Source organism: Mustela lutreola, chromosome 1 (assembly GCF_030435805.1).
Source record: "Mustela lutreola isolate mMusLut2 chromosome 1, mMusLut2.pri, whole genome shotgun sequence".
In the NCBI taxonomy this organism is placed as follows: Eukaryota; Metazoa; Chordata; class Mammalia; order Carnivora; family Mustelidae; genus Mustela; species Mustela lutreola.
Genome location: NC_081290.1, coordinates 234,552,748 through 234,624,836, shown reverse-complemented (window position 1 = coordinate 234,624,836; position 72,089 = coordinate 234,552,748). Strand labels below are relative to the sequence as shown.

The window sequence follows — 72,089 nt, the reverse complement described above, 5'->3', positions numbered from 1 at the left end:
TACTTATGAATATTGAAAAACTGATTTTACAGTTTATATAATGAGGGAAAGGATGCCCAGAATAGCCAATGCAATATTGAAGGAAAAGAACAAAGTTAGAGAAGATATACGACTTGACCTCAAGATTTAATATAAATATACAGTAATTATGACAGTGTGGTATTGACACAAGAATAAACAAATAGATCGATGAGACAAAATAGAGAGCCCAGAAATAGTTCCCCAAAAATATACTCAATAAGTATTATAGTCAGTTTTTTAAGATTTTTGGATATCATAATAATGTGTTGTATGTCACTGAGATTTTAATTACATTTCCTAATTATTAATGGCACAGAAAATGTTTTTCAATCTGTATATACCTTTTGGTGAAAAGTTCATTTTAATATTTTGTCCACATCTATTGAATGGCTAGTTTGCTCTTTATCTACATTTAAAACTGCCTTATGTATACTAAATTCAAATCCACATATTTAATTTGCTAGATTTTCTTGAAGTCTGCAACTTATGTTTTATTCTGTTAATTGTACTTTGGAAGAGCATAGTTTCTTAAATTTTATGAAATTCAGTTCAATAATTTGAAAATATATGTGATTATTGATTTTCAATGTAATGTTTCCCTAGAGTTTTTTTTATTTTTAATTTTAGGTTTTACATTTACATTTATGATCCACTTTTACTTTATTTTTATAAAGGATGTATAGATTGAGGTGCATATTTTTGCATATAACTAACCAGTTGTTCCACATCTTTCCATTCTATGTTGAATTACCTTGACATTTTGTTGAAAATCAATTAAGATTATATGTATGGGTCTATATTTGGGCTCTCTAGACTAGTTTTTTGATTATCTTATATATCTTTATGTCACTACTTTATGCATACTGTCTTACTAATTAAGTACCCCAACTTTGTTAACATATTTTTTCAAAGTTGTTTGGTTATTTTAGTTACTTTCCATTTCCAAAGAGATTTTAGAATATGCTTTTCAATTTCTACAAGAAAAAAACCTGTTGAAAATTAGATTGGAACATGAGTAAATCTATATATCAACGTGGAGAGAATAGAAATATTCATGATATTGAGACTTGGATACATGACAATCGTCTATCTCTCCTTTTATATATGTTCTCAGCAATGATTTTTAGTTTTTCTCTCTACAAGTCTTACTTTTTTTTTAATCAAATGTGTCCCTAAATATTCTATTTTTAGGCTTTTGCAAATGATATTTTTACCTAATTTTCTAACAGAATCCTATTAGACTAAGAAATTTAAGTGTTTGTGTAGTAACCATGCATCTTCTAAACTTGCTAAACTCACATATTAGTTCTAGTAGCTTTTAGTAGGTTATGTAAGATTTTTCTACATAGAAAAACCATATAAAAAGTAAATTTCTTTTTAATATCAGTGATTTTTATTTCCTCTTACTTACCTTAATGCATTGGCTACAAGCCCCAGTACAAAAGCAAGCAGACACTGTAAGAATAATTTTACTTTTTTTTTTTTTTTTTGGATGATAGAGAAGAAATAGTCTTTCTTCATTGTGATGTAACCTACCACTTTTCATAGGTTTTCTTTACCCTACTGGTGAGTTCCCTTCTTTTCCTAGTTTTCTGAAATTTTTATCAGAAATTCATGATGGATTTTATCAAATGTTTTTTCTGCATCTATTAACATTATATGCAATTATTTTTGTTTGAAAATATGGTGAAAAACAGTAATAGATATTTTTAAATGAAAGTTTCCCCCACATTTGTAAGGTAAGTGCTACTTGATTGTGATACAGTATCATGTCATATATTATTAAACTCGATTTTGCATAATTCTTGTTAATACTTTTGTAACTGAGTTTATGAAGGAATTTGATAACAAATTTTATTTCATGAATGCTTTCCTCTGGTTTTAGTATCATTGTAGGACTGGCAACAGAGAATGAGTTTGACTCTTTCAGAGACTGAACTGAGTGATAAATAGCATGCAGATTGCAGTAACTCTCTGAGTGAAATTAAGAAATATCACCTAGATGAAAGTAATATTGGCAGACAAATAGGTAGTTGAAGAACACATTCCAAAATATTAATCCATGAATATTTCCAAACCCTGAAGAATTTTATGCCACTGGAATTTTTTTTAATCAAATCTGTACATAAATTTTACTGCTGTACATACTCAAGAATTTCATTATGTCTTTGACTAGGTCCCACAATCTTCTCTCACCTTCAATGAGAAAAAGCAATATATGATCTATTGAAAAAGTGGAGATTACATAAAGGCATGATGGAGCGTGAGTTTAGGAGATTCTAAAAGAGGCTGAAGTAATACCTACCTGGCTTTTACTAATCTCAGTTTGGGCCACACTGAGAGATGTACAGGTTGAAGGTTAGCCTAAAAGAATTTATTAATTTTTAAATACATTTAGGTTACTCTTTCTTTACAAATATTTTCACAACTCGATCCCGAATTTGCTTTGTCCTAACCCCATAAATAACTGGATTTAAACAAGGAGGAACAACCACATACAGATTGGCCAGGAGGATGTGAATGTAGCGAGGAATATTTCTACCAAATCGGTGAGTCATAAAAGAGAAAAATGCTGGTGTGTAAAAGGCTAAGATGACACAGACATGTGAACCACATGTGCTAAGTGCTTTGAGTCTGGCATCTCTTGATGGAAGGCGGAAAACAGCTCGTAGGATCTGAACATAGGAGAGGGCAATAAGAATCAAGTCAAAAATCAGAGCAGCAATGGTAAATAAGCCATAGATGATATTGACCCTTATGTTAGCACAGGCAAGACGGGCAATTCCCATGTGTTCACAGTAGGTGTGAGGAATAATGTAGTTTCCACAAAAGGGCAATCGTTTGAGAAGTGGGCAGAAGGGGATGACAAGGAGAACTGGCCTCCCCACTACAATGGACGCCATGATGGCTACCACTCTATTGGTGAGAATAGTGGTATATCTCAGTGGATAACAGATGGCGACAAAGCGGTCAATTGCCATGGCCAGCAGTACAACAGATTCCATGCCAGTGTAGGTGTGGATAAAGAACATTTGGATGAGACAGCCTTCAAATCTTATCTCCCTAGAGTTGAACCAGAAGATAGCTAGCATCTTGGGAATGGTAGAAGTGGAAAGGCCTAGATCAATAAAGGACAGGAGAGCCAGAAAATAGAACATGGGTTGATGAAGACTCTGCTCAGTCTTGATCACAAACAGGATTGTGACATTCCCCAAGAGTGCTATCAGATAAACAACAAAGAAAGGGAAAGCAATCCAGATATGGAAAGCTTCTAAACCAGGGATACCCAACAGAAGGAAGGCAGAGGGATAAGAGTCACTGTCATTGACAGAAGACATCCTGAAGAGAACTCTTGGAAAATACTCTATGATCTTCTTCAGTATTTCTGGGGAGACATAAAGTGATATATGGTGGTTGGGTGTGTATAATAGCATACCAACTAGACACTTAAGAACATAATAGGAATTTGAGGACAACTGACTATTAAATTCAAATTATTGACTATTCCATTTAATATTCCAAGGAGATTGCAGAAGTTAGAAATAGTCTTTTCTGCTGTGGTAGTGATCCATGATCATTTTTAGCTCATTCTTTGGTGAAATTCTCATCCATATTTACTAGTATCAACTGAAAACCCTTCCAGTAACCAAAATTTGTATTATATCTTTAAATTACATTAGTTACTTAGTTGAGTGGATATGTAAGAGAAAACTTTATCAAAATGTAAAAAAAAAAAAAGAATGTAGAATTGGAATGGTGAGAAACTTTGGATATGGTGATCAAGAAGATATCTACTTATAAGGCTTATTTGACTGTCATAGTCCCCTCTTTGTTAATTATTATTTTTCCCCTTACTTGCTTTAATAAGACTGTGTTTATAGCTATTTTTTAATAAAATGTGCTTTTATCACTGTGATTGATAAATTTATTATTAGTATTTTTCTACTTTATTGTCAAAAAATTCACCACATAAATAATGCAAAAAATAGTTTTAATACAGGTTTAAAAAGTTATTAAGTTCAGCATCCATATGTGTTATTAAAGAAACTTTTAGCAAACTAGGCAAAACATAAAACTTGTTCAATTTAATGAAAGGAATCTATGGAAAAATGCACAGCTAATATACTGAATGGTAAAACACAGAATGGTTTGTTTCTAGGGTTGGGAATAAGGCAAGCATAGCAACCAGTATCAATTACATTTAATATTTTACTAGAGGTCCAAAAAATGTCAATGTATCAAAAATAAATAAAAATATATGTTTATAAAAAATAAAAAATTAAAAATAAATAAATAAATAAATAAATAAGAAGACATTAAGATTGGAATGAAAGAAATAAACTTTCCTATTCATAAGTGACAAGACAACTTACATAAAACTTAAAGAATATAAAACAAATTCTTTAGCTTATCAATTAATCAGGTAAAAGAATCAATACTTCTCCATATACTGTTAACAACAATTAGAAACTAAAATTTTCAGTTAAAATTTTGTGAAAATTCCCACTACCACTTAAAATGACATCAACAGTATGGTGTACTTAGCAATAAGCACTTAAAATTGTAAAACATGACAGAAATTAAAAGGACATAAAAAAGTTTTAAAGTATAACATGTTCATGGTTTGGAAGACTGAAATATGTTATGATGTCAGTTCTTCCTAAAAAGATCAATAGCTTTAAAACGGTTTCAATCAATACCAAGAAATTAAAATAATTATAGGAATACCCTAAATTGTTTGGAAGAAGAGTAACAAAACAGAGGAACTTATAATAAAGGACTTAAGACTTTAAAATGTATAGTAATCAAGGCCATGTGATAGATGAAAAATGATGGACAAATAGATAAGCAGAGAAAGAACAGAATAGACTTATTTTATGTCCTCAGTTAAATTTTATAAAGTGACAAATAAAGTAATTCAGTGAAGATAGGAGAGTTGTTTCTACCAATGATACTGGTGCAACTAAATATACATATATTTTTAAAAAAGAACCTTGCTTCGAACTTCACAACAAAATCAAATATTAATTACATTTCTAAAATATACCTAGATATTTTTTAAAAAGCAACTCAATTTCTAACATGTATGAAGTCAAAGAAAGGAAAGTATCTTTGCAACCCAGTGGAAAGTAATGGTTTTTTAGAACACAAAAAGCAATAACAATTAAAAAAATAGCCTCTTACGTGCTATTAAATTTTATAATTTATTCTTAAGAACGTGAATTTAGAGGGCAAAGACTGAGAGAAAATATTCACAATCCCTTACAATTTCTTTTACAATTTCTGTTAAAGAATTTGTGTTTAAAGCATATGACAGTGCTTAAAATAGCAAATAAGAAAACAAGCAATGGAAAAAGAAAAAAAGAAGAGCCTACACTGTTGCTTAGCAGAACAAAATATACGAATGACATTAAACTTCTCAAAATCTTTTAAAAAAAATCTTTAGACATCAGGAAATGTACATTAAAATTAAAAATGACATATTATTAAACATCTATTAGAATGGCCAAAAAAAAAAAACAAAAAAGGCATGATGATACCAAATTTCAACAAGGATGTGGAACAAATTCTCCTAATTACCTCCAACAACTGAATTACTAGCAGTTTACTCAAAACAAGTGAAAGTATATCTGTTCACCCAAAGACTGGTACAAGAATGTTAGTAGCAGCTTTATTCACAACTGCTCCAAATGGAAACAACATAAATACTGTGATCAAGAGTAAACAGACAAATCCCTTTCGAAATATTTACCCAGCGAAATTCTACTCAGCAATAAAAATGGATTGACTACTTCTATGTGTGACAACGTAGATGAATCTATGTCATTATCCTGAACTGTCAACTGCCACTAGTTACTGGAGAGTACTAAGTATATGATTTCACTTATATGAAGATAGAGAAAATGGTTACCAGGGACACCTGGCTGGCTCAGTCAGCAGAGCACGTGACTCCGGATCTCAGAGTGGTGAGAGATTACTTAATATTAAAAGCTTTAATAGCAACAAAAAAATGGGTACTGAAGATATCTATTCAGTGGTTGCCCAGGAATTGAAAGGGGTCACGGACAGACTGGGAAGGGACACAAAAGAATTTTTTGAGGTCACAGAAAAATTTTATATTTGTATTGGGGCATAGGATATCTATTTTTTATAGGGGTGTAGGAAAAGTATATACATTTTCCAAGACTGTACAGGTAAGATTTTACATTTAAACAGAATTCAAATTTTACTTAAAAAAATCAAATCCAGGTCTGGAGAGAACAGAATATTTACAGTTGTTGACATTGGATCCTGAGAGCATTATACATCTCTGCTTAGTTTGTAGATGTTTGAAATGCTCCATAATGAATTGGTGTAATATATAAATCTAGTCAAAATAAGTGTCATCTTTAATATTTTTTATAAAATACAGTATCACTTTAATAAGTATAAAATACAGTATCACTTTGGGAGCTTATTTTAAACACAAGATTATTTATCTCAATCAATATAGAGATAAAAATCCTAAAATCTAAAATGTTTTACAATCCTACTCAAGAAGCATAAAATAAAATTAAGAACCTATGTTAAGTTTTAGTATTCTCTAATAATTTTTGTTACGAATAGCACCTAGCTTTTATTCCTGATATTTTCCTTTTTATTCACACTCATCAGCTTTTAAGTCAAATGCTCACCATGGTATATTCTTTATGATTATTTGCAACAAGCTCACTGATGATCATCGTCCCCAAGGCTTTACAGCTACCAAAATAGAGCAACCATTTCAAAGAGGTCACTCTACTGACACCACTTTGATTTCCGTAGTTCTGGATTCTGGTCACTCACTCAAGCTAACATCTGCTATGAAAGCATACCTTACTCTGCCTGGGTGCTCCTTCTCTGAGGGGTAGCTGAGAAAAAGGGCACTTACATCCTTGATATTTCTTTAAGTGTATTACCTGATGTAATTTTCCAAAATGCTCTTCAGTGTCCACTATGCTGAGCTGCCCTGCCTGTCTCAGCCTTTTCACGGAAGACCTCCCACCATATAAAAATGCAGCCTGGACTACCTTCCCAAGGCAATGTTCTGCTTCCTCCTGCAATGTCAGGCTGGCCTTTCTGCCCAGGATCCCTCAAAAGGATGAATTTATGCAGAGGATGTAGCTCCCCTGAGAAGGCCATCCTTGGTCAGTCCCTGCAGGGACCAGATGTCTGGGAGATTGAGCCAAGTTTTATGAAGCATCTTGGTTCAAACCTGCTTCCAGGGAACTGGGATTTTATTTCATATTTGTCTCTTGGGCGTGCTAATTTTTTTTAATGTAGCTTATTTCCCCTTCCATCTTTTCTATCTATTAATTTTCTCTAATACTTTAATCATAGTCTCTTCATATTTGAAGCATATATATACATATTATAAGATATATATATATATATATACTATCATCTTTTATCCACATTTCTGAATTAATAGTAATGCTCAAAGCATTATATAATTCCATTTTAAGCTGTAATATAACATGTTGCCACCTAAAAATCATTTGTTTTCTTAAACTTTGATTACCTGTTTCACAGTCTGTTTCTACATTAAATTATGCCAGAGAGGTTAAGGAAACTTCCCTGGAACTAAACTCATTTAAAATCCTGTTTCATAATAGTTACATGACTATGTGTAAATTACCTAACTTCTGAATCTCCACCTACTCATTATAAAATGTGGATTATCTAAAGAGCCAAATGTAGTTTCTAGAACATTATAAGGGGTCAAGAAATATTAGATGTCACCATTGGTAGCCATAATGCCTCTTGTTTCATAGCATTTATACGATTCTTACATCACAGGAAATTGTGGAGTGCCTCTTCCCATCAGTGTCCTATATAAGGAGTCAGTTTTCCTACTAATAGTACCTTGTACCCATTTACATGTAAAATTTATGTACTTTTGTTCATAGTTTTTCTTTAATATACTCACGTTGTGTGTTTAGGTTACTCATCTGAGAAATGAGAGTGTTTCTGTTCAACTTTGAAAATGCTACTTTCTCTAATATAATGTTAATGTTAATATGCAATATTATTATTGCTTCAGTTCCCTCAGCTTTAGAAAGGGAAAAAACTAGAAACTACTTATTGTAGTTGTAAGAATTTAAAGAATAATACATACTTGTATTGTATAAAGTATTATATAAAGAATAATACTTACTTGTATTGTCATGAAATTACATACTTGTCATGAAAACAGTGCCTAGCTCATAATATATGTCTAATTTTTGGTATTATTATTATTATTATGCTAATCAATTTTTGTCAACTTCATGGAATTTTTTCATGTAAATGCTATTTTATTTATCACATAGTTGCTGTCATTTGTCATATGTGGTTGGGACTATGCTTATATTAAATATTTATTATTGTTACTTTTGGCTGACATTTTCTAAGATGAATGAAAAACTTCATAAATCTGCACATAGGATACCACCTAGACATTGTAATGTGACAATTTTTAGAGTAGAGAATAAGCTTCATTTTCTCATACTCAAACTTTCTTAATATCTGAAGACCAAATTTCATAATTTATACCTGAAAGTTCTAGTTACCCTTTCTTTTATCTGCTTAGTTCTGACCCCATAAATTACAGGGTTGAGAGAAAGTGGGATGACAACATAAAAGTTGGCAAGAAGAATGTGGATGTATTGAAGAACATTTTGGCCAAACCAGTGGGTCATGAAGGAAAAAAATGCTGGAATGTAAAAGGCCAACATTACACACACATGGGAGCCACAAGTGCTGAGTGCCTTCATTCGGGCATCCCTGGAAGGGAGGCAGAAGACAGCATGGAGGATATAGACATAGGAGATGATAATGGCTATGATGTCATACACCAAAATAGAGATGGCACATAAGCCATATATGATGTTCACCTTTATGCTGGTGCAAGACAGGTGGGCAATGCCCATGTGCTCACAGTATGTATGGGAGATGATTTGATGCCCACAGAAAAGTAACCTTAAGATGAACAGAATGAAGGGGATTGCAATGGCTAAGGGTCTCAGGAGGATGATCAATGCTATAACAGATACCACTTTGTTTGTCAGCATCAGTGTGTACCGAAGAGGGATACAGATGGCTACATAGCGATCATAGGCCATGGCCACAAGCGCAGCTGACTCCATGTCAGTACATAAGTGGATGAAGAACATCCAAATGAGACAGCCCTCAAAAGTGATTTCTCTCAGGTTGAACCAGAATATTACAAGCATCTTGGGGATGGTGGATGTGGACCAGGACCATGTCAATAGATGACAGAATGGCCAGGAAGTAGAACATAGGATGATGGAGACTACGATCAGTCTGAATCACAGAAAGAATTGTAATGTTTCCCAATAATGCTGTCAAATACACAACACAAAATGGAAAAGCAATCCACATATGCATTTCTTCTAGCCCTGAAATTCCCAGCAGGAGAAATAATTTGGGATGGAATTATGTGTCATTAGATGGGACCATGTTTCCGTTGCACTTGTACTGCTGCATGTAACATAGACCAGATGTCTCATTCACTGAGAGATGCCATCTCTTCTTGTCCAATGTTACTGATTTCCTACAGAATGATACAAAAATATGTTTGAACTTTTCTAAACACCCCACCCATCATTACATAACTGTGGATATTTTTTTTTTTGAAAACTGAAGTACATATTGTTGTTTGATTTCAACTGATCTGATTCATTACATTTGTTTCCATCCATTTTAATAACATAATTAAACTTTCATCAAGGACCAATAGAATATCATACAAATGGCTAGGTGTTTGGTGTTCAGATTGTACATAGTTAACCATCTTCAAGGATGTTCTAGCTTAGGAATTAAAATAATAATACAATGTATGGTTTCTCTGGGATTATGACAAGTATGTTTTTCTTTCTATCTCATAGTCAATTGCTATAGCCTCTGGAGGTAAAATTTGCACGAAACCCTTTTAAATGTATGAAACCTAATGGAAAAAACCAGTAGGTGAACTCCCGGACCTCAATCAGAAACATCATTGCAGTTAGGGAAGACTGTATGAAATGCAGGAAATCAAGACTCATGGTGGTTATAATTGATGCGGTTGAGATGGCTTCACCATTAGATTTTACAGTTGATTGTTTAAAACAGCAGAAGAGATAAGAATGACACTGCAAGAGCAATTTCGTTCAAAGCAGCACTAGTAATCAAAGGTTGACTTGAGTTATATGTAAAGAACTTAAATTTGAATATTTTATGTAATGTGAACTTTTCCTTATAAAGCTATGGTGGGAGATATTTTTAATACTTGTGTAGAAAGATCCAAAACAGTAGTAACAAAATAGTGCCAGGTTGCATTAAAATAAAGCAAATCTAATATCTATGAATCATTAGCATTGCTTCTATTTCACATCATATGATAAAAAGGTCTGACTTTGAATTTTTGGTTGACCTAAGTGGCTGTTCATGGCCACTCATCTTCTGCTATTTTCCCCACAGTTATATCCTCAATCTGTTTGCATATATAAATGCCCTACCTTTCAGTTATTGAACTCCAAGTCACAGTTTGACCACACCTCACATTTTTCCTACCCTCTTAAGGATTTTTCTTGTCACCTCTGTTCCAATGTCACATCAAGTTCTGTAGCCCCTAGTTCAGTCTTTTTCTTCACAGTTATTTATTTCCTGACAGCTTCACTTCTTCAACTCTCCAAACCAGATCCTTCCCATCTCTCTGCATGTTTCTTTCCTTGACTCTGCTATCTCTTCATTCAGCTGTCAATCCATCTTCCCCAGATTCAGCCCTGACCTCTGCAACCACTTCCCATCCAAGAGCTCTGGTTGCTGAGAGTTAATGGAGAAAAGCTACAGAATTATGCCAGTTTCAGTATCTGCAGACAGGCCATCCAGGACATGAAAATTTTTCCTGTGTCCTTTAGATGGTTCCTTTTTTAGTTGCCTCAGAGAATATACCATACATGCACTATTCTCACACCGCTAGGTACTGATACATTTATTCTTTAACTTGCAGCACTTTCTCTTGTCTCTCTAGAAAATTAAGATGACCATGCAAGTGATATTTGCATCCCCTTACTCTTCCCTTCCCCAGTTGTACAAGTGTTTTACTCCAGCCTGCTGCTAATAGAAACACCTCTGCTTTGACCTCATCTTTCAAGTCTGCATATACCACTCTTAACCCTCTTTGTTTTTTCCCATCTCTATCTCTCTTGTGTTTGCACATTCTCCACCTGTTCAGTGTCCCCCCCCCCAATTTTTGACCCATGTTTAATCTAATTTTAAAAAAATAGCAAGAATTTTGAAATAGTATATGTTATTTCTATTTACTCCTATTTCATTCACTTCTCAATGGGCTATAAAGAATGTAAACTGACTTCTACTTATAAATGGAGTTTCTTTCATAAATAGTACCAAATTGTGTCCCTATTTCCAAAAATTCTTGAATAATTTGAACTTGTGCTATTTATATCCTACAGGAAATACACTATTATTGGTCATTTTTCTTCCCAATATCCCACCAGTCTTAGTGATTTAACAGACTTGTATCATTCCAACAATTTTGAGTGTATCAAATTACTTTTTTAATAAACATCAAATCAATCTCCGTTTTTTGTTTACTTTCCTAACATTTATTTGGATCACCATTCTTTCTTTCTGGTTTACATTTTCAGGTATTGCTGTTGCTATCACCTCTCTTTGCTCTATGTTAAAGGAGCCCTAAAGAATGTTGCAAAATAAATCCCATAGAACACCATGTATTTATGTGAAGTCAATGTGTCTCATGTTCCTGCTTTGCTACAAAATATTTTTTCTAATAGCCACATCAAATTGGAAATTTCTGTAGGTTTTTATTTTTCCTCTTAGGTATTTATAATGTACATCAGAACTATGAGATTCTCTCCTAAAGCAACTTTATTTAACTGGTGATTTCACAAATGTGTTTGACCAGCAAAATCTCTAAATAGAATACCTATAAAACCAATGAATGATAATATTTCAGGCTCTTAAGTTACAGAAGTGAACCTATGGTATGTCAAATTTTAAAAAATTTTCTGTGCTGTCTTGAACTGAGTATCAATTGTTTTGCCTCTGTTCTAGATGAATATATATCAAATAGATAATTTTCTAGAAAAGAGAAGGAGAAAAAGGACACTCTAGACCTTGTTTTCAACACAGTATCTAATGAATTTTTATAATATATTCATTTTCTAGATCTTCACCAGCATGTATTTAAACACAGCTATGTGCCAGTTTGTATCCATTATTTAAGAATCCAGAAAGATTGGGACACCTGGGTGGCTCAGTGGATTAAAGCCTCTGCCTTCAGCTCAGGTCATGATCCCAGGGTCCAGGGATTAAGTTCCACATCAGGCTCTCTGCTCAGCAGGGATCCTGCTTCCTTTCCTCTCTCTCTGCCTGCCTCTCTGCCTACTTGTGATCTCTGTCAAATAAATAAATAAAATCATTAAAAACAAACAAACAAAAAAATCCAGAAAGATTGTAATTACTGACAGAGTTAAAATGAAGAGAGAAAGGCTCAGATGAATCACTTACCCCCTTAGTAACCCACCAAAAACATATTAGAATGATACGTCATGCTGCTTCCTAAGTATTCACAAATTTAGTCAAAGAGATATTTAAAAAATAATAATGAGGGGCGCCTGGGTGGCTCAGTGGGTTAAGCCGCTGCCTTCGGCTCAGGTCATGATCTCAGGGTCCTGGGATCGAGTCCCACGTCAGGCTCTCTGCTTAGCAGGGAGCCTGCTTCCTCCTCTCTCTCTCTCTCTCTCTCTCTCTCTCTGCCTGCCTCTCTGCCTACTTGTGATCTCTGTCAAATAAATAAAATCTTTAAAAAAATAATAATAATGAAAATGCCATCAGAATAATGTATATAAATTTAAGTTGAAGAGAGTCAGTCTGATAGAATTTTTCACACAGGAGAGGGAAGGTCTAGATATTAAAAGCCTATGGCTGAGATGGGCACAGTAACTGGATTTTCTGGACCATGTGACAATATGGTGACGCATTCACTATTTTTTTTCATCCTTGTTTCTTCCTTTTTTATGCTCACACTCTACCTCCTTTCTCTGTGTACAGTCTAACCACCTTTCAAAAATATCTGTTACATTCCATTAATATATAACATTATCATTTTTCTCATATTTTCTAGTGAGTATTTACTTTTCAGTGTCCTGAGAATTTGAAAGACGTGACTTCCCGGATTAAAGAACACTTTATATTTGGCTTCATCTTGCCAGGCAGCTTTTTTTAGACAATTGACCTGCTCTCCAAAGCTATCACAAGTTACTGCAGGCAAGAAGTAACCAAAACTCTCCATGGGTTCCATCAAATACACACTGAAAGAGGGTTTACACAGCAGTGATTTCTAATCCTGGCTTTTCATAATAGACTGTGGAGTACTGGATACAAATACAAATTCTAAGTTCTGATCCTGAAAATTCTGAATCATTAGGTATGGATGGGATAGCTCTTTATGGCTTTGATAAAGCTCCTCAAGTTAATCTAATTTAATTTATTTGATTTTTGGGAACTGCTGAAAAATAAGTAAGATAGATAATCAATTATAATATGAATTAGAATGTGTTTATATATAATGTTGGGGGCATCTGTGTGGCTCTATTAGTTAAGCTTCTGCCATTGGCTCAGTCATGATCCTGGGGTCCTGGGATCCAGTCCCCTCTGGGGCTCCATGCTCAGCAGGGAGTCTTCTTGTTCTCCCTCTCCCCTTCCCTCTGCTTCTGTTTTCCCTCTTGTTTATTATCTTTCTAATAAGTATTTTTTAAAAAAAATACATAACAGTGAATTTTTAAAACAGTGTATAACTTAATATCTGATAACCTTGACTTTGTATAGACTTTTCTTTAAATCCTCAAAACCAAACATAGGCACTGATTCCATTCTGTACTACGATACTCTCAGGTTTTGTAGTGCTCTGTCCCTTCCTTGACTGGAGATACTTGTGAGAGAACTTCTGCTTTACTGAGGTGGTAATTTCCAAGCACTTTTTTTAAAAGCACATATTAGGAGCTCCCAAAGAAATATACCTAGGTAGAATGACTAGTTGTGGCAATAATAATAATAACTATTATTATTATTATTATTAATTATTATTATAGTAATAATAGTCAGCTAGCAAAGCTTTCCTCAGGACTTTCCTGTGTTAATGTTCCCCTATTAGAGGGGAAAGGAGAGGAAAAACGTAAATAGAATTGACATGGACAGGACATTTTCTGTCTTTTTGAGGCTCTGAAAATTCACAATTTCTTAGAATCCTACCTATTCATCAACTCTTATTCAAAAGACTTCCATGAATTTCACAATTATTGTGCAAAACTACCAGCTGCAATAGAAAAGAATATTTTATTTTGCTGACCCTATTTATAGGAAGAATAGTAAGTTACGTGGTCAGATATTTTTCAGTTGGCTAGATTATGACTGTCTTGGTGACAAGGAGAAAATATAACAAATTTGTATAGAAGAGAGAGTGATTGGTAGTGGGGTTACATACTCAGGATGATAATTGGAGGCAGAAATACAGAGAGAGCTGTATGTAACTGCAAATGGGCCCAAATAGGCAAAACTGACTCCATGATATGTGATAATGGAAAGAGTTCAGGATTTGAAGATAAAAAAATTTTGTTTAGATACTAGTTCTTTCTTTCAAGCTGCTTAGCAATATTCCATAAACTTATTTCTTTATAAAACATATTCACATAATAATGAAATCATACATATCTTGCAAGCTTAATTCATGAATTATAAATAAATATGATAACATATTAGGATGCCAGCATAAATTAAGAAATTTTAATCATATAATTGCAAAATTATTTGAGTTTTTGTTCTTGGCATCTATTGTCATATTTCTGTTACCTTTCAATTAGGGAAACATTTAAAGCCATTTATAGAAATGAAATTTAGACAGACTATATTGCTTAATCATCCTCATATGGATCTAGAAATGTTTGGAAAACTTTGGAATTTGCTTTGTAAATGATGAGTCAATGCTAAAAAAAAAACCCACTATTTTGGTAATAGCTTTGGAAATATAAGGATTCTTGATCTGGTATTTTTTTTTTTTTTTTTTTTTTTGCAAGATGAAAGATGCCAGCAGTTTATTTTTTTTTGTTTGTTTGTTTGGTTTTTTTGTTTTGTTTTTTTTTGTTTTGTTTTGTTTTGTTTTGTTTTTATTTTTTATAAACATATATTTTTATCCCCAGGGGTACAGGTCTGTGAATCACCAGGTTTACACACTTCACAGCACTCACCAAAGCACATACCCTCCCCAATGTCCATAATCCCACCCCCTTCTCCCTAACCCCCTCCCCCCAGCAACCCTCAGTTTGTTTTGTGAGATTAAGAGTCACTTATGGTTTGTCTCCCTCCCTATCCCATCTTGTTTCATTTATTCTTCTCCTACCCACTTAAGCCCCCATGTTGCATCACCACTTCCTCATATCAGGGAGATCATATGATAGTTGTCTTTCTCTGCTTGACTTATTTCGCTAAGCATGATACGCTCTAGTTCCATCCATGTTGTCGCAAATGGCAAGATTTCATTTCTTTTGATGGCTGCATAGTATTCCATTGTGTATATATACCACATCTTCTTGATCCATTCATCTGTTGATGGACATCTAGGTTCTTTCCATAGTTTGGCTATTGTAGACATTGCTGCTATAAACATTCGGGTGCATGTGCCCCTTTGGATCACTACATTTGTATCTTTAGGGTAAATACCCAATAGTGCAATTGCTGGGTCATAGGGCAGTTCTATTTTCAACATTTTGAGGAACCTCCATGCTGTTTTCCAGAGAGGTTGCACCAGCTTGCATTCCCACCAACAGTGTAGGAGGGTTCCCCTTTCTCCGCATCCTCGCCAGCATCTGTCATTTCCTGACTTGTTGATTTTAGCCATTCTGACTGGTGTGAGGTGATATCTCATTGTGGTTTTGATTTGTATTTCCCTGATGCTGAGTGATATGGAGCACTTTTTCATGTGTCTGTTGGCCATCTGGATGTCTTCTTTGCAGAAAGGTCTGTTCATGTCCTCTGCCCATTTCTTGATTGGATTATTTGTTCTTTGGGTGTTGAGTTTGCTAAGTTCTTTATAGATTCTGGACACTAGTCCTTTATCTGATATGTCGTTTGCAAATATCTTCTCCCATTCTGTCAGTTGTCTTTTGATTTTGTGAACTGTTTCCTTTGCTGTGCAAAAGCTATTGATCTTGATGAAATCCCAATAGTTCATTTTTTCCTTTGCTTCCCTTGCCTTTTGCGTCGTTCCTAGGAAGATGTTGCTGCGGCAGAGGTCGAAGAGGTTGCTGCCCGTGTTCTCCTCAAGGATTTTGATGGATTCCTTTCGCACATTAGGTCCTTCATCCATTTTGAGTCTATTTTTGTGTGTGGTGTAAGGAAATGGTCCAATTTCATTTTTCTGCATGTGGCTGTCCAATTTTCCCAGCACCATTTATTGAATAAATGGTGTTGATCTGGTATTTTTATCTGTCAGTTATATGAAGGCATGAATTGTGAAATATTTCTCTTGAGAGCTGAATGGAGGACAGATGAGTACACAAAGTTAGTTAAAGTTCTGCATAATCGATATAGAATGGTGACTGCTATGAGAGGGAAAGACAGACAAGACTGAAGGTTAAGGTACAATCACAGGAAGCAAAGAAAAAAGTGAGTTGAATGACAAAGACTTCAAGAAAGACACAGAGCGCAAGTTAAAAAGGTGTTTGCATAAGCACACACACACATGCACACTCCACTTATCCAGATAAGAATAAGATTAAGAATGAGATTTATAAACCCTTTGTCATAGTATACACCTGAGTCTGTGTAAATTATCTTGTTACACTCTGGGCTCCTTCCATATTCAATCAGCCTTCCTTTTTTCTCCATTCCTCTTGTCTATTTTATCTCTTCAACCTACATCTCAGTGAAATGACCACAATGAAATGGTTTCTGTCTCTTTGTTTCTTAGTTTGAAAATAAAAAAGAGTTACTGTCTTAGTGGATCCTTCTTGAACCCAAGGCCAGATTTACCAGCATAGCTTCTGGCTTTCTTGATAAGCTAGTTCACCCACCTGCCCCAGAATGTTTTCATTTTCATCTGCTCTGACTGAAATGGAAGACTTACACTGTAACCACTGACCTTAAAATGGAGTGTCTCCAAACACTGGTGCTCTCTGGAGAAAACAGAGGCACTGAGCTACATGCTCCATAAATATGAAGCATAACATCATTGGTGATAAAAAAAATAAAATAAAAAAAGGAGAATTAGAAAAAGAAGAAGGAGGAGGAGGGGGGGGGGGAGAGGGAGAGGAAGAGGGAGAAGGAGAAGAAGAAGAAAAAGAAGAAGAAAGAAGAAAAGAAAAAGTCCAGATTCTGAATGCGGTTTCCCAAGTTTAAAATGACTTGTGATAAACTGACTTATCTCTAGGCAGGAACAGCTATGAGGAGGGCTTACCACCCATTCTTTCTCTTCAAGATCCCTCTAGTTCTACATTCCCTCTCATGAGTCCCACATAAAAGGCCAGGTCACAGAAAATCTGGGGTGATTTTATGTAAGGGTTTGGCAAGTCATTCTGTTTTTTTGTTTGTTTGTTTGTTTTCCATTACCATTTTATTTATCTTGCTAGGTATCTGGTCAATTTCTCCAAAATTTACCTACCTCTCCCTCCCATCCCCATGATAAACACAATTCAATTTTCAGTACTATCAGGAAAAAAATTGAAGCCCACCTAGTATCTATCATTTCATAGAGTATTCATTAGAACTAGGATGTGAAAGATATTGGGTCCACAGCTCCAGGAATGCAGGAGGAACAATAAAAATGGCCAACGGACCGTTAACTCCCAGGCCACCCTCTTCCTTTACCCATGACTCTCCCGCCGGGAGGACATGTCACCATAAGTAACCCTATACCTACGCAGGAAACAGGAACATCAGGACACCCCCTACCCTCCAGTCACCAAATACTTTATCTTATATGGCTATGAACTATATGCTGTCTTAACCCAAATAAAAGACCCACTCGACCCCCTCCTGGGAGTGACTTCCCCGACTCTCCTCTCCTGAGTCACGAACCTTGCCTAAGGGTGCCTTTAATAAACTTTGCCTTGCACCTATCTCACCTGTAAAACCTTACAAGAGGTAATATAATTAAAAAAAAAAAAAAAAGACTAGTTATTTTGAACACAAATCCTCTCTGCTTCCTGGTTCTTCTTCTTCTTCTTCTTCTTCTTCTTTTTTTTTTTTTTTTTTTAAGATATTATTTATTTACTTGACAGAGAGAGAGAGAAAGAGAGAGAGGACAAGTAGGCAGAGTGGCCAGCAGAGGGAGAGGGAGAAGCTCTTTCTCCACTGAGCAGGGAGCCCCATGCGGGGCTCAATCCCAGGACCCAGGGATCATGACCTGAGCCGAAGGGAGCTGCCTAACTGACTGAGCCACCCAGGTACTCCCACCTCCTGGTTTGTGTTGATAGTAAAATGAGACAGGGTTTAATTTACTGGTGAGAAGAGGTCTAGGGAAAGAAGTGTGAGATACCAAAAATTAGTTAAATAGATGGACTTTGAGACAGACTATGTGAGTTCGAATCCCACCTTTCCTACTTAATGCACATAAGAGTTTGGGAAAGAAATTTAAACTCTTTATCTCCATTTTCTCCTCTTATAAATGAGTAGGATAATACCTAGTGCAAAGCATTGCTGAGGAGATTAAAAAAGGTAATATTTGTATAACACTTAAAACATTTCCTGATATATAGTAAGAAATTTGTAATGGTTTATTGATAGTAAACTAAACCACTTAACTAACACTTAGTACTTCCAGGCGAGGATATTTTCTGAAAATTGATACTGACAGGAGTTGCCATGAAGAAGTCTCCTAGATTCACTTTTGGAATCTTACGGGAGTTGATAAATGTGATATCATTTTCCTTCCTAGATTTATTGTCAATAAAGAACAAAACATACAGGTAAAAGAAGAACTCAGCATTATTACTGAGTAAAAGCTGTGTATTTCTTGGTTAAGCTATGCATCTAAACTGGTAAATTGGGCTTTTTAATAATCTTTGCCCTCTTAAACCCCCCCAGTTTAACTTACCTCAAAAGTCAGGTTTTTGTTTGAAGGGCAGAGCCTTGTCAAGAAACCTATGGAACTCCTGGATTTTACTGGGATCTGCAATGTCAACTGTCATGTGACAACTAAGTCTGTGTGTTTCTAGATTCTCTATACAGTGCATTTACCATTTTTGTTTATTCCTTTGTCAGTTATATTCTTTCATAATTTCAACAGTGTATTAAAATTTTGATATTTTGTAGAACATATCCTGTTTCTCTCTCCTAGGCCTGTAAGGTAATTTCTGCCTAATTGATTTTCTATATGCATTTTTTAAAAGATTATTTATAACACTGTAGATTATAGAAAAATGCAAATGGAGTACCGAGAGCTTTGATATAAATGTATACATATCTCCCCCATCAGTAACATTTTACACTATCATGGTCATTTGTTATAATTAATAAAACAGTGTTAACTAATGTTTATGTTATTTTAAAATTCATGTTATTCAGATTCCCTTATTTGTACCTAATGTTCTTCTCTAGTGGGATCCCACCCAGAATACCAAATTACACATACAAGTTATATCTACTTAGGGCTCTTAGGTTCTCTTGACTATTACAGTTACTCAGGTTTTTCTTAGTTTTGATGACTTCACAGTGTTTAAAAGTGCTAGTCAGATTTTAGGGGCACCTGGGTGGCTCAGTGGATTGAGCATTCAACTTCTGATTTTGGTTCAGATCGTGATATCATGGATCCTGGAATCCAGCCCCGCTTTGGGCTCCCTGCCTTGCCTGGAACTTGCTTAAATATGCTAATCCTCTGACCTTCCTTCTCCTCCCCCAAACTTTACCCCATGCACACCCTCTATTTCTCTCAAATATATATATATATATATATATATTTTAAAGAAGTACTGGTCGAGTTTTTGTAAAATATCCCTTAATTGAGGTTAGTCTGATTAGTTCCTCCATGACTAGACCAGAATTATGACTGGGGAAGAAGACCAAGGAGGTAAAATACTAATTATGTCAAAACAGATCAAGGATACATACTATCAACACGGTTTATCACTGTTGTTATTGAGCTTCATCACCTGCTGAGGTCATGTTTGTTAGGGTTCTCTTTCTCCTCCATTTCCAAGTTTTCTCTTTGCAAGTAATTTACAATGTGTAGCCCACAAATTAAACAGTGAGTAGTTACGTTCTTCATCCTTGGACATGAAACATCCTCATATATTGTTTGGAGGGTTTTTTCATTTGTTTGTTTGCTTTTGCCTGGAGAGAATCTATTCCCCCATTTGTTTATGTATTCAATCATTTATTTTTATCCATACGGACTCAAATATTTATTTTATACTTTAGGCTGTAATCCAGTATTACTTTTGTTTCACATTGCCCAGCTTTGACTATTGGGAGCTCTTACAGTTGGCTCCTGTGTCCCTTTGTCTCACCCTCATAACTGTGTGTTCTTTTGGGGGGGGGGGGGCAGGGTCACTTCTTTACTTTCTGGGACCATGAGATTCTACAGGCATATCTCATATATCACCTGCCCAAATCTTAGAATGTGATATTTCTCCAAGGATTACTGATACCTTTTATTGGATAATGGTATTAGAAACAAAGGTTTGGGTGTTGGACATACTTTGCTACGGGGGTGTCATTGGTTTAAGCCATCTCACCTGGTATATCAAGGAAATATAGGAGTAAATATTTATCATCTATTTATCTATCATCTTTCTATCATCTTCCATCTACTAAAACTAAACATGGTAATGTCTCTAACTCTAATCTGTTACCACATGAATTGTTCTAATATCCCCTCATGGTTCTCTGTGAACTCACACTCCAAAAAAATAAGAAACCTAGTCCTCACTATATGTCGTATATTTACATAATTGTTCAATAACACTATGCATATGTAGGTGCATTGGAATTGTTAACCTATAACTCTATGAGGGAAAAATTGCCCAAGAGAGAACGGTGCTTTATTATAGCTCTTTTTGCCTTTGGTGTCACAGACTCCATTCTTTTCCAGAACTACTTGGGTTAAAATTTTTTTTTTCATCCACCCTAGTGAGGTTTTTTTCTTCCCTACATTTTGAATATACAATATTTCTCATACTATGCATTTCATCATGGAATCCCCTGAACTCCTCCATGATTTTTTTTTTTAACTTGCAGACATTAAGATCATCTTTTGTGTTTCAAAATTCTAAGGGTTTTTCCAAATGTATATCATACATCCGCCTTTACAGTATCATATAGAATAGTTTCACCAACCTAAAAACTTCCATGTGCATCACATATTCAATATCACCCCAGTCCTCCTCCTCCTGGCAACTATGGATATTTTTTTGTGATTTCTTGTTTTGCTTTTTCCAGAATATATTTTCACTAGAGTCACCCAAGGTGAAATCCTTTCAGATTGGCTTCCATTACTTCAGAGAATGCATTTAAGATTCATCTGTGTCACTTAAGATTCATCTGTGTCACTTAATGATTTAGCATCTTATTTCTTATTAATGCTGAATATATCCATGTGTTATGTACACTGGATATACCATAGTTTGGATATTCATTCTCCTATTGAAGGGCATTTTTGCTGCCTCCAGTTCTTTATGAATAAAGTTTAAATGATTGTGCCATTTTGCATCTCCACTAAAAGTGAATGAAAAGTTCTATTACTTCCTTTGCATGCTCACCTACCTATGAAATTTCCTTACTGATTTATTTTTTTTTTTTTAATTTTTTTTTTTATTTTTTTTTTTATTTTTTATAAACATATATTTTTTATATACATATATTTTTATCCCCAGGTCTGTGAATCACCAGGTTTACACACTTCACAGCACTCACCAAATCACATACCCTCCCCAATGTCCATAATCCCACCCCCTTCTCCCCAACCCCCTCCCCCCGGCAACCCTCAGTTTGTTTTGTGAGATTAAGAGTACTGATTTATTTTTAGTTTTAGCCATTTTTAGAGGTGCGAGGTGGAAAATTTTGCATCTTTTAATTAGTAATTCCTTAGTGGAAAAATATACTGAACATCTTTTCATGTGCTTTTTTCAATCTGTATATTTTCTATGTGGTATGCCTGGACAAATCTTTTGCACAAGTTTTAATTGGTTTATTATTACTTTTTAAAGTTACATATTTTTTACTTGAAGGTTTTGATTTTTTAGTCAAACTGAGGGAGATCTCCTCTATTCCTTGTTTGCTGTGTGTTATTTTAAGTATGTGTTGTTGTTGTTGTTTTAAGAAAATATATATATTTTTGTCTTTAAGATTTTATTTATTTATTTGACAGAGAGAGAGAGATCACAAGCAGGCAGAGCAGCAGGCAGAGAGAGAGGGTGAAACAAACTCCCCGCCAAGCAGAGAGCCTGATGCGTGGCTCGATCCCAGGACCCTGAGATCATGACCCGAGCTGAAGGCAGAGGCTTAACCCACTGAGCCACCCAGGAGCCCCAGAAAATATATATTTTTAACCATTGATATGGTCAATATAATTTTTCTTCTTTAGGCTGATGTTCTAGGTTACATTGTTTGTTTTTGAACATTGAATCAATCTTGTATATCAAGAATAAACATCATTTGTCAATGCATACTTACTTATTCTGATAAATTGTTAGTTTTAATTTAATAATATTTCATTGGGGATTTTTACATCTATTCATGAGAGATAATTTTGAGACATGGTCTATATAGATAGCTAGGTAGCTAGATAGAATCTCTATGTATGTTTTTGGACATATTTAAATGATTTGTTATTAGGGTATGTCCAGCTTCGTAATATAAGTATTTTTTAGCTTCTATAGTCTGGAAGTAGTTTTAAAGAATTGATGTAATTTCTTTCTTTTGTGATTGGTAGAATTTATCAATCAGGTTTCATTCTGAAACCTTCAGAACCTGATTGTTTTGGAAGGTTATTAATTAGTTATGCAACTTATTTAATAAATATGGAGATATTTAGGTATTTGGAACTGCAAATTTTCTCCCGTTGGCCTTATATCATTTGCATATATCTAGCTGGCCATTGAGCAATATGAGTTTGAACTATGTGGATCCACTTAAATACGGTACAACACTATACATGTGTTCTCTCTCCCTTTACATTTTCTTAACAACATTCTATTTCCACTACCTTATTTATTATAAGAATATGTATATAAAATATATAACTTACAATAATAGGTGTTAATTGACTGTTTATATTATCAGTAAAGCTTCAAGTCAACAGCAGGCTATTAGTAAAGTTTTGGGGGTGTCAAAAGTTATAAGTGAAATTTTGGCTGCATGAGGGTGGGGGAACAGTGCTCCATTTTCTGTGTTGTTTGGGATCAAGACCCACCAACATAGTATTTGGGAGTGCTGACCCTATATATAGATCTAAAAGATAATTTCATTGCTGTTGTTGCTAAACTCTTCTTGGCTTTTTAATCATATGGAATGTATGGAAAGGAACCTTGGGAGATGGTTGGAGGCAATGAACATTAAGACTATAAAAAACATGGTTAGGACATGAATATATAGTAGCTATTAAAATTTTAGTAGAAAACATCATTACTTACAGATTGGCATATCTGAATCTTATCATTGAGATAACTGGAAATATGTACGAACTTTCCCTCAAAAGGTAGGACACTGAATTTAGTTTCTTTGAGGAATCCTGTTGGTAATCTTGTGTGGCTTTCAAGATAAGGGGCCTCATAATGGATGGAGATTTAAAGCCAACTTATAATAATAATTTATAAATGGAAAGATATCAATCTTTATTTTATGTATTTTATTCTTAAATATTACTAAATTTGAGTTGTGCTTAAAATGAAACACAGCATCCAATTAAGGAAAACACTGGGAAGAACACTGTTGCTATTCTTTTGCAAAAAAGAGGCCATCAAGAGCTTAGAATGTACATCTTTCTGTCTCTAAGAGAAAAGAGCACTTAATTTGCTCAAGATGCTCCAGGAAGTAAATTCTTCAGATAATTATATATAGATATCCTTGAATTCCTTTCAGAAAGTGTTTACCGATGTCTCTAGTCCATGCTCCTTGCTGACAGATAACCTTCCATACTTCTTTTTTTTTTTTTTAAGATTTTATTTATTTATTCGACAGAGAGAGATCACAAGTAGGCAGAGAGGAAGGCAGAGAGAGAGGAGGAAGCAAGCTCTCCGCCGAGCAGAGAGCCCGATGCGGGACTCGATCCTAGGACCCTGAGATCATGACCCGAGCCGAAGGCAGCGACTTAACCCACTGAGCCACCCAGGCGCCCATAACCTTCCATACTTCTAAACCCTGAAGGTACATGTTCTGGATCAGTCATGTTGCAGAGTTGTACAGTCATTTTTGTACCATCAGATGGCAAACATGCCATAGGAAAACTTGTTCCTAGCCTCCTGAGCAGGTGCTTTTATGTTCTGTCTCATGATTTTTTATGTACACATCTGTTTCTGCTCACAAAAAATTCAGGAAGATTAATAAAGAGATCCTTGGTCCCCAGAAGTCATGGAAGAGATACGTTCCTAAAAGATTACACAAAAGTACTTGTAAGAATATCCAACAAATTCTTGTGAAAGTAGGGGAACTTTGAAAATTTATTTTCTACCTGAACTTGTCTGAGATTCATCTACTTTTGCAAAGCATGGAATCAAAAAGGATGTATGTATGTTGTAGTTCACAAGGAAAGAGGGCTTTGGAGAGGTAGAAATAGTACTATAGATAGAAGTTTGTCTAAATACACTTAACAAACACACACACACACACACACACACAACACCACACCCCCTTGTAAGGAAAAAAAATGACTAAATATAACTCATATTCACTATTAGAATTCCATACATTCAAGCTTCTCTTAAAAACAAGATTTTCATTCTTTAACACAAGTTTTCATGTACTAGTTTTCAGGTACGTTCGCCTCCTGCTTCTCCAGAAAGGGTGGTGGTGGCACAGTGAGAGCATATAGTGCCTACAGGGTTTTATGAAGAATAAGTAAAAAGATGCTAAAATGAAAGGCAAAAACTGGAGACATTTAAAAAAACAAAAACTGCACTAAATACCCCAGGATTGTCCCCAGTGAAATCAGATATATCTAAGTTTTTCACAGAAATCTATGAACATCTTTTTTTATTTTACATTCAAAATTAGTTCTTTGTTTCAGAGAAAACAAGGCAATTGACATAAACTAAGTGTGCCAGCTGGAATACTATCCTATTTTCAAACATAGAGAAATGGAGGTTCACTAAATCTCTATACTTAAAAGGAAAAGGCTCTCGTGGGATTTTCCCCCTACTGTAAGGGAACCCAATATTCAGAAAAACAAGCACTCCACACCAACAGGGAGAAGAAACATTGAGATTTAAGAACAGAAAGCATTCTCGGGGCACCTGGGTGGCTCAGTGGGTTAAAGCCTCTGCCTTCAGCTCAGGTCATGATCTCAGGGTCCTGGGGATCAAGCCCCGCATCGGGCTCTCTGCTCGCAGGAGCCTGCTTCCCCCCCCTGCCCCCGCCTGCCTCTCTGCCCACTTCTGGTCTCTATCTGTCAAATAAATAAATAAAATCTTAAAAAAAAAAAAAAAAAAAGAGAACAGAAAGCTTTCTCTAAAGTTTGTTCCTTTAGGAGTTACAGGATCTCTTGGTATGAGGAGCATTTAAAAAGATAATTAACCTAGAGTTGGGTCAAAATCAACTTCTTTCAGTTCTGACCACACCTTCAAGAGCTAAGGAAACAAGGGATTTTATGTTGAGGTGAAAACACGGATCACACACTCACGAATCTGCTTTGTCCTCACACCATAGATGATAGGATTGAGGGCAGGTGGAACAACCACATAGAGATTGGCAACCAGGATGTGGACATAACGGGGAATTTTTTTGCCAAATCGGTGGGTGAGGAAGGAAAAGAGAGAAGGAGTATAGAAAACACACATGACCCCAACATGTGACCCACACGTACTCAGAGATTTGTGACGAGCCTCTTGAGATGGGAGGCGGAAAACTGCACGAAGGATGTAGGCATAAGAGATTCCAATCAATGCCACATCTAAAATAAGAAAAGAAGCCACAAAAAGCCCATAAATGGCATTAACTCGAATGCTGGCACAGGCCAACTTGGCGATGCCCATGTGTTCACAGTAGGAGTGAGCAATAATTCGAGTCTCACAGAAGGGCAGACGATGGATTAGGTAGAGAATGGGCAACATAAGCAAGACAGGGCGCATTATAATACCCACACCAATGCCTGCTAGCACTCGGGGTGTCAGGGTGGTTGTGTAATGGAGTGGCATGCAGATAGCCACATAGCGGTCAAAAGCCATAGCCAGCAGAACAGCGGACTCCATTCCTGTAAAGGTGTGTATCAGAAACATCTGAGCCACACAGGCTCCAAAACCAATTTCATGTGCATCAAACCAGAAGATACCCAGCATTCTGGGCACTGAGGTTGTGGAGAGGGCCAGATCTATGGCTGATAAGATGGCTAGGAAGTAGAACATAGGATCCCGCAGAGTATGGTCAGACCAGATGATCAGCAAAATCGTAGCATTGCCCAACAGAGCCATTAAGTAAATGGAGCAAAAAGGCAGGGAGATCCAGCCATGGGAACTCTCAAGTCCTGGGATGCCTGTAAGAAAGAAGGTGTCTGGGTGGAAAGTGGAAGTGTTTGTGTGGAACATCTTGCCACGGATGAGATGAGAAGTAGTTGACTACTCTAGAAGGAAAAACAAGAGCATATCTCAAAACTTTCCAGTAGGCTTAATTTTTATCTGTAGTTTTCTTATTATAAAAGCTAATGCTGGGAGGCCTGGGTGGCTCAAACATTTAACTGTCCAACTCTTGATTTTAGTTTAGGTCATGATCTCACAGTTGTGAGACTGAGCCCACATTGGGCTCTGATTGGGCATGGAGCCTGCTTAAGCATCTCTCTCCTTCTCTCTCTGCCTTTCTCTTCTTTCTCTCTCTATTATGAAAGAAAAGAAAGAAAGAAAGAAAGAGAGAGAGAGAGAGAGAAAGAAAGAAAGATGGATAAGGAAAAGGAAAAAAAAGAAAAGAAAAACTAATGCTAAAATGAGTTATAAAGTAATATGCGGGAACACACTTAGCACTCTTCAAATGGAAGGAACATTAACTTCATAAAAAGTCTCCCTCCCTTTCAAGTTTTGGACAATAATATCATATATTCCTTACTGAAGCCCCAATAAAAACTGGAGGGAATTTTAAAAACAAAATGGCTTATATTTATACTGAAATATCAATCTTCTTTGGAGACAAAGTTCACTTTACCTAAACACATCAACACAAAATCACCAAGCAACAGTACAGACAACTGCACACAAAATATGACAATATAAAGAATATAAGTGTACCTAGAACTATAGAATGATAGTAAATACAACAAGATTTCATTAACTGTTTTGTTCAGTGTTCAGTATACATTGATACATATTTAGAAAACCAGATCCAAAATGATCTGGTCATTTTGATAACTGCATCTCTCCATATTTACTCAGATTCCCCCACAGATGTGCTGTGCCGAATCTCAGATATAATAAGAGTTGCACAAAGATGGATAAACACACCATACACTGTACTGTGCATCAGATATGAAAAAAAGACACACAAAGATAGTAAAATTCTGCAGCTAGAAATTACCTCCAGGAGAGAAACACATCTCTTTGTTATAACATTCTGATTGGAATTAATAAAGAATCTGAAGATTTCTGTTGGTTGCCAAATTCTTTCCATATATCCAGCAATTCTACCCATCTTTGTAGTGTGTGGGGGGAGGAGGGAGATTTGGGGGAAGAATAGTGAAAATCTACATTGAAAGAAGAAGCTTTGAGAGAAGTAAAGATTTGTTTCCAATTATCATGGTGGTCAACATCAGGCTTAAGAAATACACACTCCTGATTTACCACACTGTAGTTGTGATCTCTCTCTGTTTCTCCTTTTCTCCATCTTCCCATCCATCCTTCCTCCTTCTATCTTTCTTTCTTTCTCCTTATAGAAAAAAAAAAAAAGCAGAGATATCACTATAGGAAAAAAAGGAAAGTATAAAAAAGATAGGAAAAGAGGGGAGGAAAAGTGAAAAAAGGAAGACAAGAAAGAAAAACATAAGGAATCATAAGGGAATGAAGATAGGAACGAATGTAGGAAAGAAGGTCATCTCAGCTCTCATTTACTCCTGAGAAAAGTGACAGAGAAACATCCAGATTTGGAGAAATATTTTATTAATAACATTTAAAAAACAGAGATCCCCCAACTAGGTAAGTCCTGCAAGCCTGTACATAATGTTCATCTTCAGGCTGCTTATGTCTCTGCTTCCCTCTTTGTAATCAATTTTATAAATCTGCACTTACTCTGGGCCCTTGAAGAGCCTATTTTTATAATTTTTTATTTTTTATAAACATATATTTTTAAATTAGTATTTTGGAAGACCATGCCCTGATACACAATTATCACTGAGAATTGAGATCATTTGTACCACAACTTTAAGTTCCTTCTATAGGGACTTTATAAATTTAAAAATTTAAATTGTCTCAGTGTAATATAGTAAGACTTCTTTCAGTCAGAAGATCTTTCTACAGTAGTGAGATAAAATATATTAGGTTAATAAATGTAGCTGTAGTCTGTTCCTTAACTTTTAGACAAGAGTCTCTGGTCACTATTCATCTCCATCACACATTTAATAGGAAACTCACCTCCAGCAGGAATAGGGCTAGAGAGCTCCAGTATATCTACTAAAGGGAATAAGGTTTTATACTACCCATATTTAGGGTCCTTGGGAATTAGCCAACTCTAATTCCCTGCATGAACCAGAACTAATACCCAAGAGTCTCCTTAGAAAGATCCCTTTCTCTGCATCTGAGATAAAGAGACTGATAGATTGCAGACATACACCCACCTTCCCCATCTACATCTTGTCAGTAAGAATCAGAGGGGCAAAACGAATGCTACCAAATATATTCATATGAAATATGAAGTGAACAGAATCTCTTACTGTGTAAATTTTGCATCTTGATTTTATTATATATTATAACAGTGCAGATTTAGAACATTAATGACCAATACATGTATCTCCCCTCCCCATACCCATGTCTTAGGAATCTCAATAATTTATTAATATATCATAGCTAACAAATAAGACAAAATTTCTTCTTTCTTTTCTATGTACTGCTAGTCTTACTGGCTTTCTTCTTTATTTAAATTTAATTAAGTAACATATAGTACATCATTAGTTTTTGATGTAGTGTTCAATAAATCATTAATTCTGTGTAACACTCAGTGCTCCTCACATCACATACCCTCATTAATGCCCATCACCTGTTACCAATTCCCTCACCACCTCCCTTTCTGCAACCCTTATGCTTTGCTGCGCAGAAGCTTTTTATCCTAATGAAGTCCCAAAAGTTCATTTCTGCTTTTGTTTCTCTTGCCTTTAGAGACATGTCTTGCAAGAAGTTACTGTGGCCAAGGTCAAAGAGGTTACTGCCTGTGTTCTCATCTAGGATTTTGATGGATTCCTGTCTCACATTCAGGTCTTTCATCTATTTTGAGTTGATCTTTGTGTATGGTGTAAGAGAATGGTGGTTTCATTCTTCTGCATGTGGCTGTCCAATTTTCCCAGCATCATTTATTGAAGAGACTGTCTTTTTTCTATTGGATATTCTTTACTGCTTTGTCAAAGATTAGTTGACCACAGAGTTGAGGTTCCATATCTGGGTTCTCTATTCTGTTCCATTGATCTGTCTGTTTTTGTGCCAGTACCATGCTGTCTTGATAATCACAGTCTTGCAATATATCTTGAAGTCAGGCATCATACCCCCAGCTTTGGTTTTCTTTTTCAACATTCCCTTGGTGATTTGGAATCCTTTTTGATTCCATACAAATTTTAGGATTGTTTGTTCAGTTCTGTAAAAATGCCAGTGATATTTTGATGGGGATTGCACTGAATGTGTAGATCACTTGGCCAGCATAGACATTTTAACAATGCTTATTCTTCCAATCCATGAGCATAGAATATTTTTCCATCACTTTGTGTCTTCCTCTACATCTTTCATAAGTGTTCTGTAGTTTCTCGCATATAGACCCTTTACCTTTTGGTTAAGTTTATTCCTAAGAAGAATTTTAAAAATTCATGGAAACTAATGATAATGAAAACAAATCAGTTCAAAATCTCTGGGATACAGCAAAGGCTGCCCTAAGAAGGAAGTACATAAGCCTCTCTCAAAAAATTAAAAAAAATTTCCAAATACACAAGGTAACCCTACACCTAACAGAGGTGGAGAAAAAAACAGTTAAAAAAAAAAAAAGGGGGCGCCTGGGTGGCTCAGTGGGTTAAGCTGCTGCCTTTGGCTCAGGTCATGATCCCAGAGTCCTGGGATCGAGCCCTGCATCGGGCTCTCTGCTCGGCAGGGAGCCTGATTCCTCCCCTCTCTCTGCCTGCCTCTCTGCCTGCTTGTCATCTCTCTGTCAAATAAAAAAAAAAAAAAAAAAAAAAAAAAATTAAAAAAAATCTTTAAAAAAAAAAAAAAAAAAAAAAAAAGCTTAAACCAAGCAGGAGAACAGAGATAATGAAGATTAGAGCAGAAATCAGTGAAATACAAACCAGAAGAAGTAGAATAGATGAATGAATTTAGAAGAGATTCTTTGGAAGACTTAATAAGATCAATAACCCTCTGGCTAGACTTATCTAAAAGAAAAGAGAAAAGACCCAAATTAATAAAATCATGAATTAAAGGGGAGAGGTCATGACCAACACCAAAGAAAGGACCCAAATTAATAAAATCATGAATGGAAGGGTAAAGATCATGATCAACATCAAGACAATTTTAAGACCATATTAGGATCATCTATATGCTAATAAATTAGATAACCTGGAAGAAATGATTGCATTCCTGAAAACTTATTAACTACTAAAACTGAAACAAGAAGAAATAGAAAATCTAAATAGACAAATAACCAGCAGGGAAATGCAAGCAGTAATCAAAAACCCATTCATTCTTTAGCAGGTTGCTTTTTAACCTCCAAGTGTTTGCATTCCTTCCAAATTTTTCCTTTTGGTTGAGTTCTAGTTTCAAAGCATTGTGGTCTGAAAATATGGAAAGAATAATCTCAATATTTTGTATCACTTGAAACCTGATTTGTGACCCAGTATGTGGTCTATTCTAGAGAAAGTTCCGTGTGCACTCAAAAAGAATGAGTATTCTTCTGTTTTAGGATGGAATGTTCTGTATATATCTTTGAAGTCCATCTGGTCCAGTGTGTCATTCAAAAGCCCTCATTTCTTGGTTGATCTTCAGTTTAATTTGTCCATTGGTGTGAGTGCAATGTTGAAGTCATTCATGTATTCATGAAGCTATTCATGTATTATTATCAATGTGTGTCTTTACTATGGTTATTAATTGGTTTGTATAATTGACTGTTCCCATGCTGGGACACAAATATTTATAATTGTTTTATATTCTTGCTGAATATACCCCTTAAGTATGATATAATGTCCTGCTTCATCTCTTATTAGTCTTTGGATTGAAGTTATTTTATCTCATATGAGGATTGCTATCCCAGCTTTCTTTTGAGGTCCATTAGCATGGTAAATTGTTCTCCATCCCCTCACTTTCAGTCTGGAAGTGGCTTTAGGTCTAAAATGAGTTTTTTGACAGCATATGGATGGGCCTTGCTTTTCTATCTAATGTGATACCCTGTGTCTTTTGTTTGGAGCACTGAGCCCACTTACATTCAGTGTAACTGTCAAAAGATATTAATCTAGTGCCATTGTATTAGCTGTAAAGTCCCTGTTTCTGTAGATTGTCTCTGTTTCATTTTAGTCTATGTTACTCTTGGGGGTCTCTCTTCACTTAAAGGATCCCCCTTAGTATTTCTTGCAGGGCTGGCTTGGTGGTCACATATTCTTTCAGTTTCTGTCTGTCCTAGAAGTTCTATATCTCTCTTTTTATTCTGAATGACAGCCTTGCTGGATAGTAAAAGTCAATAAAAATTAATTTAACATAAAAATAAAATAACATAAAATGTACTTGAAAAGATGAAATACATGGACGTCAAAGAAAGGAAAGATTTTACTCTAATATTATGAAATAACAAGTCAAAATTTATTCTTCAACATCATGAATAAAAAATAGAAGTGAAATTACATTACTTAATCATAGAACAATATAAGAACACTACTTACCATAGTTTCTATTAGGATGGTAACGCACTAGGAAAACCACTGACTGGGAGATGATATTCCCACTGATCATATCAGTTATATCATTTTTTAAAAAAAAATTCACAATGGTAGCTTACACCACCACATACATCTAATGGCAGCTTTCTTATATTATGATTAATAGCAAGCACATAAGTTATTTTATTCTTTATTAGATTGATTCATTCAGCATTCATTTATTGAGTAGATGAGTGATTCACCCTGTGAATAACTGAGTGGATACATAAGGTAAGATTAATTTCTTTATGGCCCAGGAGGAGAGAAAATGAAATGCACTCACTACAAGTCATTATAATATCAAGTTGTAAGAGAGCAAATCACAAGTGCCAAGAAAACTAAGTAAACCAAGAAAAGTAAGTATTACTTCAACAGTGTGAGAGAAGTTTCCTTAAAATTTGCAGACATATAAAAATTCACTCCTGTGTGAACCAATGTTTACCTTTCCCTGAAATAAGGTTTTATTTGAATAGTAGATTTTAAAAATTCAAGTTCAAATACCAGAAAATTGATGTGCCATTACTGTTCAGTGAATGAGGAAGAGAAAGGCACTTAGTGATATATTTGCATCAGAGAGGAGTTTATCAAGCAATAGCCATAGCTCTACAAAACAAAAACCAAGGATGTTGCTTGTGAGAAGGAACCTAAAGTTAGGAGGATGTCTGGCATGGGGAATATAGCAAAATTCCTAAGATCACATGCTCGTCACTAGAAATGCTAAATAAAGATGGTACTATTGGAAACAGAAAAAAAAAATATCTGAAAGATATTTATAAAATAAAATTTGCTAGTATGGAAGACTGGAGCTGGCTGGCAATAGAGGTACTTCAGAGAGAAGAGTTATCATGTGGTTGGTGCAAGAGATCAGGTTACAGATAGGAAAAGGAACATAAGTGAGATTAATAAATATGAGCTGATATGACACAAGATTGTGGAAATTAGTTCCCTTGTATTATACACAGAGGAAGAGAAGAATAAAAGATGTGAATAATTATTTCCAAATTAAAGATTTCTGCTTTAAAGACTGAGAGGTATTTGCTAAATATATACATGAAAAATGTAAATGTCATTTGTTATGGACTTAGGGGAAATGAGCATTTTTAAAATTTCCCCTAAATAATTTTAAGAAAACCAAGTTTTTATAAAATGTCAGCTAATTAGCTGTGCATTAGTATCTTTTGAGTGTGTGTGTATAATGTACATATATAATGTATATTATTATATTTGATATTTATTATACTTTATGTCACTTCAGCTTTAGTGTATTTTCTGCAAGGGTGCTATTAAAATAAAACCCATAAACAGCTTTAATAGAAGCACCCTTTAATCAAGGGTGAGAATAATAAATGAAGCACAGTAATACAAATAATGATGGTAATGCTAACAACTAACAATTATTTTGTGTTTACTGTAACCAACATGCAGGGCACTATGCTGATGACTTAAACATCATATAATTTAAGTCTACATGCTTAGTCCTTTGAAATAAAACTATGACTGTATTTAGATAGTAAAGGAATTGGGAATCATTGAAATATATGTATTAATGTTAGAGCCAGGAATATACTAAAGTTCTGTTTACTGTGAAAATCATATATGCAAAGACAGGACAAGGGAAACATCTACAAAATGAGTCTAAAAGTAAGTTAGGAAACCAATAGAACCAAGGTGACAGTAAGAAGAGGCTCCAGCTGCAGGCAGCTTCTTACTTTATGTGTACATCAGAGTTGGGTCAATGAAAACTGAAATATATTTGTAACAAACTTTATATAAAAATTTAAGGTGAAGTATTTTGTAGCCCCATTTATTTCTTTTCTCCTTCTCTCTGTACAAAATAAGGACTTAATCTACAAAATGTTGGATGTTTACACTATTTATGGTGAAATCACAGGATATCACAATATAGTTCTTATAATGGAATGAAAATGACTAATTTCTGAAGAAAGGGAAAAAGAAAATGAAAGAGAGATAAGAAGGGGATGCAAAATAAGAAGAAAGAAAGAGACAAGGATGCCTAGAGATGAAGAAGGAGGAGGGGGAGGGGGAAGAGGAGGAGGAGGAGAAAAAGAAGAATTATCCAAAAAGCCTGTGAGTGAGGTAGGGTCACTAGCACACAAAAAAGGCAGCACACCCTGTAAATTCTACTTTACCTCTACTGACACCAGAGATTCAAAATCCCATATAAAGATGAATGGCCATAATCCCATGCTTTGGTGAGTGCTGTGAAGTGTGTAAACCTGGTGATTCACAGACCTGTACCCCTGGGGATAAAAATATATGTTTATCAAAAATAAAAAATTAAAAAATAAAAGATGAATGGGCCATCACCTACCATACGAATTGGATAGCCAAGCTTAAGCTTTCACTTTCTGAATTCATCAAACTATTTATAGACCCTCCCTCCCATGAACATTATTGCCAAGCACATTTATTTAATATAACAAGGTGTTTCTCTGCTCAGAAGTTCCATCTCACATACATTAGGTGCTATTCCTTTTTAATTCTTTATGTTTGAGAGAATATTTTCTTCACACGGTCATAGATCTGCTTGGTCCTGACTCCGTATATGACAGGGTTGAGCATCGGTGGCACTATGACGTAGAGATTGGCCAGGAGTATGTGGATATAGCGGGGGACATTTCAGCCAAAGTGATGTGTCATGAAGGAAAAGAGGGCCGGTGTATAGAAGGCAAGGATGACACAAACATGAGAACCACATGTGCTGAGGGACTTGAGTCGGGCTTCACGTGAAGGAAGACGGAAAACAGCACGGAGTATCTGAACATACGATACTATGTATGTTTTGAAATAGCACCCAATCCATAGATGATGTTGATCTTGATGCTGGCACAAGAGAGGCGAGCAAGACCCATGTGTTCACAGTAGCTATGGGGAATGGCATAATTCCCACAGAAGGGCAATCGCAAAATAAGAAATACAAATGGTATCACAGAAATTAATGATCTCACTAACACACCCACACCAATCAGAGAAACAGCCTTGTTGGTGAGGATGGTGCTATATCGGAGTGGGTTGCAGATGGCCACATAGCGGTCATAAGCCATTGCCAACAGGACTGCTGACTCCATACCAGTGAAGTTGTGGATAAAAAACATCTGAGTGAGACAAGCATCAAAGAGTATCTCCCTAAGACTAAACCAGAAGATCCCAAGCATCTTAGGGATGGTAGCTGTGGACAGACCCAAATCAATAGTAGCCAACATAGCCAGGAAGTTAAACATAGGTTGGTGTAGGCTGTTTTCAGCCTGGATCACAAACAGAATTGTGAGGTTTCCTAAGAGTGCAATCACATACACAACACAAAAGGGAAAACCAATCCACATGTGAACTCTTTCAAGTCCTGGGATCCCCAGCAATAAGAAGGAGGAAGGATGAAACTGGGTGTCATTGGGAAGGGACATCCTGCAAGGTAATGCGTAAGTCCATGTTCTTATAGATGTGTGTTCACTAATCTGTGGGACCCCGATAAAACTCTGCAATATTTTAAACCTAAGAAAAACAAAAATATACAATTGTGTACATTTTCTTCCTCAGTTAACCCATACAACTAGAAATGTACAAATAGAAATCCACATAGAAAAATATGAAGTGAATTCTCAGCAAGAAGCTTTTGGAAGAAGTAAATAGTAGATTGCAATAAATATTTTACTTAATATATTCATCTTTGTCAACCCCTCTCTTTTAATTTGCAAGTGTATTACCACTAGAATCATGCTAAGGTTTTGCCTTAATACTTACTTACTTCATTAATTACCTTCTATCATCACCCACACAATTTATTTTCCATTCTGGCATAGAAGAGGTATGACAGCCCCTGTAAAAGTTATTTCTATTGGTTTTATTAGGTTAGATGGTAACATATATGTGTTAAAACACAAGATAGGTAGCAAGTGTTAGTGAACACAAACTCATTAAAATTAGTCTACACTATTAAAAATAAGTCTATGGGATTAAAATCAATCCATTAGTTAGCAGTCATTCATTATTCTTATCACAGAAGAAGAAATTTGATCAAAAAAGCAACGACTGTCATTCATTAAGGTCCTGACTCTTTCCATGTTGTCAGACCTGTGCAAGTTTCAACTCAGATTTTTATAAACACATGGAGAGAAACAGTTACCATGTTTTCACATACGGGTCTGAACTGAAAATAGTTTAACACACTCACCAAATGCTTCAAGTGCTTATAGTTACAGAAGGACAGAAAGAAAGTAGAGAAGAAATCATAAAGTTGAAATGGAAAGAGTGGATAGTAAGGCAAAGCTAATTCATGCCTCAGTCGTGACAGACACACCCAGCTTCCCTTTGTCCACACACAATCACACAAACATAATTTCTTTTAAACTCCCATCCATCAGAATAAAAGATATCAGTGTTTTCATTACGAATCTGAGGGAGTCATAATTTTAAGACTTGAAGATACCTGATAAATATATTGAAGAAAAGACTAGGTGGCATGTTCTGAGTGAGCTGAACCTATCATTTTCAAAGTTACCCAAACTGTAATATATTTTTATGTACCTTATTTACTTCATTTGTTAGAGTATTTTCAAATCACTTGCTCATTCATTACATGTAATTATTTCGTAGTGAAAGCATCTTTTCTTCATTTTGTTTCATTGGAGGATTCCAGAGGATCACTACTAATGATGATAACACTTTCAGTAAGACAACTAGGCTCTTTCCCAGACACTGTAATATGGGAAAGAAGCCAGGAAGAACGGGGTCATGTCCATGATAAACAAGTACTAGAAGGAGTAATAAAATATGGATGGGGAAAGCTGGAAGTCCTAGGAAGAAATGGCAGACATTAGAAAAGAAAGGAAGTTGAAAACAATAGATATTTTTGGTAGGAGACACTGCAAAATGTCCATAAAAATAAAGTCTTTCTTCTATAATGTTCTGGCCTGGTAGTGGAATATTGAATAGTCTGAAAAGGTGTGATGTGACCTGCCCACGGATAAAAAGTAGAATTCAATTATGGTGGCTTAATTTTCTGTGATTTATCAATATTGGTGAAGTGTCAATGGCAGATTATTTTGTTAAAAAAATTTTTGTACTCCTCAATAACATCTCTGAAGATTAGGAATGTACACAGTAATTGTGGAAAGTGATAAAAACAATGCTGTCCTTTTTTCATCATACATAATAGATTCTCAGTAAAGAAAATTACTTTAGCTCATAGTATAGAGTTCATACTCAAACTGATAGAGAGACAGATGGTATTATGTTCTTTGTTTAAGAATAAAGTAGTGGGATAGGGCACTATCCCACTAGGGTGGCTCAGTGGGTTAAAGCCTCTGCTTTGGGCCTGGGTCATGATCCCAGTGCTCTGGGATCGAGCCCCACATTGGGCTCTTTGCTCAGCAGGGAGCCTGCTTCCCCCTCTCTCTCTGTCTGCCTCTCTGCCTACTTGTGATCTCTGTCAAATAAATAAATAAATAAATAAATAGTGAGACAAACAAATTAGTGTTTTTCTCAACTCAGATAATTATAACCTACCATGAGGCCTCAATAGCTAAGTAGACAGGCTGTGATATAAATAGCCTAATAGAAATAGTTAGAAGACATAGACAGCAATGAAATTCTGTAGTTGTCTGGCTTATATCATTACCACTCGGTGAACTCACTAGATCACAAATCTGATTAATGCTGTATGGTGATGGATATTAACCAGACTTACTGTGGTAATCATTTACCAATTATACATGATGTTGTGTAACTGAAACTAATATAATGTTCTATGTCAATTATTTCTAAGATTTAAAAAAAAATGAAAAAAGAGTCTGAAAACCACCCTCCTCCTCTTTCACACATAAAAAACAAAACTAACAAACAAAAAAGCTAATTCTACTTTTTCAATATCTTTAAAATCTTTACATTTATCTCCATCCTAATGGGATCATTTGGGAGGTTGATTACAACACAGTACTTTACATTGCTTTAAAGCAAGAGCTCTCTACAGTCTGACTAACTTTGTTGAAACCCAGCTTCATAACTTACTCACTCTATAATCAAAGGAAAGTAAGTAACAGGTACTTTTCATCATAACATATTCTCATCATAAAATAGAGGTAATATGATAAAAATCTTAAGTATGTTGTTAGATTTAAGCTGGTAATGTTTTAAAGCAATTTGAAGCATGTTCCAAAGAGACTGGATGTCCATCATTCATCAGATATCTTCAAGCAGATTAATTTTTAAAATGTACATTGACTGGATTCAGGCTAAAATCCAAATGCTTTCACTAGAATTGGATGGTTTTTCCTATCATGATCCTACTCCTTCTCTAAGCACCAATGTTAGTCTTCTTTGTCCCACACTTTTCCCGTGTCTCCTCTCTTCCTCCCCTATCCGACGTCTTTCCTTTCACCCTTCACTGTGAAGTAAGGATGCTCCGTGAGCTGGGAGATGGGGAAGACTCACCAGACTGAGCACCAGCATGGAATCCTGTCTCTGTTTTATCTCACCTGCTCAGTCTTTATGAGGGTGCTGCTCTTTGCCTGGGAGGAGATTGCAACAGGAAATTCCCTGGAGCCAGTTTGGTAAAAACCACAAAGTCTCTGAGGATTCTAGCGTCGAATTCTGATTCAAAAAGAGAGAATCATTAGGGGTCCCTGGCTTGGAAAGAAATGAAGACTAAATGAAACAAGATGGGATTGGGAGGGAGACAAACCATAAGTGACTCTTAATCTCACAAAACAAACTGAGGGTTGCCGGGGGGAGGGGGTTTGGGAGAAGGGGGTGGGATTATGGACATTGGGGAGGGTATGTGATTTGGTGAGTGCTGTGAAGTGTGTAAACCTGGTGATTCACAGACCTGTACCCCTGGGGATAAAAATATATGTTTATAAAAAATAAAAAATTAAAGTCTAAAAAAAAAAAAAGAAAAAAAAAAAAAAAGAAATGAAGGCAGAGGAGTGAGACTTAGGTCAGCGAGATGACAGGAGGACCCAGTACTCCTCCCAGTACAAAAACACAAATTTAACAAGCACTGATGGATGGAAAGGCCTTTATGAGAGTTCCAGAATTTGGATGAGAGATTACAGAACCCTGGTGGTACATATAAGAAAAGACAAATTGAAAAGGATTCGAAGAAAAGTTTGATTTTACCCACATCCCCTCTACCCGAGCCTGGCAGAGTTCTGCCGCAGAAGAGCTTCCCTCGGTCCCTGAATTTCTCACTACCTTCAGTAGCTGTGTTCTATAAAGTCACCTTGAATGCTGAATTAGGAAATTTGGTGCCTTTGCTCTTAGGGGAAATGCACAACATTTTTGTCAATCAATGAATACATAAATTTTTTAATGTGTGTTTTTCTGTGAGAGACACTTCCTATAATACATAGTTCTTATAGGTTGATCATGGCTCTTATGATTAATCGTGCAACCTTTAAATGATGGAAAGCCAGGAGCTTTGGAGGCCACTTGTGTTTCATTCACCAACATCTGTGTACAAGAGAGTCTCATTAGTGTTGAAAACCTGATTTCTACATACTCCTTTTCCTGTACACTTAATAGGCACTTTAAAATCTCTTCTGCAGCCTCCTTATTAGCAGAATCTGCCTTGATTCTAAGTTTAATATTGTATATCCCTCCTTGCTTTTTCGAAATGTACTAGCAAACCCAGTGCTATCCAACAAGAGCTTGATTTTTTTTTCTCTGATCCCAAGTGATGTAACTGTAACCATCTTTGACCTCACCACAGTGTTGTCTATTGTCCTTTTTTTATTAGTTGTCGTCTCATGACTCCACAAATTTATCCTCTTCTTCATCTTTTTCATATTTATATCACATGCCTCAAATGTTACTTTAGTAATCTCCAGAGTGGCTTCATATAGAGATGAACTTCCTCTTCCTTTGTCTGGGTGTATCTTATTTTTGATTCATTAACTTTGAATCACAAGCAACACTGTTATAACTCACACCTGAATGAAGTTTATCCAAAATATTTTATTTTTTCCATAAAGTAAAGCACAACCTTCTTGCACTTAGGAACACTAGAAAAGTATTATTTAACTGCAATACACTCCATGAATAAATAACAAGATAGGTATTTACTGGGTTGCACTTCAACACTATCGTGGAGGGCCATGTCAAACAGTGGAATCAACAAAAAGCAGGAAAAAATAAGAAAAACCTGGCCTTAAATTGAATGTAAAAACGCTTGTTTATAGCTGAAATGGGAAGTCAGAATCTCATTTTGTTCAGCCTCAGCTGAGAATGCAATTGTCTGGCAATTCAAATTTTTCACATCTCTTTGCACTCTGGCAAGTGAGTGCTAAAGTGCCATGAGAATTTATTTAGGATTACAAATAAATCTTAAGGAGTAGGCAAACTAGTAAATATGGAATTCACATATGATAGAGCCCCACTATGTATATATAGTTTATAAGATTCATACTCAAATCATACACAAAGCATATAAATAAATGTAAAAATAATATGATATAATTCCAACTTCTACAATTTAATTATTGGTGAGATTGACAGAAAATGACGTAAAAACTGTTTGAAGCTCTCAAAGGAGGCTGGAATGCATGTAAGAGCACAATAAATCTAGATGGCTGAAAGGATTGCATGTTTAAAGCTGTCACATTTTCCCAGTAATGTTTAGATGCAACTCAACTTTCATCAAAATCCAATTTTGATTAATTTCATATAATTAAATTTTCTGTGAAATTTATTCTGATGAGTTATTAAAAAAATGCGGTACATGTCCAACATGAAATTTAGACTATGAGATAAAATGTTAAAATCTGGGGTGCCTGGGTGGCTCAGTGGGTTAAAGCCTCTGCCTTCAGCTCAGGTCATGATCTCAGGGTCCTGGGATCGAGCCCCACATCAGGCTCTCTGCTCAGGGGGGAGCCTGCTTCCTCCTCTCTCTCTGCCTGCCTCTCTGCCTACTTGGGATCTCTGTCTATCAAATAAATAAATAAATCTTTAAAAAAAATATTAGGTGTGCCTGGGTGACTCAGTTGGTTAAGTCGCTGCCTTCGGCTCAGGTCGTGATCTCAGGGTCCTGGTATTGAGCCCCACACTGGGCTCTCAGCTCAGCACGGAGCCTGCTTCCTCCTCTCTCTCTGCCTACCTGTGATCTCTCTCTATCTCTGCCAAGTAAATAAAATATTAAAAAATAATAATAAATAATAAAATTTAAAAATGTTAAAGTCTAATATGATTTGAATATCTAAACTATATGAATATGAAAATCATGGAATAAAATAAACCAAATATCAAAGTGACGTTATGGTAGTTTGTTTTTTTAATTTATATTTTCCTATATTACAAATAAGGGAGAGGGGTGCCTGGGTGGTTCAGTCAGTTAAGTATCTTCCTTCAGCTCCTGTCATGATCCCAGAATCCTGGGATCAAGCCCCGCATCAGACTCTCTGTTGAGTGGAGAACCAGGTTCTCACTCTCCCTCTGCCTGTCGCTCCCCTGCTTGTGCTCTCTCTCTCCTTCTCTCTGTCAAATAAATAAATAAAATCTTAAAAAAAATAAAAATAAAGATAAAAAGTCATTGTTTAAAGTGAAGGAACTAGACACTTATCTACCCTTACTTCATACATGCACCTGATATATTTAAGAACAATCAATTCTGAGACTCAAGCAATCCTGCCAAGAGGAAAGCTCCAGAGACAGTTCAGAAAAAACTTTCCTGCCTTCCCCTCACCCTTCTGGGATTCTCCTGTTACTAAAAGGTTAGCTCTAAAGACTTAGAACCTGAGTTATGAACTCAAATTTAACCCCCAGTGGTTTCTTGACAGGTGGGGAGACCGTCCCCTCCCCACCTGTCAAGAAACCACTGGGGGTGGTCTCTATGCCCATGAGAGCCTTAGAAATCGGTAGACAAGTCTATAACTGAGCTCATCTAGAAGCCTTAAAAGTCTTGAGAGAAGGAAAGTATTCCTCAAACAAAGGTGCTCATCCTCATCCTCACAGAACACTTGGTAATGTCTGCATATACTATATGTACCTAATATATGCCAGTTCATGTTGATCTATTGTATTTTTGCAAAGGGATGAATAGGGGTACAGAATTTAGCCCAAAAACATTACAGGATTTTTTTTTCTATTTTATTCCTCCCCAAAAGCTGATGTGAGGTTTTTTTTCCTTCCAATCCCTCCTTTTTTCCATGCTGTGTAGTCAGACAAGGAATCAAATGTTGAGAGAATTTGATTTTGCTGGAAGCTAATCACTGGGTATGTCTTAAAGATTTTATATTAGAATCAGGAAAACTATTAATGCACTGTAGTGTTTGGAGATAGTGTAGACTATAATAAATTTATAGGGATTCCACTGGTTGTCTTAAATTTATGCTGAAATTATTTACCAGAAAAATAAGAACACTCCCATGTCTTCTTTCCTCTTTTTATTCATTCATTGGAACAAACGGATATAAGGCAATACATGGCTTCTGCCAAGTAAGAACTCACAATATAATAAAGGAGAAAAGCATACAGATATATAAAATACAATATGAGAAGATATAGAAGATAGGTAAGTACACATGTCAGTGGAACACTTGAGGATGGATATCCATGATGGTCCAAAGTTCCTAGAAAAATTTTCTCACAGAGGCTGATATGTGAGCAGGATCTTCAATGCTAACTAGGTTACCTAGGGTTTCCATGTGTGAAGAAATGCCATGACAAACAAAGACACAGGTCACTACCTTCATGAATTGAGCAGATGACCAGTTCTCTATATGCAGAGAGATATAGACAACATATTTCAAGAGGTTAGAAATTTGCTAATATTTTATAAGACATGGAAGGCCACATTTTCTTTGTAATTTCTTGGTTTGTATTATTTTCTGGCAAATAACATTTGTAACTGTATTATTTATTTACTTGCCTTAAACTATACATGTAATACATGAATATATAAAATATATTGACACTGTTTAAAAATGTCAAGCTATCAAGATACAGCTCAATTTTACTGTCTATACCTCTTTCCATCCACTCCACATTTTAGTTCTCTCCTCCATTGACTACATATCCTTTTTACGTAGTTCTTATATTTATAAAATTTGCATTATAAATGTGCATGTATGCAAATACAGTATGCTCTTAATTTTTGCATAATTTGTCAATGTTAATGGAAAAATCAAACTTTTGCTTCTTTTTTTATTTGAATGTCAGTTTATATAAATATACTTTACTTATCCTAAGCATTTCTATAATATAAAGATAACAGATTTGTAAGCTCAGTATTACTTTACTGATGGACATTTTAAATGATTCACTATTAATTCTATCACAGTCACTTTTACAATGAGAATTACTGTATATACTTCCATATGTATTTCTGAACATTATTCCCTAAATGGCAAGTAGTGAAATTGCTCTGCCCAGAACTTTGTTTTTAATAAGAATAATACTATGCAATTTTCCTCTAAGAGTAATTCTCTCTAATCAATTGGACATAAGAATCACACGTTAACCCAAACCTCATTAATACTTATCATCATCAATCTTGAAATTCTGTTGGTTAAAAATATAATACTGTATGAATTGTATCATATTCATTTAATTTTTAATTTCCTGATTTCCAGTAAGAATAAGCCTATGTGATTGAACATTTGCATTTACTTCAGTGTGAATGTTTGCTCTACATAATCTGTCCATATTTTTTCTTTTTTTATTTTTAAATATTTATTTGTTTGTTTAAAGAAAGAAAGTGAGACAGGAGGTGAAGGAGCAAACGGAGAGGGAGAGAATCTCCAGCACACTCTCCACTGAGCATGGAGCCTGACCTGGGGCTTCATCTCAGGACCCTGAGGTCATGACTTGAGCCGAAATCAAGAGTTAAATGTTCAACTAACTGAGCCACCCAGGCACACCTGTCCACATGTTTTCTGTCAGTAAAATATATTTAAATTGTGTAATGGCATAGAGCAAGTAGAAGAAATGAAGGAAAACTGCATGAGAAAGATGAGAATGTTGATGAAATTACAAATATAGGTAAAAGGACACGAAGTTTCGTTTCAGGTTAAAGGAAGGAGAGTATGTGAAAATGTACTAGCTCAATGTGTTACATGTACGTAAACATAAAGGTAAGAGGGTAAGGCTGACAAACCTGTCTGGTGGCAAATGTTAATTTTGTCTCTGAGGTTGAGAGGTTAATTTTCCCTCTGAGAGGCCATCTGTTGAAAGTGCAGGAGGGTTAATTAAGAAGAGAAAGGCTTGGATTTGGACCAGTTCCTTTATGGAATATAATAGTTGGGGACTTCTGAACAGTATTCATAATCAAATTAATGGTGATGGTTTTCTTTATTGTTAGGTACAGAACAAGTCCTCCTCTTCTTCTTATATGCACAATTGCAAATATACTGTCACGTACTTAGGGCAGTTTTTATCACCACAGTTAAGAATAAGGGATTTAGGGGCACCCAGGAGGCTCAGTTGGTTAAGAGTCTGCCTTTGACTCAGGTCATGATCCCAGGATCCTGGGATCGAGTCCCACATCAGGGTCCCTACCTAGCAGGAAGCCTGCTTCTTCCTCTGCTTGTTATCTCTCTCTCTCTCTCTCTCTCTCTCAGATAAACAAATAAATTCTTAAACAAACAAACAAACAAAAAAAAGAATAAGGTCTTTAGAATCAGTGTGTGTGGCTAGAAAAGGGTTTATCATTTACCAGCTATTTAAAATTATAGAAGTTACTTAAATTATTCTCATTTTAAAATGGAGATAAAATTTATTTTTTTTTAATTATTGACATATAACATATTATTTGTTTCAGGGGTACAGGTCTGTGATTCATCAGTCTTATGCAATACATAGCACTCACTACAAAATGTTCCCTCCCCAACGTCCATCACCCAGGCACCCCATCCTTCCCACTCCCCCTCCACTCTAACAAAAACAATAATATTTATGAGTTAATACTTGGAATGTTTTCAGGAAAAGAACTGACTCACATCAAGCATTTAAAAATGTTTAACTATTACATTATTATATAACTCCCCAATGTATTGGTTGTCCTGGATTTATCTTCTGTCCCAACTCATAGCATGCCTCAGACAGAAATGTCATTACATAAATGTCCCATGGTTCCTTGACCCACCTAACCTGATGTATTTGCATTCCAAAGAGAATATCCACCTCTAGGGATCTGGAAGGCCAAATAACCCCAGCAAGCAGAAACTGTGGGTATGAAACTTCAATAGAGTAAGAGCAAAACATGTGTCATCACTCTCACTCCATATCGATGCCCAGTGTGCTATACATATTCCAATCCCAGTTTCAGTGGACATTGGCTTAAGGATTATTTTTCTTGATCACAACACCCTTTAATCTTCAGCTATCTATAATAGTGGTAAAAAAGGACTGTCTGTGGAACAGTGTCAATTGTGCTTCTAAGAAGAAGAGAGGAAAAAGATCTGTTTATTATGGGACGAGTATGGCTTTCAAAAAGTTCTACTAGTCTTAAGAAATTGAAGAAGTGTCATCAGCAAATCACAACATGGGGTGGGGAAGGGGTCAGCCAATGCAAGAGAAGTGTGCAGAGCAAAGGAAAGGTCATGAGGGGAAGTTTGGATGAATTTGCCTGGAGAGGGAGCCAGTGGAGAGCCAGTCATAGAGTAATTTGACTAACTAGATGCGTGTAAGGAAGTGAAGGAAATTCATGTTAGTGGATATAATCACATTTGTTGTAATTCTTGCCTGTGAAGTCAAAAGTAAACACAAAGGTGTCACCATCGGAGAGTCACAAACAATGCAATGAGCTGTTCACTTCCTGACACAGTGTTATCAACCCCACTCTTGTCATCATGTTGATTGAGTTCCAGGTTGGTGTGAATAACCTCCTTCTGGTCATTCGAAAGCAAGCAACACATCCTCCGAAATTTGGCATTCCATTGTCAATGCCACACCCTATAACCTGGCATCTTTGCATGTCCCAGACTAGGATGACTAAAATATTTTTCTAAAGGTACATGTTCTATTCAAAGCTTCCTGTCATTCCTTCTTTCTGTGTAATCTTTGTCTTACAACTGTTTCTATGTCCCCCAAGCCCATGACTCTTACACATTTTCCCAAATGATGCTACATATATGTTTACAAATACATGTATCTTAATGAAAGAAGTTAGTTGAAGGAGATATTCATTACATACAGTGAAGTTTCAACAATTATGCATACAGCTATTCCACTGTGCATCTACACTTGTGTTTATCCTATTTCTTAGGTTTTATTTAAATTCCAGTTAGTTAACATACAATGTAATATAGGTGTTGTATGTAAATACTGAATCACTGAATTATACCTGAGAGTCTTACACATTTTTTAGATTTCAGTTGGCATTACTTTCTTCTCAGTGGATAGAAGACTTTGGATTTTCATACATTTAGCTCTGATTTTTGGTACCTGCATATTTTCCCTCATTTGGCATCTACAGATCAGCCATATTACAAATTACAACAGTGAAATAAGATCTGACAGTCAGATATGATGGTGAAATAATTTATAAATGTTCATAGATATTGTAATGACTCCCTGACCTACAATTTCCTGCATTTTGGCTGACTTAACTCATCAAAGGTTTGAAAATTTGTAAGCTATTACTTTTACTTGGTATAGATAAAATTTCATGAAGAGAAAGCTAAAATTCTGACACCTGTTATGTCAGCATACAATAAGACCAATGTCCATCCATCAGCCTTCATTCTCATTGGCATTCCTGGCCTGGAGACTGCCCACATCTGGATCTCCATCCCCTTTTGTTTGGTCTACATTTTGGCCCTCCTGGGAAACTGTTCTCTTCTGTTTATCATCAAGACAGACACTAGCCTCCATGAGCCAATGTACCTCTTCCTCTGCATGTTGGCTCTGGCTGATCTTATTGTGTGTACCACAGCTGTACCAAAACTTCTTAGTCTTTTCTGGTTCCATGATGGAGAGATTCGTTTTGAAGCCTGCCTCACTCAAGTTTTCCTGATTCACTCTTGTTCCACCATGGAATCTGGCTTCTTCCTGGCCATGGCTTTTGACCGTTATGTAGCCATTTGTAACCCACTAAGACATTCCGCTATTCTGACACATGCTGTGATTGGGGGGATGGGCCTAGGTATAGTACTCCGGGGCATAGTACTTCTCAGTCCTCACCCCTTTCTGTTACGTTGGCTTCCCTACTGCAGAACAAATATCATTTCCCACACCTACTGTGAGTTCATGGCCCTCATCAAGATTGCCTGTGCTGAGACAAGTATCCGTAAAGCCTACAGCCTCATTGTTGCCTTCCTTACTGGTGGGCTAGACTTCATATTAATCATTTGTTCTTATGTTCTCATACTTCACACTGTCTTCCACCTCCCATCCAAGGAGGCCCGACTCAAGACCTTGGGCACCTGTGGTTCCCATATCTGTGTCATCTTAGTGTCTTATACTCCAGCCTTCTTCTCTTTTCTCACCCACCGGTTTGGGCACAATGTGGCTCCCCATGTCCATATATTTGTGGCCAACATCTACCTTCTGGTCCCACCCATGGTGAACCCTATTATCTATGGGGTAAGGACCAAGAAGATAAGGGACAGATTCCTTAAATTTTTCAGTTTTTCAAAGCCTTGAGTTATGTCTTTTGGGTTGATGAATAATATGTGAACAAATATCATCTATCTTAGAATAAATAATTTCTTCATGAAGCTCCTCTTTTAATGGTCAGAGGGCATGGGTTTTTCTGTGGGAAGTAACTCACCCATAAAAATATATTTTATGTTGTAACAATAATTATGTATTATTGAGTATGACTCTTTACTACAATATTAGAATGTTATTTCCTAAAATACAAAAAACAAGCCAACAAAATTTAGAATCATCTGTGGCTAAAAACAAGAGATTTAAAAATTAACATGATATATAATCCTCTATCTTTGGTTTTGCCCGTTAAGACTTACTACCAGATTTACAAATTTTCTTTTTTTTTTTTTTGTCCCAGTCATACTTCTTGACTAAATGTCCTTCTTTCTCAAGTACATACCTCACCACTTTCTTTTTTTTTTTAATATTTTATTTATTTATTCGAGAGAGAGACAGTGAGAGAGAGCTTGAGTAAGAAGGTCAGAGGGAGAAGCAGACTCCCTGTGGAGCTGGGAGACCAATGCAGGACTCAATCCTGGGACTCCAGGATCATGACCTGAGCTGAAGGCAGTCGCTTAACCAACTGAGCACCCACGCACCCCCTTCACCACTTTCTTAATGAGAGGTTTTTGATGCTAACTTCTGTGTTCTGTGTTTAATGATTTCTTTATGTCTTCATGATAATACCTTTCAGCTACACAGTTCCGTTCTCCAGTTATAACATTTCCTTAGTCTTTTGAAGACATTATCCTACAGTCTTCTAGAATCGATCATTACTTTGAAGAAAACTGTTGTTGACCAAATTGTCATTAATTTGTAGGTAATTATCTTTTCTGTCTGACTGTCATTAGATCCTGTTGATTTCTTGGGTGTTCTGTAGTTTCACATGGGTAAATTTCATAGGTATTATGCAAGTGAGAAAAGATTACATATGCCGTGATTCAGTTTAAATGAAACTCTAGGGAAGGAAAAGTAGTGTGGAGGTAATGTTCAGGCATCCATGTTTTAAGGTCCTGTAGGTGATTCTTAAGTGCAGCTAAAACTGAGCTGTGGTTGTGTAAGTTGGGGAACAGAGACATTAGTTGACCACAGGGGTAGTATTAGTCAAGTACTTCATCTTTTAAGCTAAATTGTGAAGAGAATCAACATTTGTTAAGCATTTACTAGATTCTAATCTCTTTATTGTGGATTTTAATACATAACCTTCACAATATATTTTAGAATATATTATCATAAATACTCCCACAATAAGTAACTCAACAAACTCATATTCAATGGCCAGTTTAGAGGTGCTAGGATTAGAAGTCTGTCTAGCACTGATGCCATAATTTTCTTATACTCTCACAATGGTTCCATATACACCCAAATCACTCAATGGGACTCCTAGGAACACAGCTTCTCACAGGTGAGTTGCCATAATTGTTGCTACTGGTCATTGCATTCTTCATAACCACACTCAGTTTAGATCCATTTAGCTAGTGTTTACATGTGGAACCGAATTCACTGGGGATATAGAAATGACTAAGGCAAAATTTGTAAACAGTTTGAGAGTCTCAGAGGTGCACAGAATCAATGTATCCATTCTTTCCATCTGATTCCTAAAAAGATCGAGATTGAAGAAAGACATGGAAGATGTGAGTTGAAAATATCCTCTTTCTTAGTAACAAAGTCTATTCTAGAGGACCAAGTGTGGTACAAGAGTCAGCGCCCTAAACCCCAGAGTTAGGCATATAGTTCTAATAAGATCATGAAGACTTACTACATGGAGGAGCACCAGAGAACACAGAACTGCCTTAGAAAGTCTCACTACCAAGAAGTGTGTATGTTGGGGTGGGGGAGACACAGGGAAAAGGGTCTTAATTACACTCACTCAATGCATTCCTACTGAATTTTCAAATGCACAGCTTTTTCCTAGCACACAGTGAATAAGGGTTAAAAAAAAGATGGGCTTTATAATACATGAACATAAAGAATTGGCTAGAAATATTTTGTTGCTATAGTCTGATATAGTTTATTCAGATATAATAAACATTTACTTTCAGTATAATAATTTGTAACACTTTTATAATGTGTGCATTCTCATAGTTGGCCCTGAGTTCTTATATACAGCAACCCATTAATGGGTTGATTCTCATGCAAAATAAAAATGATTTTTAAGATTAATATCTACATTTTACAAATAAGGAAACAGAGAAATCAGTTGACTTTCTCATAGTCATAGAGATGGTTAAAAAATGGAGACAGAATTTGAACCTAGGAAGTTTGACACCAGGTTTATATTCTCAACAACTACTCTATACTTAGTTACATATTAATATTTACACGCTGATATATCAATGTGACAACTGCTAAAATAGAATTAGAAAGGAGATATATAATCAGCCTAGGTTAGGGATTATAAGAAAGTCAAGAAGAGTTCCAGAAGATAGGACATCAAGAACATCAGGTAGGCAACTAAGCAAACTTCCTGTGGATTGGGTCACCTTAAGTAGGCAGTGTGTGGAGTATGTGGGGTGTGTGTGTGTGTGTGTGTGTGTGTTGGACATTAGAGTGGTATCCAGTTTTACATTAGCCAATTCTGCATTCATTTCACTTTCTAAGGTTTATCCCATTTTCTCCATCTAACAACCACCCAATTTGATTATTAACTTTATTTGAAAGTTTCAACTTTCTAGAATGATAGTTTTCAAAATTTAGGCTTGAACCATCTTAAAAATACATATTGCTTAGGCCCTTTCTAAAACTATTAGACTCAAAATGTCTGTGGTGTATCCCATAAAAAAATCTCATTTACTTTTCATCATTCGTTCTGTATATTTTTAATTCAGTGATCCAATGTCTGCCACAATTGTAGGATGTTAGGAATAAACACACAGATATCCTACTCAGAGAATGTGGCATGAGTTAAAATTCCAACACAGTTTTATAGTTCTTACTTCAAATACAAAAGGTTGGAAAGAATGTCACTTAAAATGTTATTACAAAAAAAAAAAAAAATATGTGGAGAATAATAAAAAAAAACTCACAATTTTCTTGGACCTGTCAGAAAGTTCAAATCACAGTGTGAATAATCTAAAATTTTAAAAAAGATAGGTAACTCCAAAAAGAGATGGAACATGATCCTGTGCTTACTAGGGGCATGTATCAGATACTGTATAAGCCAAGGTAAAGAATTTGTTAATTTTTTAAAAAATTAAATTTTTTTTTCAGTGTAACAGAATTCATTGTTTATGCACCATACCCAGTACTCCATGCAATATGTGCCCTCCTTAATACCCACCACCTGGTTCCCCCAACCTCCTACCTCCCACCCCTTCAAACCCTCAGATTGTTTTTCAGAGACCATAGTCTCTCATGGTTTATCTCCCCCTCCAATTTCCCTCAACTCCTTTCTCCTCTCCATCTCCCCATGTCCTCCATGTTATTTCTTATGCTCCACAAATAAATGAAACCATATGATAATTGACTCTCTTGCTTGATTTATTTCACTCAGCATAATCTCTTCCAGTCCCATCCAGGTTGATAAAAAAAGATGGGTATTCATCCTTTCTGGGGGAGGCATAATACTCCACAGTGTATATGGACCACATCTTCCATACATATAAATGGCTATCAGACACATGAAAAAAAATGTTTATCATCACTAGCCATCAAGGAGATGCAAATTAAAACCACACGGAGATACCACCTTACACCAGTTAGAATGGCCAAAATTAACAAGACAGGAAACAACATGTGTTGGAGAGGATGTGGAGAAATGGGAACCCTCTTACACTGTTGGTGGGAGTGCAAGTTGGTGCAGCCAATTTGGAGAACAGTGTGGAGATTCCTCAAGAAATTAAATAGAGCTTCCCTATGACCCTGCAATTGCACTCCTGGGTATTTACCCCAAAGATACATATGTAGTGAAAAGAAGGGCCATCTATACCCCAATATTTATAGCAGCAATGGCCACGGTGGCCAAACTGTGGAAAGAACCAAGATGCCCTTCAATGGATGAATGAATAAGGAAGAATTTGTTAAAATTTAAACCAAATTATTCACATCTGAGTATAAATCTATATGAAAATACAGAATATCTGGGACTGATGTATATATGACACAAAGAGGAATTCGTATTTACTAGGTTTTCATCCCTATACCTAGACTGGTACTCATAAGAAAGTCTGAGTGCAGGACTAGACCTTCATCATGGACCAGGCCTGGTGGAGGGGAATAGAAATCACTGTAAGATGGGATGGACCCTTCAACAACGTTCTCTTCCCTAAGGAATAAAAGCCTTCACTTGGAGGAAGAGCACAAGAGGAGACCCACTGCTGCTGAGCCAAAGGAGCAAAAACAAACTCTAGAACCCAGGGTGAGACAAGTTCCTTAGACATGTCCTACGGTGCTAGGCAAGGGGCAGAATCACTGTGGACATTTCATTTTCAAGACTCGGGAACATACTACCTGCCCAAGACAGGCTAAACCAGCCCAGATGGTATTTAATGTCCTCTGGCTCTTACCACCAGATTAGCAGGGTTTGAGGAACAAGTAAAAGTGCTCTGCACGTGAGGGAGTGTGCAGAACATGGAGGGTGGCCTTATTGCAGCACAGGAACAAAGAGAAGATCTAACATTGACAGTGGGGGTAGACATCAAGAAAACCACAGCCACATCCTGAACACGGGCTATAGTTAGAGGAATGAAGACATTCAAAACAAAGCATGAAGAATTAGATGACCTGAATAGTCCTTTACCTATGAAATAAGTTGAATCTGTACTTAGCAACCTTCTAACACAGACTTCAGGCCCAGGTGACTACATTGGTGGATTTAGCTGTTTAAAGACTAAGTACCAATTATCCAAAAACTAGCCTAAACACATATAAACAGACTGAACTCTAACCAAATCATTGAAGATACAATTGAGGACACATCATTAAAATTCACTTCATAAGTAGAATAAATAGATAGGGGATGAGTTCAGGGTCGCAACAGGGTTCCAGGAACAGCCACTTGTGCTTATAAATTATACAGCAAAACTGATGGCTTCAAATTCAGGATGTGATGTTAATTACTACAAACTTCCTCTAAGAATATATGACAGCATCTCTTCTATTATAATAAATATAAGTAGGATTTTTTTCTAAAGTTCATGCTATGGAATATTAGTGTCATATTTTGGTCAAAGGAGCAATCCGAAGCCAATATCATCTTAACTTTCAAATGAATATCTGTTAGTTGAAAGATCAGAGAAATCCTGCAGTAAAAGGATAGCTAAAAATTTAGTTTTAATGGTCAAAATTTACAAACATATATTTCCTGACTTTTTTCTACAAATGAAGTCAATAATACCACTTAGAATTAGAAAAAACTGAGTGATGTCATATGGCACAAGAGTGTCATGTCATGTGCACACTTGGCTAACACTAGACTTGGAACATCACTAAAATTTCCTGCTTTCCATGAGAGAGAAACTCCTCTGTGAAGTGTCGCAAAACACAGAAACATAATTGTTTATTTGAAAAGACAGATAAAAACTAGACTCTATAAATATTCATCCATCAAAAAGCAACACAATGCTGCCTTAAAACAAAAAAGACTATGAATTTTAAAAGATTACAATTTTTTACAATTCGGTTCATGGTAGAAAATCTCTACTTTTCTCACATGATTATCATAGTCACAGGATCAATTTCATGTCTAACAACATTAACATGGTAGAGTCAAGAATAGCATTCTTTCTGAGAGGGAGGTCAAGAATATGGGAAGTGTTTCATCATCTAGTATTTTGGGAACCAACATATTAAGAGCAATGTACTATCTTTGTTTAAATTAGGATATAAGGGAATTTATGGGGTTTATTATAATTATTCGTGTGGGGTTTTCTTTTTGGAGTGTTGGTTTTGCTTCAAAATGATGCTGACTGCAGAATGTGATGTGTTCAGTTCTAACAAAAGCAGAACAAAGTATTTGTTCTCTTCCACATGCGAAATCTGAATTATCTCCATATAATGAAAAATTATAAGACACTTTTATTCATGCATTTGACATGGTTCTCGCCTTCCATTTTCTGGGTTTGGGAAGGAGGCTCGCAGGTCTTCCCTGAGAGGGGTCTGTGTAACTTCCAAAAGTTCTTTTCCCATTCTGAACAAAGACAATCAGTGCTGCTCCTTTCCTTAATTTGATTGTTTACAAGAGTTATGTTGTTTTCTTGGAAAAGAGTTTCAGCACCTGTTCTCTAATCTGCTTAGTTCTGACCCCATAGATTACAGGGTTCAGAGCAGGTGGAATGACTACATAGAAATTAGCCAAAAGGATGTGGATATAGCGTGGAATATTCCGGCCAAACCTGTGAGTCATAAATGAAAAAAATGCAGGAGTGTAGAAAGCCAACATGACACACACGTGAGAGCCACAGGTGCTCAGTGCTTTGAGCCGGGCATCATGGGAAGGCAGTCGAAAGACAGCACGAAGGATCTGGACATAGGAAATGACAATAGCTATGATGTCCAACACCAGGATAGAGATGGCACATAAACCATAGATGATGTTGACCCTGATGCTGGCACAGGACAGGCGGGCAATGCCCATGTGCTCACAGTAAGTGTGAGGAATAATTTGGTGTCCACAAAATGGTAACCGTAGGATGAGTAGAACAAAGGGTATGGCAAAAGACAAAGTTCTCAGTAATATTATCACTGCAATGATGACTACCACCTTGTTTGTCAACACCAGTGTATACCGAAGAGGGTTACAGATGGCCACATAGCGATCATAGGCCATGGCCACGAGCACTGCCGACTCCATGCCAGTGCAGAGGTGGATAAAGAACATCTGAATGAGACATCCCTCAAAGGAGATTTCTCTCAGGTTGAACCAGAATATGCCAAGCATCTTGGGGATGGTGGATGTGGACAGGCCCAGGTCGATAGATGACAGAATGGCTAGGAAGTAGAACATGGGCTGGTGGAGGCTGCTCTCAGTCTCAATCACAGAAAGGATGCTGATATTCCCAAAAACAGCTGTCAGGTACACAGCAAAGAAAGGGAAACCAATCCACATATGTATATGTTCCAGACCAGGGATCCCCAGAAGGAAGAAAGAGTAGGGACGAAATACGGTAGTATTAAGTGAGACCATTTGCCTGGTGTATTTTTATAGTGAAAGATATTATAGATCAAGTACCTCCCATTCTCTGAATAAGCCTCCTCCTTGCTTAGCACACAGAGAAAATGAAGGAATTAGTGAAACATTTATTGTACCTACCCATAATTGAGACCTGAAAGTGTACAAAATTGAATGGTAAAATGAATTCATATGATTTCAGTATACATCATCATATCCATTCAATTAAATTGAATATTGTTATTCATCAAAATTTACTGAGTACCTAACATAGATACGCCAAGTTCTGTGCCAAAGATGAGTTAGAGGGCGCCTGGGTGGCTCAGTGGGTTAAGCCGCTGCCTTCGGCTCAGGTCATGATCTCAGGGTCCTGGGATCGAGTCCCACATCGGGCTCTCTGCTTGGCGGGGAGCCTGCTTCCTCCTCTCTCTCTCTGCCTGCCTCTCTGCCTACTTGTGATCTCTCTCTGTCAAGTAAATAAATAAAAAAATCTTAAAAAAAAAAGAAATTGTTAAAAGATGTTAAAATCTTCTTTAGAGAAGATTCCTTTCATGATGGAACTTAAAGTTTTAGTGGTTGAAACAGTTTTAGTGGTTGAAACAGTTAAATTTAATTTAAATTAAGAAAATAAGTGCCAAGATAAAGTTTTTCCCTTGCTTCTTATGTGCACAAAATATTTCCTGAAAATTATTTAGTATTTTATAGAAATATTATTTGATTTATGACTATATATATTATGTACAAGATAGGAACCTAATCATAAACACAATGACAGCCATTATGATTCTGCGTGGATCACACTTCTGAGCTAAACATATATAATATGTCTTTAAGGAAACTGCAAGTATACTAAACCAGAAATTTCAAGACAATTTTGGATCTATGTAGGTTTCTCACTGTTCAAGTTCCCAAAAAAATTTTTCATGCCATAATCATCTTCTGATATCTCCTTTCTTGCTGATACCAGTAATAGAGAATAAATCTGCCTTGAGGTTTTATCAAGAAGCCATACAAAACTTCATTTCAAGATAATCCTCTTAATCTGGGTCTGCTCAGAAAAAAATTCATATATTCCTCTTCATTTCTGTTCTGATGGTAGGTAAATAGAAATTTGCTCTTTAAGTGCCTTCCTGCTGATGTCTGTCCAGAAAGGAACACAGATCTACACATGGGCACAGAAACATTAATATAAAGTTTTATAAAATTTCACAAAATTCATAAATGTAGTGAATTAATTTATATAAACCACTCCTGGAAACAATCCATCATTTATCTGACTATATAATTTATTACAATATATATGCCTTAAAAACTCTAAGTACATTGTGATTAAAACCTCTTGCATTCCCTTTCATATACTTCCATATAGATAGATGAAAGATAAATAATGATAGGTAGATAGACAGATAGGCAGATAGATAGATGGACAGACAAATGTCTGCACACAGAGAGAGAAGTTCTGGAACTCAGAAGAAGTAAGAATTACAATTTTAAGAAGTTACCACTAGCAGGAAAGTAGATCTAATCCATACCACTAGAAGACTATCTCCTTACTGACATGACAATTTTGGAAGAACCTGGAGGGCTGAGCTAAATGTATTATAGTTATAGATCACTTTTGATGTGCTCCACTCCCTATAGATAGGATTAGGCCTTTCCCTTGTTCCTCTGCTCAGCATTCTGTGAGACTGCTAAGTCCCGTGCAAATGAGAAACAAGCTACAAACGACATTAGCCAGAGTAACTATATTAGACATTGTGTCTGGGGATGGAAGTGTGTGTGTGTGTGTGTGTGTGTGTGTGTCTGTGAGTTGGAAGGGTCCATTGCAACTTGGGTCTTGGGCAAATTGCTTAAGAAATCCTAGAGAGAAGAGTTTGATCACAGGTACAGGGAGGAAACAGTTAAGATAATTAGTCAAGCAAATTAATTCCAAAAAATAGAAGAGGTATTTCAAGAAAGCAATATGAACTATATAGGAAACTATCCCTAATTTGAACTGGGAAGACATATGCAAGGAAAAGCATTTAAACCCAGGGTATTTGGGTATTTGGGGATTAAGTAGAATCTTATAATCAGATTTCATTTTTCTGTGATGGTGATTCAGCTAATTTAGAGTTTAGTAGATGAAAAATGGCATAATGTATAGTAGCAGACATTAGGAATTAAAGTCAGAGTCTTCCTGCCGTGTGAATTTGGTTAAATTATTTCCCCTCTTTGGGTCTATAATTTCTCACCTATGCATGAAATGAGGCTAAAATGCCTATGTAAGCTGAATTCTTGCAAGGTTTGCATGAGTCAAGATGGGTCATCAAAAATGTAGAGTTACAATTACTGGCAAAAGCCTATTGATAAGAATACAATAAAATAGAGAGCTATAGTGGAAGTGGTTTGCCTTATCTCAGACCTTCAAATAATCTGTACATCAGGGGACAGCAGACTAAATACTGATCCTCACTTTACCTCCTTATATATATTTTGGTAGGGGTCCTAACATTTATAATAGAGTGTATCTGATTAAACCTATCATTCAACATTTTAGGACATTAGCATTACACACTAGAAGACCAAACCATTCCAAAATGATTAGCACTACCTTTAGTTGGAAGAAAGTAGCAAGTGGTTTAGTGTGTTTTACTATGTTGTAATTGGTAAGAGATAATTTCTGAATAGGTTAAGGTAAGTTCAATTATTATTCTCCCTCTATGTCAAAAACGCACTCAGGTTGGGGACATTTACCCAACCTTTAAATTAGATTAGAAGGGACTGAAGGAGAGGTAACAGCAAGCAAGAATCAGAACACAGGGAAAGAAAGAGCCTTGATAGATCAGTAATTAGATAGGCTCCAGGTCAGGGAAGAGCTCTCTGCACAAAAGAAATGGCAGAGGTGTCAAAAGATGTTGGAGCTGCATGCAGAGACAGTATAAGGGAGTATTAGAAACAAAAGAAGCAGTTGCTCACGTGCACATAGAGATTATGCCAACACATTCCTACAGTCAGTTCCCTTATCCTCTGCCTTCAGTCAGCAAGTTTTTCTACTCCCCCCATCCTATCATCTACCACTTTTTCTTGTGCTCAGCTGGTTACAGATAAGGAACCATACCTCCAAAGCATTGCTTACCAGCAAGGACTCCTGGAGAAGTTAGCCAGTCTCCACTAGCAACCTTCTGAACTCCTTTTGCTTTGGTGGGAGGATTTTTTATACTGTGGCCAAGCCTCTAGAGGGGAACTTTGTCTGCATTGGGATTCCCTAGGAGGAGAAGGGGCAAGAAAGTTCTGAGATCTGGATTAACTCCTTTTCTAATGGAATAGAATATACCAGTCTCCAATAGACCATGTCCTGATTCTGGACCTTGGCTCCCAAATCTACAATTAGCATATTTTCAGTGGTATTATTATTATTATTAAATATTATTATTGTTTTGGTCTTGTAAATTTTCATAAACATTTTTTTCCAATAGGGTTCCTGGAATCAATTTTAGGCTATTACTTTTGAATCTCTGCAAGGGAGGGGGTGGCTTGTCCAAAGCTCCAAATATATATAAGCTAAAGGTTATATTAAGTCTGGGTATATCTTCTTAGTATCATGCAACTACCACCTTGAGTCAATATTTATTAAAAGTGAAGTGCTAAAAAGTAAAGAAGTACACTAACATTGCATCATAATGACTCAATATTTAGCATAATTGCACTATCCTGAAGTGAGGAAATGCATACAGTTTTGAATCATACAGAAACCTATCATGTCATCCCAGTGGAGGTTTCCCATCAGTAGTGGAAAGCAGGAATAAAAATGCAGAAGGCAGAGACTAATTATTTTAATCACTCTTTTCCTGACTAGTTATTTAAAGCCATGTATGAATTGCCTTATCCTTTCAATCTCCATTTTGAAACCTGAAAAATGGGGACATTTGTCAAACGAGTTTCAGTGTCCTACAGTCCTAACCTCATATGAGGATATCAAACCTTTTTACCAATGAAGAGACAGAAACAGAAAAGGAAGAGTAGTTCACATGGAGAGGTAGAGTTGAGTGTTTAAGCTTCCATTCTAGGAGGTTTACCATGAGTAACAGGAGCTGACCTTGGACATTCAGATGGATACATCAGTTTTATAATTCACTCACTGATGAATTGAAAAAACTATGCACCGACCATCTACTATGTGTCAGGCACCATTTTAGGCACTGCCTGTAGAGTAGTAAACAGCACGGACAGTGAAAGACAAGAAACAGAATAAAAATTACATAGATGACAAAAATGAACTGTGTTGAAATATAAGGCTGGGAAGTTGGAGAGGATGCTGATGGTGAGAGTTAGTCACTCTATGTAACATTGTCAGGAATGTGACTTTAAGGTAAGGGTAAGGGAAGGTGGAGCAAGTCATGTGGAATCTGGAATGGAGTGATGGCTGCGGGAAAGCTTTCCAGGCAGAAGGAACAGCAAATGCAAAGACACTGAAGCTGAAGCATGTTGGATGTCATCAAGGAAAATGCAACTTTCACAGAAACCGAGTCTCAGATGTGGACAACATCAAGCCTCCTCAGATTTCCACACTCTTACAAGTCAGAAGGTCATCATTCAACAGAATAAATACCAAAGAAGATTCTCTCATACAGTGGCTAATAGTTAGGATAGTTCATGGCTACTCTTTCAGTCAAGAAGCCAAATTAAAATAAACTCAATTACTTGTTTGCTTTGTTTGGTTTTATATAGCAAAACATGGCAACAGAAAAATAGAAAAAAAATAACGTGTTACCAGAGTATCAATAGTGAACTTTTCTTTTAATTGACTGATAATACATAAATATATTTGCATGCCTTCTCATCATTTCTTCTACTAAATTACAGTAATCACTACAGGATATTTAAAGATCTCAAATACACAAAGAAAACAGAAAATGAGTGTTTTATTCCTTCAATCAGTCATCAGTCAGATTAGATGAAAAAAAGAATAGCAACACAGGCACACAAAAAAAAGGAGGTAGGGATCTTTTAATGTCAACTCACTATTTTTATACATTAAGAAAATCTAGCAGTTTGTAGGGAGTGAGAGTTACCTGCACAAATTTGCAAATATTGCTTTAGTGTTCCCCTGGATCCAGTGCCTTTGTGGCCATGCTAATTCCAATACGATTATTATCACTATGTAAGTGATATATTTTTACTCTTTGAAATTTTTGGAATGTGTACCTTGACTTTGATAGTAATTTGATAGTGATTAATTATTTCTGTAAAATTATAATTTTAAAAATCTATTCAACATACCAGATGTCCCATAAATATGAAGTTTTATGTTTCTTAAATTTTGAAATTATCATCATTTTTTCAAATATTTCACCTCTTCATTTGTTATTTCCCTGCTTCTAAAATTCATTATCGGGAGGAGTCAAGATGGCGGAGAAGTAGCAGACCGAGACTACTTCAGCTAGCCGGAGATCAGCTAGATAGCTTATCTAAAGATTGCAAACACCTGAAAATCCATCGGCAGATCGAAGAGAAGAACAGCAATTCTGGAAACAGAAAAACAACCACTTTCTGAAAGGTAGGACCGGCGGAGAAGTGAATCCAAAACGACGGGAAAATAGACCCCGGGGGGAGGGGCCGGCTCCCGGCAAGCGGCGGAGCAACGGCGCACAAAATCAGGACTTTTAAAAGTCTGTTCCGCTGAGGGACATCTCTCCAGAGGCTACCCGGGGCAAAGCCCACACAGGGTCAGCGTGGCCTCAGGTCCTGCAGGGCCACAGAAGGATCGGGGGTGTCTGAGTGTCGCAGAGCTTGTGGGTATTGGAACGGGAAAGCCAGCTACAGAGACAGAGCCGACAGTAAGCTCGCAGCTCGGTGTTACCTTGAACCGGTCACAGGCTCGGTGAGCTCGGAGCGCGGCCAGAGATCAGGCAGACGGGAGTAACTGGGCGCTGTTCTCTGAGCGTGCACTGAGGAGTGCGGCCCTGGGCTCTCGGCTCCTCCGGGCCGGAGACCAGGAGGCCGCCATTTGTATTTCCGTCCTCCGGAACTCTACAGAAAGCACTCAGGGAACAAAAGCTCCTGAAAGCAAACCCAAGCGGATTACTCACCCTGGCCCCGGGTAAGGGCGGTGCAATTCCGCCTGGGGCAAAGACACTTGAGAATCACTACAACAGGCCCCTCCCCCAGAAGATCAACAAGAAATCCAGCCAAGACCAAGTTCACCTACCAAGGAGTGTGGTTTCAATACCAAGGAGAGCAGCAGAATTCCAGAGGAGTAGAAAGCCCAGCACGGAACTCATGGCTTTTTCCCTGTGATTTTTTTTAGTCTTGCAGTTCATTTAATTTTTTTTCTTTTTCATTATTTGTTTTTTTTTCTCGCCTTCTGGTAAATTATTTTTTTAACTTTTACCTTTTTCTTTTTTAACGTTTTCAAACTAGTTTAATATATATATTTTTTCTTTTTCATATTTTTCTTTATTTGTTTTCTTTTTTTTAATTCTTTTCTTTTTTTTTTCTTTTATCCTCTTTTCTTTCTTCCTTTTTGAACCTCCTTTTATACCCTTTGTCCCGCCTCACGATTTGGGATCTCTTCTAATTTGGTTAAAGCATATTTTCCTGGGGTTGTTACCACCCTTTTAGTATTTTACTTGCTCCTTCATATACTCTTATCTGGACAAAATGACAAGACGGAAGAATTCAACTCAAAAAAAAGAACAAGAGGCAGTACCGAAGGCTAGGGACCTAATCCATACAGACATTGGTAATATGTCAGATCTAGAATTCAGAATGACAATTCTCAAGGTTCTAGCTGGGCTCGAAAAAGGCATGGAAGATATTAGAGAGACCCTCTCGAGAGATATAAAAGCCCTTTCTGGAGAAATAAAAGAACTAAAATCTAACCAAGTTGAAATCAAAAGAGCTATTAATGAGGTGCAATAAAAAATGGAGGCTCTCACTGCTAGGATAAATGAGGCAGAAGAAAGAATTAGTGATATAGAAGACCAAATGACAGAGAATAAAGAAGCTGAGCAAAAGAGGGACAAACAGCTACTGGACCATGAGGGGAGAATTCGAGAGATAAGTGACACCATGAGACGAAACAACATTAGAAAATTGGGATTCCAGAAGAAGAAGAAAGTGAGAGGGGAGCAGAAGGTATACTGGAGAGAATTATTGGGGAGAATTTCCCCAATATAGCAAAGGGAACGAGCATCAAAATTCAGGAGGTTCAGAGAACCCCCCTCAAAATCAATAAGAATAGGTCCACACCCCGTCATCTAATAGTAAAATTTACGAGTCCTAGTGAAAAAGAGAAAATCCTGAAAGCAGCCCGGGAAAAGAAGTCTGTAACATATAATGGTAAAAATATTAGATTGGCAGCTGACTTATCCACAGAGACCTGGCAGGCCAGAAAGAGCTGGCATGATATTTTCGGAGCACTAAACGAGAAAAACATGCAGCCAAGAATACTATATCCAGCTAGGCTATCATTGAAAATAGAAGGAGAGATTAAAAGCTTCCAGGACAAACAAAAACTGAAAGAATTTGCAAACACCAAACCAGCTCTACAGGAAATATTGAAAGGGGTCCTCTAAGCAAAGAGAGAGCCTACAAGTGGTAGATCAATAAGGAACAGAGACCATATACAGTAACAGTCACCTTACAGGCAATACAATGGCACTAAATTCATATCTCTCAATAGTTACCCTGAATGTTAATGGGCTAAATGCCCCTGTCAAAAGACACAGGGTATCAGAATGGATAAAAAAACAAAATCCATCTATATGTTGCCTCCAAGAAACTCATTTTAAGCCCGAAGACACCTCTAGATTTAAAGTGAGGGGGTGGAAAAGAATTTACCATGCTAATGGACATCAGAAGAAAGCAGGAGTGGCAATCCTTATATCAGATCAATTAGATTTTAAGCCAAAGACTAATAAGAGATGAGGAAGGACACTATATCATACTCAAAGGGTCTGTCCAACAAGAAGATTTAACAATTTTAAATATCTATGCCCCCAACGTGGGAGTAGCCAACTATATAAACCAATTAATAACAAAATCAAAGGAACACATCAACAATGATACAATAATAGTAGGGGACTTTAACACTCCCCTCACTGAAATGGACAGATTATCCAAGCAAAAGATCAGCAAGGAAATAGAGGCCTTAAAGGACACACTGGACTAGATGGACATCACAGATATATTCAGAACATTTTATCCCAAAGCAACAGAATACACATTCTTCTCTAGTGCACATGGAACATTCTCCAGAATAGATCACATCCTTGGTCCTAAATCAGGACTCAAAAGGTATCAAAAGATTGGGATCATTCCCTGCATATTTTCAGACCACAATGCTCCAAAACTAGAACTCAACCACAAGAGGAAGTTTGGAAAGAACCCAAATACATGGAGACTAAACAGCATACTTCTAAAGAATGAATGGGTCAACCGGGAAATTAAAGAAGAATTGAAAAAAATCATGGAAACAAATGATAATGAAAATACAACGGTTCAAAATCTATGGGACACAACAAAGGCAGTCCTGAGAGGAAAATATATAGCGGTACATGCCTTTCTCAAGAAACAAGAAAGGTCTCAGGTACACAACCTAACCCTACACCTAAAGGAGCTGGAGAAAGAACAAGAAAGAAACCCTAAACCCAGCAGGAGAAGAGAAATCATAAAGATCAGAGCAGAAATCAATGAAATAGAGACCAAAAAAAACAATAGAACAAATCAACGAAACTAGGAGCTGGTTCTTTGAAAGAATTAATAAAAATGATAAACCCCTGGCCCGACTTATCAAAAAGAAAAGAGAAAGGACCCACATAAATAAAATCATGAATGAAAGAGGTGAGATCACAACAAACACAAAAGAAATACAAACTATTATAAGAACATACTATGAGCAACTCTACGCCAATAAATTTGACAATCTGGAAGAAATGGATGCATTCCTAGAAACATATTAACTACCACAACTGAACCAGGAAGAAATAGAAAGCCTGAACAGACCCATAACCAGTAAGGAGATTGAAACAGTCATAAAAAATCTCCAAACAAACAAAAGCCCAGGGCCAGATGGCTTCCCGGGGGAATTCTACCAAACATTTAAAGAAAAATTATTTCCTGTTCTCCTGAAACTGTTCCAAAAAATAGAAATGGAAGGAAAACTACCAAACTCATTTTATGAGGCCAGCATCACCTTGATCCCAAAACCAGACAAGGATACCATCAAAAAAGAGAGCTATAGACCAATATCCTTGATGAACACAGATGCGAAAATACTCAACAAAATACTAGCCTATAGGATACAAAAGAACATTAAAAGGATTATTCACCACGACCAAGTGGGATTTATTCCAGGGCTGCAAGGTTGGTTCAACATCCACAAATCAGTCAATGTGATACAACACATCAATAAAAGAAAGAACAAGAACCATATGATACTCTCAATAGATGCTGAAAAAGCATTTGACAAAGTACAGCATCCCTTCCTGATCAAAACTCTTCAAAGTGTAGGGATAGAGGTCACATACCTCAATATTATCAAAGCCATCGATGAAAAACCCACCGCAAATATCATCCTCAATGGAGAAAAACTGAAAGCTTTTCCGCTAAGGTCAGGAACACGGCAGGGATGTCCAATATATAACTAGAGGTCCTAGCCTCAGCAATCAGACAACAAAAGGAAATTAAAGGCATCCAAATCAGCAAAGAAGAAGTCAAATTATCACTCTTCGCAGATGATATGATACTCTATGTGGAAAACCCAAAAGACTCCACTCCAAAACTGCTAGAACTTGTACAGGAATTCAGTAAAGTGTCAGGATATAAAATCAATGCACAGAAATCAGTTGCATTTCTCTACACCAACAGCAACACAGAAAAAAGAGAAATTAAGGAGTCAATCCCATTTACAATTGCACCCAAAACCATAAGATACCTAGGAATAAACCTAACCAAAGAGGCACAGAATCTATACTCAGAAAACTATAAAGTACTCATGAAAGAAATTGAGGAAGACACAAAGAAATGGAAAAATGTTCCATGCTCCTGGATTGGAAGAATAAATATTGTGAAAATGTCTATGCTACCTAAAGCAATCTACACATTTAATGCAATTCCTATCAACGTACCATCCATCCTTTTCAAAGAAATGGAACAAATAATTCTAAAATTTATATGGAACCAGAAAAGACCTCGAATAGCCAAAGGGATATTGAAAAAGAAAGCCAACGTTGGTGGCATCACAATTCCGGACTTCAAGCTCTATTACAAAGCTGTCATCATCAAGACAGCATGGTAATGGCACAAAAACAGACACATAGATCAATGGAACAGAATAGAGAGCCCAGAAATAGACCCTCAACTCTATGGTCAACTAATCTTCGACAAAGCAGGAAAGAATGTCCAATGGAAAAAAGACAGCCTCTTCAATAAATGGTGCTGGGAAAACTGGACAGCCACATGCAGAAAAATGAAATTGGACCATTTCCTTACACCACACACAAAAATAGACTCAAAATGGATGAAGGACCTCAATGTGCGAAAGGAATCCATCAAAATCCTTGAGGAGAACACAGGCAGCAACCTCTTCGACCTCTGCCGCAGCAACATCTTCCTAGGAACAACGCCAAAGGCAAGGGAAGCAAGGGCAAAAATGAACTATTGGGATTTCATCAAGATCAATAGCTTTTGCACAGCAAAGGAAACAGTTAACAAAATCAAAAGACAACTGACAGAATGGGAGAAGATATTTGCAAACGACATATCAGATAAAGGACTAGTGTCCAGAATCTATAAAGAACTTAGCAAACTCAACACCCAAAGAACAAATAATCCAATCAAGAAATGGGCAGAGGACATGAACAGACATTTCTGCAAAGAAGACATCCAGATGGCCAACAGACACATGAAAAAGTGCTCCATATCACTCGGCATCAGGGAAATACAAATCAAAACCACAATGAGATATCACCTCACAACAGTCAGAATGGCTAAAATCAACAAGTCAGGAAATGACAGATGCTGGCGAGGATGAGGAGAAAGGGGAACCCTCCTCCACTGTTGGTGGGAATGCAAGCTGGTGCAGCCACTCTGGAAAACAGCATGGAGGTTCCTCAAAATGTTGAAAATAGAACTGCCCTATGACCCAGCAATTGGGTTTGGGAGAAGGGGGTGGGATTATGGACATTGGGGAGGGTATGTGCTTTGGTGAATTCTGTGAAGTGTGTAAACCTGGTGATTCACAGACCTGTACCCCTGGGGACTAAAAATATATGTTTATAAAAAATAAAAAATTAATAAAAAAATTTTTAAAATGCCAAATTAAATAGGGGAAAAATATTGTGGCATAAATATTGATGAATGTGTGTTTATTGTATAGTTATTTTTCATCCCGTGTACTAATCCCAGAGAGTTGTCAATCAGCTGGAATTAATTTCCATCATTATATTTAGAAGCTAGGAGAATCCTAAGTTGGTCAGAACTGAAGGGGGAGGTTCAGTTGGTGATAATTGTGTTAATGAGAAAAAGTAGTTAATTAAGTGTCCTCTATTATCTTTAGGTCTCCTATAGGACAGAGACTCTCTGGTAACCTGTACTTTAGGTCAACATATATTTCTGAAGACTTATGCCTTACAAAATAGAATGCTCCTTCCCAATGACACCCAATTCCACCTCTTTTCCTTCTTGTTGCTGGGGATCCCAGGAATGGAAACACTGCACATCTGGATCGGCTTTCCCTTTTGTGCTGTGTATGTGATTGCACTCATTGGGAACTTCACGATTCTGTTTGTGATCCAGGCTGAGAGTAGCCTACACCAGCCTATGTTCTACTTCCTGGCCATGCTGGCTGCTATTGATTTGGGTCTGTCCACAGCTACCATCCCCAAGATGCTCGGAATCTTCTGGTTCAACCTCAGAGAGATCATCTTTGAAGCCTGCCTTGTGCAGATGTTTTTCATTCACAGCTTCACACTTATGGAATCAGCGGTCCTGTTGGCAATGGCTTATGACCGCTATGTGGCCATCTGCAATCCACTCCGATATAGCACCACCCTCACCAACCAGGTTGTTTCTGTGATTGGTGTGGGTGTGTTAGTGAGAGCATTTATTTTTGTGATCCCATTTGTATTTCTTATCTTACGGTTGCCCTTCTGTGGGAATCATGTCATTCCCCATACCTACTGTGAACACATGGGTCTTGCTCGCCTCTCTTGTGCCAGCATCAAGATCAACATCATCTATGGCTTATGTGCAATTTGTAACCTAGTCTTTGACATCATAGCCATTGCCCTGTCGTATGTTCAGATACTCCGTGCTGTTTTCGGTCTTCCTTTGCGTGAAGCCCAACTCAAGTCCCTCAGCACGTGTGGTTCTCATGTTTGTGTCATCCTTGCCTTCTATACACCGGCCCTCTTTTCCTTCATGACACATCGCTTTGGCCAAAATGTCCCCCGCTATATCCACATACTCTTGGCCAATTGTTATGTTGTCGAACCACCAATGCTCAACCCTGCCATATATGGAGTCAGGACCAAGCATATCTATGACCATGTGCAGAAAATATTATTACATAAACAAGGAAAGGAAAAAGAATGGCACCTAATATGTGTTCATTTCAATCTGAAATTTTATGAAACTCAAATCAGAAAGATGCCTTCTCCAAGAAAGTATGTTAAAATATGTATCTATATTGGTTCTATTCTGTAAGTATTCAAATGTGTTTAATTTCCATGTGCTTTTCAGACCATTTCCCACATGCATTATTACATCCTCTTTGCCTCTTAAATTTCGATGTAATAGGTCGTGTCATTTTGCTCTATTCATCTAAATATCTGATTGATATTTATGTACCAACAGTTTTAAATGCATCCATTGACACTAAATTAGTTGATATTTCATGCAGCTTCTTTTTTCTCTGAATACAATCACCTTCTAAGTGTGTATTTCATAACTGCTAGCTTCTGGGGAAAAAAGATGACGATTCCACTTTCCATGACTTTGTAGAATTTACAGAGTTTAAAATTAGCAACCTCAACTTATAAACATCCTTTTTTTTCAGCCTTTTCATATTTTGATAAGTAAACTTGTCTCCATTTACAAGTATCAAAGACTTCTTTTTTGCCTTTTTAAAAAAGATTTTATTTGTTTATATGACAGAAAGCAAGAAAGCTCAAGATGGGGGAGCAACAGGCAGAGGGAGAAGCAGGCTCCCTACTGAGTAAGGAACCCAATGCAGGGCTCGCTCGATCTCAGGATTGAGCAAATGAAGGCAGATGCTTAACCAACAGAGACACCTAAGTGCCCCTAGTCTTGCTTTTTTGAGGCAGATTGCTTCTTCCTAAAGATGACCCCCATATTAGCCCTTAAAGGTGCTGTTGCCACCCTTCCTGTTAGTGGTGGCAGGTAAGGAAGATGGTACAAGTTACAGAAATCAGTTTATTTCTTGTAGACTAACAATGTAACTGAAGAAAGAAATTAAGGAACCAATTCCATTTTCAATAGCATCAAAACCCTAAGATACCTAGGAATAAACCTAACCAAAGGGGTGAATGGTCCATACTCTAGAAATTACAGAACACTTATGATAGAAATAGAGGAAGACACAAAGAGATGGAAAAACATCCTATGTCTGTGGACTGAAAGAATAAACATTATCAAAATGTCTTTACTGCCCAGAGCAACCTACTCTTTCAATGCGATCCCTATCAAAATACCATTGATGTTTTTCACAGAGCTGCAACAAATGATCCTAAAATCTGTATGGAAACCAGAAAAAATGCTGAATCACTGGGTGAATGTTGAAAAAGAAAACCAAAGCCGGTGGCATCACAATGCCTGACTTCAAAGCTATGATCATCAAGACAGCATGGTTTGGCACAAAAACAGACACACAGATCAATGGAACAGAATAGAAATCCCAGCAATGGACTCTCAACTCTGTGGTCAACTAATCTTCAACAAAGTAGGAAAGAACATCCAATGGAAAAAAGACACTCTTCAATAAAAGAATATATATTTAAAACAGTTTGACAACTCTCATATTTTAAATACACTACAAATGTCATGCACATTTAACATAATTACTCTTTTTCTTAATTAAATCTCATGTTTACCATCTTTTACTTCAACCTGAGATATAGATATTTCACAACAAAGATTTTCTTCTTTAGAATTTTTTAATCATGATTAGTAAGTCTTATTTGCTTTGCTTTGATTTTATACATAATTTTACAGTTACTTTTCCCATTGTCCTACAGATGCCCCTACAACTTATCAAATTTTAGTATAAACTAGCTGTCTTACTCTTTTCTATTCATAAAGGATAAAAAAAATTAGTCCCTTTTTCTACTTTCTGACTTATATATTACTCTTGATTTAATTTACTTCTCATAAACTTTGAAACTTACACACATAGGGTTATTGTTTTGGAAAGTCAACATTTATTTAAATGTTTCCAAACACTTACTATGTCTGTTGTTATTCATTCCTTTGCATCTTTAAAATTTCATCTGTAATGATTTTACTCATGTCTGAAGAAATAAACGTAAATATTACTTGATGCAATTTTTTCTGGTAGTGAGTTTTCTTTGCTTAAAAAATAACACTTTGCAGGGAGCCTGGGTGGCTCAGTGGGTTAAAGCCTCTGCCTTCGGCTGGGGTCATGATACCAGGGTCCCGGGATGGAACCCCGCGTCAGGCTCTCTGCCCAGCAGGGAGCCTGCCTCCTTTCTTCTCTCTGCCTGCCTCTCTGCCTACTTGTGATCTCTCTCTGTCAAATAAATAAATAAAATCTTAAAAAAAAAAGAAAAAGAAAAAGAAAAAAGAACCCTTTGTTACATCTTCATTTTAAGGCTACTTAGAGGATATGGTATTATAAATTAACAGGGGTTCTCCCAGATTTACAGAAATATGACTGATAAAAGTAGTCATTATTTAGCTTGTCCAATGTGAATTTTAAGGGTGTACACATTATGATTTTATGTATATGTTATGAAATGATTACACAATCAATTTCATTAGCTCATCTATCACCTCACATAGTTACCTTTTGTTTTTTGTAGTGAGAAACCTTAAGATTTACTCTAGCAAATTTTAAGAATACAATACAGTATTGTTAACTATAGTTGCCATGTTGGGCATTAGATCCTCAGCACCTATTCATCTTATAATTGAAAGATTGCACCCGTTATGAATATTTCTCCTCCCTAGTCACCCTTCTACTGTCTGGTTCTATGAGATTGACTTTTTTAGATTCTATATAAAAATTAGACCATGTAGTATTTGTCTTTGTGTCTGGCTTATTTCACTTAGCATAAACCATCTTGGAAAGTTTTCTTACTTTTTAAGACCAGGTAGTATTACATAGTATTATATTGTTTACATGTACAATGGTTTCTTTATTCATTTGTCACTGGATACTTAGGTTGTCTCCTTATCTGGCTACCATGACTAAAGATCCAAGGAACTCAGGAATACACATATTTTTGAGCCACTGATCTTATTCCTTAAGGTATTTACCAGGAAGTGGAGTTGCAGGATCGTATAGTAGTTCTATTTTTTTCTTTTTTTGAAGAAAATTCATACTTTTCTCTATAATGTCTGTACCAAAGCTATTCTAGTAAACATATTAAGTCTATTTTTTCAGAATATTAAAAATATTATTTAATTCTTAACTGACACTTGTGTTGTCTTTAAGAACTTTGTATCTGACCAGGTTTTCTTTCCTTTCTTTGTTTACGAATTTTCTTATTTATATCTCCTTTTATTTTTCCTTTATCTTTGATCAACTGAAATTTAAATGCAGCTGGTGTGATGTAATATTATATTATAGGCTGATAACTAATTCAAACTTCTGATGTAAGTATTTATACTTATTTTTGTAATTAGAAAGCTGTCATCCATGTATTTAACCCTCAATTTTTTCCGTATCATTAGGAGTCTCTTATGGTTTGTTTCCTTCGCTTTCCCCCCACCATGTTTTCCTCTGTTTTGTTTCTTAAATTCCACACCACATATGAGTAGAACATATGGTTTTGGTCTTTCTCTGACTGTCTTATTTAGCTTAGCATAATACAGTCCAGTTCCATCTGCAAATGACAAGATTTCATTTCAAGATTTCAAGATTTCAAGATCTTTGATGGATAAATAATATTCCAGTGTGTGTGTGTGTGTGTGTGTGTGTGTGTGTGTGTGTTTGTATATGTGTACCACCTCTTCTTTATTAATTCATCAGTCAAGGGACATTTGTACTCTTTCCATAATTTGGCTATTATTGATAATGCTTCTATAAACATTGAGAGGCATGCACTCCTTCAGAATCAGAATTTTTGTATCCTTTGTGTAAATACCAAGTAATGTAATTGCTGAGTTGTAGGGTTGTTCTCCGTTTTCTGCATCCTCACCAACATCTGTTACTTCCTAGATTGTCCATTTTAGCCATTCTGGTCATTGTGAGGTGGTATCTCATCATGGTTTTGATTTGTATTTCTCTGATGATAAGTGTTGAGCATCTTTTCATGTATCTGTTAGTCATCTGAATGTCTTCTTTGAAAAAAATGTGTATTCATGTCTTCTTCCCATTTCTTAACAGGATTATTTGTGTTTGGGTGTTGAGTTTGATAGGTTCTTTATAGATTTGGGATACTAACCCTTTTTTATTCATGTTATTTGGAAATATCTTCTCCCATTCCAAAGTTGCCTTTAAATTTGTTCAATGTTTCTTTAGTTGTGCAAAAGATTTTTACCTTGATGAAATCCCAATAGCTCATTTTTACTTTGGTTTCCTGCCCCTACAGAGACTTGACTAGTAAGAAACTGCTGCAGCTGAGGTCAAAGACATTGCTGCCTGTGTTCTCCTCTAAGATTTAATGGTTTCCTGTCTCACTTTTAGTTCTTTCATCTATTTTGAATTCATTAATGTGTAGGGACCAGAAAGTTCCATTGTTATCATGTCATTATCCAATTTTCCCAAAACCATTTTTGAAGAGACTGTCTTTTTTTCCACTGGATATTTTTTCCTGCTTTGTTGAAGATTAGTTGACCATACAGTTATGG

At 36.3% G+C, this 72,089-nt stretch overlaps 5 protein-coding genes and 2 pseudogenes across 5 annotated transcripts; 2 read left to right on the top strand and 5 right to left on the bottom strand.

Annotated features, from left to right (window-relative positions):
- Window positions 1-2,420: 2,420 nt before the first annotated feature.
- On the bottom strand, window positions 2,421-3,365 carry LOC131821136 (olfactory receptor 52E4-like). The gene has a single exon (XM_059156916.1). The coding sequence runs from the start codon at window positions 3,357-3,359 to the stop codon at window positions 2,421-2,423; it is 939 nt and encodes a 312-aa protein (XP_059012899.1). The 5' UTR covers window positions 3,360-3,365.
- Window positions 3,366-8,561: 5,196 nt separating this feature from the next.
- LOC131821132 (olfactory receptor 52E1-like) lies at window positions 8,562-9,501 on the bottom strand (annotated as a pseudogene).
- A 16,240-nt stretch (window positions 9,502-25,741) lies between these two features.
- Window positions 25,742-26,798, bottom strand: LOC131821120 (olfactory receptor 52J3-like). The gene is made up of 2 exons (XM_059156883.1): window positions 25,875-26,798; window positions 25,742-25,750 (listed from the first exon to the last, which is right to left on the bottom strand). Exons 1-2 carry the CDS (start codon window positions 26,790-26,792, stop codon window positions 25,742-25,744), a joined length of 927 nt encoding a protein of 308 aa, XP_059012866.1. The 5' UTR covers window positions 26,793-26,798.
- An 8,048-nt stretch (window positions 26,799-34,846) lies between these two features.
- LOC131821124 (olfactory receptor 52E2-like) lies at window positions 34,847-35,769 on the bottom strand (annotated as a pseudogene).
- An 11,215-nt stretch (window positions 35,770-46,984) lies between these two features.
- Window positions 46,985-47,935, top strand: LOC131834736 (olfactory receptor 52D1-like). Its single transcript, XM_059179393.1, has one exon. It carries the CDS (start codon window positions 46,991-46,993, stop codon window positions 47,933-47,935), a length of 945 nt encoding a protein of 314 aa, XP_059035376.1. The 5' UTR covers window positions 46,985-46,990.
- Window positions 47,936-54,125: 6,190 nt separating this feature from the next.
- LOC131821113 (olfactory receptor 52E1-like) lies at window positions 54,126-55,067 on the bottom strand. Its single transcript, XM_059156871.1, has one exon. It carries the CDS (start codon window positions 55,065-55,067, stop codon window positions 54,126-54,128), a length of 942 nt encoding a protein of 313 aa, XP_059012854.1.
- Window positions 55,068-66,677: 11,610 nt separating this feature from the next.
- Window positions 66,678-67,742, top strand: LOC131834640 (olfactory receptor 52E2-like). Its single transcript, XM_059179341.1, has one exon. It carries the CDS (start codon window positions 66,678-66,680, stop codon window positions 67,740-67,742), a length of 1,065 nt encoding a protein of 354 aa, XP_059035324.1.
- Window positions 67,743-72,089: the final 4,347 nt, after the last annotated feature.

Excerpts from the sequence above, each read along its gene's own strand:
- LOC131821136 (XM_059156916.1), bottom strand. The coding sequence starts at position 3,359 with ATGTCTTCTGTCAATGACAGTGACTCTTATCCCTCTGCCTTCCTTCTG.
- LOC131821120 (XM_059156883.1), bottom strand. The coding sequence starts at position 26,792 with ATGTTCCACACAAACACTTCCACTTTCCACCCAGACACCTTCTTTCTT.
- LOC131834736 (XM_059179393.1), top strand. The coding sequence starts at position 46,991 with ATGTCAGCATACAATAAGACCAATGTCCATCCATCAGCCTTCATTCTC.
- LOC131821113 (XM_059156871.1), bottom strand. The coding sequence starts at position 55,067 with ATGGTCTCACTTAATACTACCGTATTTCGTCCCTACTCTTTCTTCCTT.
- LOC131834640 (XM_059179341.1), top strand. The coding sequence starts at position 66,678 with ATGCTCCTTCCCAATGACACCCAATTCCACCTCTTTTCCTTCTTGTTG.